The sequence below is a fragment of the Dendrobates tinctorius genome, unplaced genomic scaffold (genome assembly GCF_039654945.1).
Source record: "Dendrobates tinctorius isolate UK_male_01 unplaced genomic scaffold, ASM3965494v1 ptg000079l, whole genome shotgun sequence".
NCBI lineage: Eukaryota > Metazoa > Chordata > Amphibia > Anura > Dendrobatidae > Dendrobates > Dendrobates tinctorius.
In genome coordinates this window covers 14005015-14077103 of record NW_027361747.1, presented here as the reverse complement: position 1 = coordinate 14077103, position 72089 = coordinate 14005015, and positions in this window count along the sequence as shown.

Below are 72089 nucleotides of genomic sequence, written 5' to 3'. Positions count from 1 at the left end.
CTAGCCCTAACCCTAACCCTAACCCTAGCCCTAGACCTAACCCTAATGGGAAAATGGAAATACATACATTTTTTTATTTTATTATTTTTCCCTAACTAAGGGGGTGATAACGGGAGGTTTGATTTTCTATTTATGGCGGTTTTTATGTTTGGCAGCTGTCGCATGCTAAAAGACGCTTTTTATTGTAAAATAGTTTTTGCATCACCACATATTCAGAGCTATAATTTTTCCATATTTTGACCCACCGAGTCATGTGAGGTCTTATTTTTTGCGGGACGAGTTGACGTTTTTATTGGTATCATTTTCAGGCATGTGACATTTTTTGATCGCTTTTTATTCCGATTTTTGGGACGCAGAATGAACAAAAACCAGTGTTTCATGAATTTCTTTTGGGGGGGTGCATTTACACCGTTCCGCGTGCGGTAAAATTGATAAAGTGGTTTTATTCTTCGGGTCAGTACGGTTACAGCAATACCTCATTTAGGTCATTTTTTTATGTTTTGTTGGTTTTATGCAATGACAACTATTTTATATAAAAAATAATGATTTTTGCATCGCTTTATTCTGCGAGCTATAACTTTTTTATTTTTTTGCTGATGATGCTGTATGGCAGCTCGTTTTTTGCGGGACAAGATGATGTTTTCAGTGGTACCATGGATATTTATATGCGTCTTTTTGATCGCGCGTTATTACACTTTTTGTTTGGCAGTATGATTATAAATCATTATTTTTTGCTTCGTTTTTTATTTTTATTTTTTAAGGGGTTCTCTAAAGGGGTTAACTAATGGGACACTTTTATAGGACGGGTTGTTACGAACGCGGCGATACCTAATATGTGTACTTTTATTGTTTTTTTTTCTTACAAAAAATGGATTTATTGGGGGAATATTTTTTTTTTTCCTAATTTATTTGGCGATTTTTTAAAAATTATTTTAACACTTTTTTAAAAATTTTTTTTACTTTATTACATAGTCCCAGGTGGGACATCACTGTCCTGTGACAGATCGCTGATCTGTCACATCACAGATCACTTTGACAGATCAGCGATCTGTCACAGGCACTACTGCAGACTTCCTCATGCCTGCGCTTTGCAGGCACTGAGGAAGCCAGCTCCCTGCAGGCCCCCGAAGGCCCCCGTCACCATCTTGGATTCGGGGGCCTGCAGGGAAAGAGCCCCCCACAGCAGCGCTGCACATTACGCTGCCGTGGGGGGTTCAGGGAAGCACGGAGGGAGCCCCCTCCCTGCCGATGCTTCCCTTTAACCCCCGGTACACCGCGATCATGTTTGATCGCGGTGTGCAAGGGGTTAACGTGTCGGGGGTGGTCCGTGACCGCCCCTGACACATTGTGCCGGGTGTCAGCTGTGATAATCAGCTGACACCCGGCCGCGATCAGCGGCGCTCACCACGTGGGCGCCGCTGATCGCGCTAGACGCACTATCCCGTCCATGGGCATAGGGGCCCGGGTCCCATGGACGGGATAGTATGTCTGATGTCAGAAAGGGGTTAATGTGGGGGAACGGAGCCTCATGTTGTAATGTGTGGGGATGGAGCCTCGTGTGGTAATGTGGGGGAGCAGAGCCTCGTGTGGTAATGTGTGGGGACGGAGCCTTGTGTGGTAATGTGTGGGGTCAGAGCCTCGTGTGGTAATGTGTGGGGATGGAGCCTCGTGTGGTAATGTGGGGGAGCAGAGCCTCGTGTGGTAATGTGGGGGAGCAGAGCCTCGTGTGGTAATGTGTGGGGACGGAGCCTCGTGTGGTAATGTGTGGGGACGGAGCCTTGTGTGGTAATGTGTGGGGACGGAGCCTCGTGTGGTAATGTGTGTGGACTGAACCTCATGTGGTAATGTGTGGGGACGGAGCCTCGTGTGGTAATGTGTGGGGACGGAGCCTCGTGTGGTAATGTGGGGGGATGGAGCCTCGTGTGGTAATGTGTGGGGGTGGAGCCTCGTGGGGGGACGGAGCCTCGTGTGGCAATGAGGGGGGGCAGGATTATGTGTGGTTATGTGGTGGGGGCAGGATTATGTGTGGTAATGTGGTGGGGGGGTGGGATTATGTGTGGTAATGTGGTGGGGGTGGGATTATGTGTGGCAATGTGGTGGGGGGCGGGATTATGTGTGGTGATGTGGTGGGGGGCGGGATTATGTGTGGTGATGTGGTGGGGGGCGGGATTATGTGTGGTGATGTGGTGGGGGGCAGGATTGTGTGTGGTAATGTGGTGAGTTGGCAGGATTATGTGCGGTAATGTGGTGGGGGCGGGATTATCTGCAGTGATGTGGTGGGGGACGGTATTATGTGTGGTGATGTGTGGGGGCGGGATTATGTGTGGTGATGTGTTGGAGGGCGGGATTATGTGTGGTGATGTGGTGGGGGGCGGGATTTTGTGTGGTAATGTGGTGGGGGACGGGATTATGTGTGGTGATGTGGTGGGGGGCCGGATTATGTGTGGTGATGTGGTGAGGGGGCAGGATTATGTGTGGTGATGTGGTGGGGGGCCGGGATTATGTGTGGTGATGTGATGGGGGGCCGGGATTATGTGTGGTGATGTGGTGGGGGCGGGACTATGTGTGGTGATGTGGTGGGGGGCAGGACTATGTGTAGTAATGTGGTGGGGGGGCGGGATTATGTGTGGTGATGTGGTGGGGGGTGGGATTGTGTATGGTGATGTGGTGCGGGGGCCGGATTGTGTGTGGTAATGTGGTGGGGGGGCGGGATTGTGTGTGGTAATGTGGTGGGGGGGCGGGATTGTGTGTGGTGATGTGTTGGGGGGCGGGATTGTGTGTGGTAATGTGGTGTGTGGCGGGATTGTGTGTGGTGATGTGGTGAGGGGCGAGATTGTGTATGGTGATGTGTTGGGGGGCGGGATTTTGTATGGTGATGTGGTGTGGGGGCCGGATTGTGTGTGGTAATGTGGTGGGGGGCGGGATTGTGTGTGGTGATGTGTTGGGGGGGCGGGATTGTGTGTGGTAATGTGGTGGGTGGCGGGATTGTGTGTGGTAATGTCGTGGGGGGCGGGATTGTGTGTGGTAATGTGGTGGGGGCGGGATTGTGTGTGGTAATGGGGTGGTGGACGGGATTATGTGTGGTGATGTGGTGGGGCGGAGCTACTGTGCAGAGGGCGGTATTAGCGAGTAATCACAATGCCTCTTATATATATATAGATAGCTCTAGAACGCTTCAACGGATCCCAATGATTCCGAGATTGTTTCTTTGTAGCGTATGGTACTTCATGCTAGTGGTAAAAATTTTTCGATAAGCCTTGCATTTATTTATGAAAAAATGCAAATTTTGCAAAAATTTAGAACATTTTGCAATTTTTAAACTTTTAATTTTTATGTCCTTGAGTCAGAGAGTTATGTCACACAAAATAGTAACTAAGCAACTTTTCCCACGTGTCTTCTTTACATCAGCACAATTGTGGAAACATAATTTTTTGTTATGAAGTAATAAGAGTTAAAAATTGACCAGCGATTTCTCATTTTTCCAACAAAATTTATAAAACCATTTTTTAGGGACCACATCACATTTGAAGTGACTTTGAGGTGTCTATATGATAGAAAATACCCAAAAGTGACACCATTTGAAAAACTGCACCCCTCAAGGTGCTCAAAACCACAATCAAGGAGTTTATTAACCCTTCAGGTGCTTCACAAGAACTAAAGCAATGTGGAAGGAAAAAATTAACTTTTTTTCACAAAATATTGACTTTAGACCCAAACTTTTTTGTTTTCACAAGGTTATCAGGAGAATATGGGCACCAAATTTTGTGCAATTTCTCCTGAGTACACTGATACCCTATGGGTATTTGCATGCGTTGCGGATTTTGCTGCGGATCCGCAGGACGAAAACCGGATCGGCAGCAGTTTCCATGCGGTTTACAGTACCATGTAAACCTATGGAAAACCAAATCCACTGTGAACATGCTGCAGAGAAAGCTGCGCAGATTTGCTGCGGTTTATTTTCTGCAGCATGTGGTTCCGCTCCTGCAGTTTCCCTCCCGGGACATAAAAATCTCTCTCTCCAATCCGCACAGCCCAAACCGCAATAGAATCTGCATCAGTTCCGCTGGACAAAGTATGGGAAAACTGCATGCGTTTTACCCTGCGGTTTCTGCCAAGCGATGCAGATTTTTCTGCAGAAAAAATCCGCAGCGTGTGCACACACCCTATATGTGGGGGAAATCCCCTGTTTGGGTGCATGGCAGGGCTCAGAAGGGAGGGAGCACCTTTTGACTTTTTGACTGCAAAATTGGCTGGAATCAATGGGGGGGCACCATGTTGCGTTTGGAGACCCCCTGATGTGCCTAAACAATGAAAACACCCTAATTCTAATTCCAACCCTAACACAGCCCTAATCCCAACCCTAACCCCAACACATCCCTAACCCTAACCACAACCCTAACCACAGCCCTATCCCTAACCAAAACACAACCCTAACCGCAGCCCTAACTACAACCCCAACACAACCCTAACCACAAACCTAACCCTATCCACAACCCTAACATAACCCCAACACAACACTATCCCTAACACAACCCTAAGCCCAACCGCAAACCTAACCACAACACTAACTCCAACCCAACCTTAACCCCAACACAACCCTAACCCCAGCACAACCCTATTCCTAACACAACCCTAACCCTAACTGCAAAGAATTGTAAAACAAATTTTATTTTACCTTACTAACGGGGTGACAAAGTGGGGTTGATTTACTATTTTTTTTATTTTGATCAGAATCTCCTATTGGTGCCAGGTACCGGCCGGCAGATCTCGGCAGGCCCACCATTTTCTTTCAGGAAGATGACGTGGAGGGCGGGGGGATAGAGCAGGAGGATCCGGGGATGGCAGAGGTACCGAGGGGCTCAGGGGACCCCATTTCTCTCTCCTCTGGTGTGCTAGATCATATTAGAGGAGAGACAAATGAATGGAAAACCGGACCTTTTTTTTGATCATCGTTATTCACTGAATAACGGCGATCATGTGACAGGAGATGGTAAGAACCAACCTGAATCATGTTCTCCGGGGTCTCAGCTACCCTCCAATACCTGAGACCCCGGAAATTTCCCGACTCTGGGGGGTGCTATACACTTATTTCTCAGTGCCATTTAAAAGCGGCGCTGAGGAATAAGGCCCCTTAACTACCACTGTTAAAATGCATATCGGCAGTCATTAAGGGGCTAAAGGAACACTACAATGCTGACATGTATGATTAATCAGAAATACTGTTCTTTACCCTATTTGATAAAATATACAATGATTGTTAAGGTGTGTTCCAGGAACGCTCGTTTCATGGTAATCATGCAGTCTAAACATGTTGTTTTATCTGGTCAAAGATTTATCTTTTGCTCAGAAGATCATCATTCTCGGCAGCGCATCATCCTGTGTAAACAGGACCTGTGCTGCCAGGAATGGAGGCTGCCTATGTGCACTGGCACCACATATTGGATGTAGCAATTCTAAAAGTCAAAATCGACCCTTTAACAAACATTGACACAGGAATGCACTGAGGATGGGCACACCCTAAAACACGTGTCAGAATATGGAGTTTCTGGTTTGACTTCTTATCCTAAGTCCTGTGGCAAGGCTCGTTAAATGTATTGATTTTTAGGATTGCTACATCCAAAACGTGACTCCAGACATAAAGTCCTCTACTTTCTGAAGAGGCTATTTGCATATTCCGTTTAAGTTGTAATTAGAGACAAAAAAGTATGAAAGAGAAGGAGATGAAGGGTGGAATTGAAATGTTTTATTTTTTCGCACATCATATGAGTTTAGTGTTCTTTTATTTCAAGCAGGATATTTTTATCTATATATATAAAACTGAGTGTATGTATCAAGCCATACCCACTCCACATAGCCCCTCCCACTCCACATAGCCACACACACCCACACGCAAAAACTCCATATAATAAATATCTACTATAAACTGCCTGTTTTGCCCATAGCAACCAATCACTAAGCATCTTTCAGTTCACCAGAGCTATTTAAAAGATGAAAGCTGAGCTGTGATTGGTTGCTATGAGCAACAGTTTTCCTTGTAGACAGTTGAGGTAACTGAGGCCTATTATTCTTATCATTTCTATGGTGTTATCATACTTCTGTAAAGCTGTAAATAACACAATTAATTACCGTGCCGACACAGACCACCCTCTGGCACAGACTGCAGGGGGAGCCCAGAATCAGGAACTTCTCTTTGTCTGGCATGAAGCATCTCATTAACTTAAAAATTCAAGGACAGATTAAAAAAGAAACACAAGACGGATTTCTCCAACCCAGGAATAATTTTAATCGGTGCAATAGCGCCAACTTGGCAATGCCTGGTTCGCTTTAAACTTATTTATACAGCTATGCCACTCTAAATTAGTCCTTCTTTATGATTTCTAACTAAATGGTGTTACACTTAGGGGGCAGAGCCGCCAATCTGAAATGCTCTGTGCTGCGGGAACACTGCGCCTTCACCATGTATATACTATACATATATTTATCTTCCAAAAGGTAGGGGAGAAAACAAGGGGAACTGCTACCTTGGATCTAATCCTTATAAACAGGGAGGAAATGGTTGAGGAGGTAAAAGTGGCTGGGCTGGGACCCTATGAGGTAGCGACCATGCTATTTTAGAATTTTGAATAACTAGGGAGGAAGACCTGTGAAGACTCAGATGTCAAGGTTAGATTTCAGAAAGGCAGATTTTAAGGGATTCAGAAAGAGAATTGGAGCGATCCAATGGCTGGATAGCCTTAAGGACAAAAATGTCCAGGAAGGATGGGAAATCTTGAAAAATGAAATTCTCACAGCACAATTGTTAACAATTCTGAAAAGAGGGAAGAATAGCAAGCATTTAAGGAAACCAGGATGGATGAACACAGAACTTAAGCACATGCTAAAAAGGAAGAAAGAAATGTTTATAAAATGGAAAGAGGGAGGCATATCTAAGGAAGAATATAATGCTGTCTGCAGAACCTGCAGGGCACAAATCAGATTACTAAAGCTGATAATGAATTGAGGCTTGCAAGAGATGTCAAAAGCAATAATAAAGGATTTTGGGGATATGTCAAAAGGAAAAGAAATGTCAAAGATGCTAGAGGATTTTTACTGGATGAAAAAGATGAAATGGTAAGACAGGATGTTGAGAAGGCTGAACTTTTAAATTCCTATTTTGCATCTGTTTTCTCTCAGAAAGGAAATGTAACATCAACTGTTCTTCACTGTACTATTAAGGGAATAGAAGAATCCAGGAAATCTATAAACAGAAATATAGTGAGGAAACACTTAGCTAACCTAAATGAATTCAAGTCTCCAGGTCCAGATGAATTACACCCCAGAGTACTGAAGGAGATAGCAGAAGAAATTTTTGAACCCTTCTCCATAATCTTTGAAAATTCTTGGAGAACAGGAGAAGTCCCAGAAGACTGGAGAAGAGCAAATGTTGTTCCTACCTTCAAAAAGGGGAAGAAGGTGGACCCATGCAACTATAGGCCGGTGAGTCTGATTTCTATACCAGGAAAGATCTTTGAATAAATTATTAAACAACATGTATGTAAGTACCTGGATAAGAATAAAGTGATTAAACAGAGTCAGCATGGGTTTGTAACTAATAAGTCATGTCAGACTAACTTAATTTCCTTCTATGACAGAATCACTGATTGGGTGGATCGGGGAAATGCTGTAGATATAGTATATCTTGACTTCAGCAAAGCATTTGACAAAGTATCTCACACAATCCTTATTGAAAAAATGACTAAGTATGGATTGGACAAGGCAACTGTTAGGTGGATTCATAACTGGCTTAGTGATAGGACCCAAAGAGTTGTCATAAATGGCTGCACATCCAGTTGTAAGAATGTTTCAAGTGGGGTACCACAGCGCTCATCCTGGGCCCTGTATTGTTTGACATCTTTATCAACGACTTAGATGAAGGATTCGAGGGCAAACTGATTAAATTTGCTGATGACACAAAGCTAGGAGGGATAGCTAATACTAGAGAAGCGAGAGAGAGGATTCAAAAAGAAATAAATAAACTGGAGCAGTGGGCAGCAACTAACAGAATGGTTTTTAACAGGGAAAAATGCAAAGTACTACATCTGGGCAATAAAAATGAAAAAAGCATATACAGAATGGGAGAAATAGGGCTAAGCAACAGCACATGTGAAAACGACTTGAGTATACTAATAGATCACAGACTGAATATGAGTCAACAGTGTGATGCAGCAGCAAAAAAGGCAAATGGAATTCTAGGATGTATTAACAGAAGCATACAGTCTAGATCACGTGAAGTCATTATTGCCCTCTACTCCTCTTTGGTCAGACCTCATCTGGAATACTGTGTCCAGTTCTGGGCACCACATTTTAAAAAAGACATCAACAAACTGGAGCAAGTTCAGAAAAGAGCGACCAGAATGGTGACCGGTCTGCAAACCCTGTCTTATGAGGAAAGGTTGCAGGATTTGGGAATGTTTAGCTTGCAAAAGAGAAGACTGAGTGGAGACAATAGCTGTTTACAAATATCTCAAGGGCTGTCACATTGTAGAAGGATCATCTTTATTCTCATTTGCACCAGGAAAGACTAGATGCAATGGAATGAAACTGAATGAGAGGAGACACAGATTAGATATTGGAAAAAACTTTTTGACAGTTAGAGTGATCAATGAGTGGAACAGGCTGCAACGAGAGGTGGTGAGTTCTCCTTCAATAGAATTCTTCAAACAGAGGCTGGACAGACATCTGTCTGGGATGATTTAACGAATCCTGCTTTGAACAGGGGGTTGGACCAGATGGCCCAGGAGGTCCCTTCTAACTCTACAATTCTATGATTCTATATACAGAGGAGATGACATACAGGTATATACTATATACAGGAGGAGATGTTACACTCGTATACACGGTATACAGGGGAGATGACATAGAGGTATATGCTATATACAGGAGGAGATGACATACAGGTACATACTAAATACAGTGGAGATCACATATGCACTGAAATGCTCTTTGCTGTGGGAACACTGCACCTTCACTGTGTACAGACGGGAGGGACCCTGGAGATGACATACAGGTATATACCATATACAGGGGAAGATGACATACAGGTATATACTATATACAGGGGAAGATGACATACAGGTATATACTATATACAGGGGAGATGACATACAGGTATATACTATATACAGGGGGAGATGACGTACAGGTATACACTATATACAGGAGGCAATGACACACAGGTATATATTATATACAGGAGGAGATGACATACAGCGACAATTTATGTGCAAAATAATCATTATAATTTGTTATAACTAACCACAGTTATTTACTATGCCCGGGCAACACCTGGTTCTTTAGCTAGTTGTCTACATAAAATTATCTTCTGACATATCATATAGAAATATTGATCCATTTCAGATGCATATTATTAAGGAAGTTACCAAAATATAAAAAATGCATTTGGGCGTATACAGTTCCCAACCTTGGCCAAAAATGATATCCATCAATGTCTCTTATTATGGTTGCTTCAATCAATTTGAGATAATATTGATAAATGCATGAACTTGATTCCTGTAATAAAACACAATCGAGCAGTATAACTGAAAGCTTCAGCAGTACCAAACATTCTGAGTCATGAGATACTCATAGAAAAGTATTTAGTTTTTTGCACACACACGCCAAAGGTAAACATTTGTGTGCTCAATATGTTTGCAGGTAGTGGATATACCTTTTCTTTCATTTTGCTGAATAGCAGATGACTATACATTTCACTGATAGGAAGTCAGAAGAAATTATGTATATACCGTATATACTCGTGTATAAGCCGACCCCCCTAATTTTGCCACAAAAAAACTGGGAAAACTTATTTACTCGTGTATAAGCCGAGGGTGGAATCCATAGACTATGCCCCCATATGCTGCTCCATAGTTTATGCCCCCATATGCTGCTCCATAGAATATGCCTCCATATGCTGCTCCATAGAATATGCCCGCATATGCTGCTTCATAGACTATGCCCCCATATGCTGCCCCATAGTATATGCCCCATGTGCTGCTCCATAGACTATGCCCCATATGCTGCTCCATAGAATATGCCCCCATATTCTGCTTCATAGACTATGCCCCATATACTGCTCCATAGACTATGCCCCCATATGCTGCCCCATAGAATATGCCCCATATGCTGCTCCATAGAATATGCCCCCATATACTGCTCCATAGTTTATGCCCCCATATGCTGCTCCATAGAATATGCCCTCATATGCTGCTCCATAGTTTATGCCCCCATATGCTGCTCCATAGTTTATGCCCCCATATGCTGCTCCATATAATATGCCCCCATATGCTGCTCCATAGAATATACCCCCATATGCTGCCCCATAGACTATGCCCCCATATACTGCTCCATAGACTATGCCCTCATATACTGCTCCATAGACTATGCCCCCATATGCTGCCCCATAGAATATGCCCCATATGCTGCTCCATAGAATATGCCCCCCATATGCTGCCCCATAGACTATGCCCCCATATACTGCTCCATAGACTATGCCCCCATATACTGCTCCATAGTTTATGCCCCCATATGCTGCTCCATAGTTTATGCCCCCATATGCTGCTCCATAGTTTATGCCCCCATATGCTGCTGCATAGAATATGCCCTCATATGCTGCTCCATAGTTTATGCCCCCATATGCTGCTCCATAGAATATGCCCCCATATGCTGCTCCATAGATTATGCCCCATATGCTTCTCCATAGTTATGCCCCCATATGCTGCCCCATAGACTATGCCCCCATATACTGCTCCATAGACTATGCCCCCATATACGGCCCCATAGACTATACCCCATATGCTGCTCCATAGAATATGCCCCCATACGCTGCCCCATAGAATATGCCCCATATGCTGCTCCATAGACTAAGCCCCCATATGCTGCTCCAAAGAATATGCCCCCATATGCTGCAAAAAAAAAGCCATACTCACCTCTCCTGAGTCCATTGCCGCTGCCTGCCGCTTCTTGTGTCAGTGACTGTTCAGCCAGCAGAGGGGCGGCGCGCACTAATCACGTCACCGCGCCCCCTGCTGCCTAAATGTCACTGACACAGGATGCAGCAGAGACAGCGGTGAGCAGCGATGGACTGGGGGACAGGTGAATATCGCTATACTTACCCATCCTGCTGCGGTCTCTGCAGCCTTGCTCGCTTCTCCACTGTCTCCCTTCCCTTCCTGTCTTCAGCGGTCACGTGGTACCGCTCATTTTATGCGCATATTCATGAGTGGTAATGAGCGGCTCCACGTGACCGCTGGAGACAGTGGAGAAGCGAGCGAGGCTGAAGAGACCACGGCAGGACAGGCAAGTATGATCTCTGACACCCCCGCTCCCCCTCCCCCGCTGACCCCCAGGTATATGACCCGTGTATAAGCCAAGAGGGGGACTTTCAGTCCAAAAAATGGGCTGAAAATCTCGGCTTATACACGAGTATATACGGTAACTGTATAGCAAACAGTTGGATAAGTCCAGGCTATCTATACATACAGATTATTTTGACATAGAGAGATGACATCTAGAGATGATGTTTGAACACTGCTTTACAAGTAGAGGTAGAAAAAGCACCAGTAACAAAAGCTAAAATTAACCCTTGAGATAGTCTGTCAGTGCCATCAATTGTACAGTTGTGGCCAAAAGTATTGACACCCCTGCAATTCTGTCAGATAATACTCAGTTTCTTCCTGAAAATGATTGCAAACACAAATTCTTTGGTATTATTATCTTCATTTAATTTGTCTTAAATGAAAAAACACAAAAGAGAATGAAGCAAAAAGCAAAACATTGATCATTTCACACAAAACTCCAAAAATGGGCCAGACATAAGTATTAGCACCCTCAGCCTAATACTTGGTTGCACAACCTTTAGCCAAAATAACAGCGACCAACCGCTTCTGGTAACCATCAATGAGCTTCTTACAATGCTCTGCTGGAATTTTAGACCATTCTTCTTTGGCAAACTGCTCCAGGTCCCTGATATTTGAAGGGTGCCTTTTCCAAACTGCCATTTTTAGATCTCTCCACAGGTGTTCTATGGGATTCAGGTCTGGACTCATTGCTGGCCACCTTAGAAGTCTCCAGTGCGTTCTCTCAAACCATTTTCTAGTGCTTTTGAAGTGTGTTTTGGGTCATTGTCCTGCTGGAAGACCCAAGACCTCTGAGGGAGACCCAGCTTTCTCACACTGGGCCCTACATTATGCTGCAAAATTTGTTGGTAGTCTTCAGACTTCATAATGCCATGCACACGGTCAAGCTGTCCAGTGCCAGAGGCAGCAAAGCAACCCCAAAACATCAGGGAACCTCCACCATGTTTACTGTAGGGACCGTGTTCTTTTCTTTGAATGCCTCTTTTTTTCTCCTGTAAACTCTATGTTGATGCCTTTGCCCAAAAAGCTCTACTTTTGTCTCATCTGACTAGAGAACATTCTTCCAAAACGTTTTAGGCTTTTTCAGGTAAGTTTTGGCAAACTCAAGCCTGGCTTTTTTATGTCTCGGGGTAAGAAGTGGGGTCTTCCTGGGTCTCATACCATACAGTCCCTTTTCATTCAGACACCGACGGATAGTACGGGTTGACACTGTTGTACCCTCCGACTGCAGGGCAGCTTGAACTTGTTTGGATGTTAGTCGAGGTTCTTTATCCAACATCTGCACAATTTTGCATTGAAATCTCTTGTCAATTTTTCTTTTCCGTCCACATCTAGGGAGGTTAGCCACAGTGCCATGGGCTTTAAACTTCTTGATGACACTGCACACAGTAGACACAGGAACATTCAGGTCTTTGGAGATGGACTTGTAGCCTTGAGATTGCTCATGCTTCCTCACAATTTGGTTTCTCAAGTCCTCAGACAGTTCTTTGGTCTTCTTTCTTTTCTCCATGCTCAATGTAGTACACACAAGGACACAGGACAGAGGTTGAGTCAACTTTAATCCATGTCAACTGGCTGCAAATGTGATTTAGTTATTGCCAACACCTGTTAGGTGCCACAGGTAAGTTCCAGGTGCTGTTAATTACACAAATTAGAGAAGCATCACATGATTTTTCGAACAGTGCCAATACTTTTGTCCACCCTCTTTTTTATGTTTGGTGTGGAATTATATCCAATTTGGCTTTAGGACAATTCTTTTTGTGTTTTTTCATTTAAGACAAATTAAATGAAGATAATAATACCAAAGAATTTGTGTTTGCAATCATTTTCAGGAAGAAACTGAGTATTATCTGACAGAATTGCAGGGGTGTCAATACTTTTGGCCACAACTGTATGTGCCTATTCTGTTACACAGCCAACATCTTTCTCTATTGGTCGAAATTAGAATAACCATCTAAGTGGTTAGATATTTGGCCATGATATCAACTTATACATCATGTATGCTTTCATTTTTGCCGGTTACAGCTAGGGTTTCGTTTTTTTGGGGTGCATTTACATAGTGCTGGGCAGCACTTCTGATCAAATATGAGCATGAACAATAGGCTGTAAGCTAGAATGGTGGAATATACACACACTATGTGTCAGCACATTGCAACTAATGAATACATGAACTCCACCAGAGGCGTAGCTAGGGGATTCAGCTTGGGGGGGGCAAAAATCTGAGTGGGCCCCTAACCAGGTAGTCCTGACTACAGCTACGTGGCGCACCCCAATTGTGAGTATAGGAGAACATCAGCAGATGACTGCGCTGTGATTGAAAATAAATCTAAATACAAAAACAAACACTGATATTACTATATGAAGACCATATAGGGGTAGATACCAGTGCTGCATATAAGAATATTGCACTAATATGTCCCAAGGTATTATTACATTCAACTTTATGTCAATGGCACATTTTTTTTACCTTAGGCTGCTCCTTTTTGCAACCTAGCATGCCTCAACATAATATCATATTCAATTGAATTTCATCTGTATACTCTGTGTCTTGGGCTTTCTAGTTTGCAACAAGCTAAATCCAATCTTGTAACCAGACAAAGTTGACGATACATCATTTATCTCTTTACGTTTCACTTAAATTATTCAGTCTATTTATCAGTTGATTTATTTATAGACTACATATGTTTTGGTCATGTGTTCATATGCAATTACATTTTGCATGCACATTAATTTACTTTTTCTGCTCAGACCCAGTTTCTTACATATGTTTTGATATAGCGTTTTTAGACTAAACAATTTGATAACTGGTTAATCTTTTATAAATAATTGCCACTTATTGTGCTGTTCTATGCGGATGTACTGTGAGGCGCGTATTTTTCTGTCTGGTGCATTATCCATCAATCCTTTAATCCTTGTAGCACCCGTTCTTTTTAGCTATTTCTACCTCATTTGAATACCTTTGTTTTGTTCTTTGCTATTATGTGTGCAATAAAATTGTATTGATTTATTACAAATCCCCTTAATTCTTTTAATTGGATCTTTAGATTACATATTATTTCCAGCACAGTCTGATGACTTATTAGAACTTTCTATATTAGAGATCCTTTCCCCTTTTTTCTTCGGTTTTATCTGCCGGCCATATAAGGGATCACAGTACAGTTATAGATGGTGACTTACAGCTGATGTTCCTTCTTATGGAGTCATTCACTTTTCCTGTCTTTTCCATCTGGCCCAGACCGACATGACAACTTCTCCAGCCAGGAATCGTCTGCAGAGATTACAACATCAACATATTTGACTTCTCACATTTCCTGCACCGTCCATATCTATGCCCAACCCATGCAAACTGCTCATTCTGCTGATACCCCAATACTGAGACGCTGCTACCGTATGTGTCCCTATTACTGCACCTGTTGTGTGGTACATTAACAGTGCTCCTCCTATCGCCCCACATAATACTGCCACCACTGTGCTCCGCACATAGTAATAATGCCATCTTTGTGCTCTCTAGAGAGTAAAATTCCCCCCTCAAAAATATTAATGCCCTGTGCTAGTGACCTCCACATTTTGTCTCTAAAAAGTAATAATACCCTATATGCAACTTTGATGGTCACAATACTCTGAGTGCCCTTATAACAATAATGTTTAAGTGCCCACTTAACAAGTAATAATGTCCCCTGAGTTCCCCCAAGTACAGTAATAAAGGCCCCAGTATCACAGATTCAAGCAGGCTGTCATTTGTCGACTCTTTCGGCTTCTCTCAATTCACTTCTATTGAGAGAAACCAAACCTTTTTAGTCGGCACATGCACATAGCAAACATGGAGTCCATGACGGGCCTGATAATGCCAGTGACATTGGGGGCTCATGACAGCAGGCGCTCCTTGTCATGATTTGGAAGTTTGCAGTCACATAAAGTGACGACAGACATTTATTTCAAGTTGGAATTAACTTTATAATAATAAATTGCTTATTATTAAAGCACCACATCAGTGGGGGGGGGGTTTCACCACTGGAGTGGTGCTTTAAGCGCAAGTCTCCTGCAACGGTCATATACTCATCCTCCGGCGTATTCACCATTTTTTTGACACTGCACCAGTTCCACGGCTTAAACTTGTGAGCGCAGCTTCTGACTGGCCAGAAGTTAGAAGCTACGTCACAAGTGCTCAATCTAAGTCTATGACAGCCAGAAAGTGGCTCTCATAGACTTACATTGATTAGAGACCTCACAAACTGCATGAGATGGAGCTGAGCGGAGGCGAAAAAAGCTGAAAACGGCAGAAGGTGAATATCAGACAGTCGGTAGAGGTCTGGGATTTTAAGGTGCCACTCAAGCGGTGAAATAAAAAAAAAACCCGGAGTGGTGCTTTAAAGAGATTCTGTCACCCTCAGAGACAATTATGACCTATTAATATGGGCATACAAGTAATAGAAATGTTATACTAGTGTAAGGAGGCGAAGCAAGGTGGAGTCAGCGGTATGCGGTGCCCTTTAAGGCCAGAACTATCGGGATTTTCACCACTGCTAGCGGGGGAGATTGCCTCTGAGAGGGAGAGACCATCTGGCCGGACAGCAGGGGGCACAGGGTACTTAAGAGGGCTTGAGCGCGGGAACGGGTCAGACTTGGTGGGAAGATGACAGGAGATGGTTGACTCCCTCTCCACAGCTCCTACCGACGACTCTTCTCTTCCCAGACCTCCACGTGCTGACTTTGAGAATACTCTTGATGCTATTGAATTACCATCTGTATCTGTACTGCTGACTGCCCCTGTTTTACCCAAGATACTGGAACAACAGCTTAAGGACTACTCTGAAAGACCGCGGATTGTTACGGCTACTGCACGTGCTTGTGACTCGTGCCCGGCGCCTTTTCTGGGACATTCACGCAAAGGATTGTCACCACGTTCCAGCCTACGAAAGACAAAGAGGACTGAATCCTTTGGTACTGTCGGGCGGCGGTGTTATTTGTTTCTTTGTAACTGAGCCAGAGACTTTGTGTACCATTTGACCCGCCGCCTGGAGATATTCCAGCCTTCCCCATGTCAAAACTTCAACCGATAAGTGTTCCATTTATCTTGCATAATCTTTTGTCATTGCCTTTACCTCCCTGCGAGGAGTATTACTGTTATTGATTGTTTAGTAAATCTTTGTTAATCCTTTCTCTGTCTCCGGTTACTCACTGCATCAAACAAACTGCTTCCTCCTTTACATTTTGGCGTAGTCGGCAGGATGCAGCCAGGTAGCGCGGAGACAGCAGAACAGGCGGTGAGGCCCAAAACCAGTATTTCTTTGGGGGCCATGTTGAGCAATTTACCAAAGTTTACGGGGTCCAATACTATGTTGTTGAATTGGACAGAGCGCATGAGGGGTATGCTGAGGATGCACCTGATGACCCCTGCACTCAAGGCTGAGGTGTCCATTATGGATCTAGATGGAGAAACTCAAGATTGCATGATGTTGCGCACCCCCCGACACCGAGACACATTTGCTAAAGTACTCCAGATCTTTGAGGCGACTCATCAAGACCCCACTGACCTAGTGGAACTTAGGACATGCTTGTTTAGCCGTATGCAGAGAGAGGGGGAGACGGTCACACAATACATGAATGCCCTACAAGAATTTCACACCGCCATTGTTAGAAAAGATAGGATGGGATAGGGCCGACAAATGTCATGCTGCGTGACTTATTTTTGACCGGTCTATGGGATGTCATGACCAAACAGACCCTGAGAGAGCGGGTATGGGTAGACCCTCGCATCACTTTTGCTGACATAGAGAGAGCGGCCCGCTCACTTGAATAGGATCAGGGGATGACAGTCCCGGTAGGGAAGGTCCAGAGTGGTGAAGTCGCAGTTCAATCAACAGTCGAACCCCAATGGGTAGAAGAGATGCGAAGAGAACTGGTGAATATCTAAGGGGAACTGGCCCAAATGAAAGAGAAAGTTGAGACTAGCCAGTGTACCGCCGGAAGCCAAGGTGGGACAACTGCTCGTAATGAGGACCGAAGAACCCGTCGGCCGAGGTCTTTTACATGCTATAATTGCAGAGAAATAGGACATCTGGCTAGGGAATGTCTGCGACGGGCCGGCCTCCGTCCACTCCGCCCATTAAACTAAAAGGCTCCAAGCTTGGGGGACGTTGCCTGGAGCCAGAATGGAAAGGAAGGAGTAGTGAAAGTCCCACGAATCTAGTTTCTACATTTCCACTCGTGAAGGCCGAATTCTATGGTCGGGCGTTGCTTGGTGGATACCGGGTGGCAAGTGACCACAATGCCGGAAGCATACTTCAGTCGGCACTTTCCAGAAACCCTCAGGCCTGAATGGGGCCCGGTAGTGAAGTTGACAGCTGCAAATCACCTGCCCATCCCGGTCACAAGGGTGGTATGGATGCAGGTCTCCCTGTGTGGGAAAGATCTCGGATGGTGGGGCATCGTATTGAACCAAGGAGAGGTTGGCCACGGCCACACTGTGACATTGGGCATGAATATTCTGAAAGAGTTTGGAAAGTTGCTGAGTGATGAGCCTTCACATTTGTCTTTAAGTCAGTGGAGTTCGCACACCCCTCAGCGGTGGGTGTTCCAACAGTTGATCCATATAGCCCAGGTGCAGGAAGTCTCCAGTCAAGGGGAAACGCTGGGAAAAGTGGTGGTACCAACATCCACGCAACTCACCCTACCACAGGACAGACTGTGTTAATGCTACCTGTCCAAGCAAATGCCCCACTGGAGGGGGTGGAAGTCCAATTGGAACCTCCAGTTGTGCAACAACTGCCATCGGGATTGCTGGTGGCCCAAACACTGGCTGTGGTACAAGAGGGAACAGTACTAGTGCATTGTGTGAACCTCACTGATCAGGAGATTGTCATTCCACGCAGATGTTAACTAGCTCGAGTAGTGGGCATGCCTGAGGAAGTCGTACCGCCTCAGGACATACAGTTAGCAGGGAGTCCGGAAGACCCATGGTCGATGAAAGTCACTACCTCTCAGACGGCCGAACCGCAGTACGTCCAAGAGGGTTGGCGTGTCTTAGAGCAGATGCATGCTGAACTGTCTGAGCTCACTCCCACTCAAGTGCAACAAGTAGAGGCGTTGCTGGGGCGATACCAATCTGTTTTTTCGAGTCATGAAGATGAATTGGGCTGCACCACGGCGATTACCCATAAAATTCATATGAGGGAGACAGCGCCCATACGAGAACGCTACCGACAGATTCCCCCTCAGCTGTACGAAGAAGTAAGAGAGATGCTCAGTCAGATGTTGCCGACGGGTGTCATTAGAGAAAGCCAGAGTCCATGGGCAGCCCATATTGTACTAGGATGGTACCTTGAGGTTCTGTGTGGACTACCATAAGCTTAATGCCTGTACTGTACGGGATTCATACCCTCTGCCCCGGATTGAGGAGTCTCTGTCTGTATTGGGAAAGGCCAAATTATTTTCCGAGCTGGATCTCGCCAGTGGCTACTGGCAAGTGCCCATGTCCTAAAAGGATCATGCAAAGACGGCCTTCATATTCCCCATGGGCCTCTGTGAATTCAACCGAATGCCGTTCGGCTTGGCCAATGCCTCCAGTACGTTTCAGCGGCTGATGAAGAGGTGTCTAGGCGACTTGAACTTTGAGGCCACTCTTATTTACCTGGATGACATCATTGTGTACGCTGCCTTGTTTGAAGACCATCTACGGAGACTTGAGCAGGTGCTGAGCCGTCTACAGATGTATGGACTAAAAGTGAAACCCCAAAAATGTCACCTGTTACGGACTCAGATCGAGTACTTGGGTCATATCATTTTCGCTGAGTGAGTGAGACCATCACAAGAAAAGATTGCAGTGATCAGAGATTGGCCGACTCCAGAGAGCGTGAAGGATGTTAGTGCCTTCCTGGGGCTAACGGGATACTACCATCGCTTCATGAAGAACTCTACTTAGGTGGTACAATCGTTGCTCAAACTCCTGAAGGGAGTACCCCCAAATGCCAAGGGTCGGCCCATTCGCTGATAAGAGAGGCAGGAGAAAGCGTTCCGTGAACTAAAAAAAGCGCTGACATAGGCCCAGGTACTGGCTTATGTTGACTTCTCTTTACCGTTCATTCTCCACACTTAAGGCAGCTTGCACGGGTTGGAGCTGTGTTGTCACAGGTGCAGGATGGAAGGTAGAGAGTGATCGCCTATGCTAGTTGGTCCCTCCACGATCCCAAGTGCAACCCGGACAACTACAGCTCCTTCAACCATTCTAAGAAAGAATGCCGAGGGAAGACTGCTTCCAAAAATACCATAAAAAGAAAAAGAAGCTATGTCTAAAATATAACAAATTTTATTTAATTCATTTTAAAATGCAACTAAATGAAAAATAGGAGGTCACGATAATATAAAAGTTGACAGCAGACACTATGACAATGCAAGCCAGACCCTGACAGTAAAGTGCAAAATCGATGAAAAAATGTCTATGAAGCGAACATCTAATAAAGGTGCATATCAGCATACATAGAGGGCATACATGGGGTTAACAAATAACCTGCTATTAAGTGCCCAAATTTAAGAGAATCATGAATTTACAAATGAATTTGTATCATAAAGTGAATAAATAAATAACATTTGTGTTAGAATACATAGAACCAGTCATAAATTAGTGCAAAATTTATGCAAAAAGTGCAATTAGTAGGTAGCCAAGATAAAGCCGTCCGCAAGTGCAAGACAGCGAATATGCCCAGGGTGCAGGCAGGAGATGGTGGTATCCCATAAAGAAAAAATGTCGCTCATTACATGAAAAGGCAGGTGAGTAGAAGGAAGCACATTACCTTGGGGTGCAGGCTGGAGTCTTAACTCTCTAAAGACCCTCCCAAGACATTTTAGAGATGAGCATAATTGCAATCCCAGGGAACTTAAAATATTTGGAATTAGACAGCATTATAAAGACTATTACAGGCGATCTATCCTTTTTGGCTCAGCTAGAGACTTCCATCTTTGGGAAGATTCTGGCAGTCAAAACTTTTATCCTTCCCAAAATTTTATACATATTTAGGACTTTACCAGTTAGCTTTCCGCGCCAAACCATTGATAAAGCTCAGGAGCTCATCCGACTATTTATTTGGAAAGGTAAAAAAGCAAGAATATCTGCAGACTTGATGTACAAAAATAAAAAACATGGGGGCGCAGGACTGCCCAACATATACGCTTATTATCAGGCCTCGCTCATTAAACAGAGCTGGCACTGGTTTACTGAAAACATGATGCATTCAGCTTGGTATGGCTTGAAGAGAGATGCTAGTGATAGAGGTTCATTGCAAAAGCTTTTCTTTAACTTCCTTCTGCAAAAGCCCAGTGCGAACTCATCTCATCCTATATTCCGGCCGATAATCTCAGCCTGGAGGGATCTCATTAAGCCGACTAAAAATATCAAAAAAGCAGAGCAAATCTTAAAGTTGCCTCTTTCTTCATTGGCACTAATGGATGATCTCCCGATACCGGAGGTTTGGGGGAAATCTGGAATTAAAAGGGTGGGGGATGTTTTTAGTGGAGTGGAGTTCCTGAAATTCGGTGAGATCAGGGTTAAATATAATTTACCATCATCTGAGCTAGTCTTTTACACCATGTTGAAAGACAGAATTTGGAAATTCATAAAAGGGAAGACTTTGAATTATTTAATGCTAACTTCACTGTTGTGCAACCTTAAAAATAAAAACCTCTGGAGTCTGCGTAATTTGTATAGATCTGTCATCAAAGACCTAACGAGCCACAAAAACATATACATGAAGAGATGGGAGTCCGATTTTGGTGCTGATATCCGTCTCAAGAACTGGAACGATGCCATCAAAAACACTTACAATTCCAACATATCAATGGGTCTTCATGAGAGTTATTTCAAATTGTTAAATAGGTGGTACTGTACCCCGACGAGGTTATCGCATTTTAACACAGAGCTATCTTCCTTGTGCTGGAGAGATTGTGGACACCAAGGGAACCTCTACCATATTTTCTGGGGTTGTTCAAAAATCAAAAACCTCTGGCTTCAAGTCACACAGCACATTAACCTCATTGCTAAGGACTTCACAATTACACCCGAAAGAGCACTTCTTTCATTAGACATGGAACAATTTGATGATTCGGTAAGACACATTATCATACACATCCTCTTAATGACCAAGACCATGTTAGCACAATGGTGGAAGAAAGCAGAGGTTCCCAAGTTTTCAGACATACTTGACAAGATAGGCCAACACAGCGATTTAGAACGCAGATTTGCGATTAACAACAATCACATTCACAAATACTCAAAAAAATGGAAGACCTGGAACAACAAATTTCATATCAAATAGACTTAACAAGAGGCACTATATTTTGAAGTTTAAACCTGGGCACTTTAGTACTGGGATGCTGTATCTCCTTCCAAGAATGTTACCCCATAATAAGGATTGTCGATTTTTTTTTTTCTTTTATGTTGTTATTCGATATATGTTATTCTATGCCTATTTGTGGGTTCTCTAGTTTTTAAATTTTTTTTCCATACCTGTACAAGGTTGTTTATTCCCCACTCCCTTCCCTTCCTTCCTACCTTCCTTTCCCTACCCTGTTTATTTCTAAAAAAAACAATAAAATCATTTGAAAACAAAATATTTGGAATTGATTGGATTCGGCTGGGAATCAGAGGGGGTGACTCGAAACGCATTCTGGCTCAGAGAGAATATAAGTGGATTGCAACCCTTGGAACAATGGTCCCTAAAGGTCTAAATGAGCAATTGAGCTTTGCTTCATTCCTTTAAAATTGGATTTGGCTTTATTTGTGTGTTTTATATGTTTTTATTTATGTTTTTATTCTTCTTTTTTATAGTTATTCATGTGGTTTGAACATTCCTTTTCCTGATGTTGGATCTCCTATCTGGTGTTTGAAAATATATCAATGAATTTTTTTGTGCCATGGACTAAATAGATGACATGGTTACAGTATTAAAAATATGGAATGCAATTCTGGATGAAGATTCCTGCCTGCTACCTCGGTCTTCTTCTGCACCTGTGGATGCACTTGTGTGTTTATCCCGCAGTTTTTCACATTTATGATTCTTTTTTGAGATTTTTAGTTTGTTTTCACTATTTTGCAGTATATATGTGGCGCCCCCAGGAGTATGGTCGCCACAGTGGCATTACCTTCCTCCTAGGGAGTGTGATGTCATGCTTGGAAGCAATGAAGGGTCTCTCTGTCAGATAATCACAACACACAACACAGTTCTCATTCCAGGCCAGCAGAGGGAGCTCTGAACCAAAACTGGGGGAAGAGCTACTCTCTGGGGGCCAGGAAGGGGAAATTAGGAGTTCGTGTGAGGAGGGCAACGTGTTTGGACGTGGAGAAGAGAAGCTGGAAGATTGAGCAGAGTTGAGTGCTCACTTCTAGCTATAGCGCATGATCTGGAGCCCGGTCTCCAAGGTTGTATGGATATTGATGTTCCTGCAGCAGAAACCGGAGGAATAGGAAGCTGTAAATGCTCTGTTCCCACATAAGACTCGGAGACACAACAGCAACGGGTGAGCCGGAAGAAGAAGAAGGCTACGGCTGTCTGCCATACGAGGGAGTTCTAAATGAGAACAAGCAAGTGGAACTTCAGTGTAATACAGTACTGCAAGTACCTAAGATAAGTGCTAGAAAGGAGACTACACAACCCATCTGCATAGAGAGATTCCTAAGTTGCTTCCAGGCCGGCCAGCCTCTGTTCCATCTGTAATCTGGAATTCTGGACTGCATTTACCAAGCAAAGTAAAGGTAAAAGAAACTGCACCCTATTGTGTCCTTGCCTTCTTCCTGCAAACTCTCCAGCACTGATACATCTCTGTGCCAGATACTACACCCTCTTCCTCAACACCTATCCTCTTCATCTACTCTGTCCTGGGACTGCAGCCCTGCCTGTGGAGGGCTACAACATCATTGCTGCACCACACCATCTGTCCCAGAGGATCTGTTTGTAGCGTCGGCTTAACCCCTTTATTGCCGAACACCACAGGTGGCGTCACGTATCATCCACTTATAAACTTTAATCAGCCACGCTTTAACCCCCTTTTTACATGGATGCCCAGGGCCACAGACAGGGTCACCGCTACTGTGACACTTCCCTCTAAGATACCGGCCCGGTACCGAGTACCCCACTGCCCTGGCGGGCGATCCATATATATTTTTTGTATTTACTTATATATGTATATATATAAATATTGTAGCACTGGTCACTTTATTTAGTGAATTTTACATGTTATGTAATACTAGTTCTTGTGCACTTGTCACTAGTGTTGAGCATTCCGATACCGCAAGTATCGGGTATCGGCCGATACTTGCTGTATCGGAATTCCGATACCGACTTCCGATATTTTTTCAATATCGGAAGTCGGCATCGGAATCGGAAGTTCAGTTGATTGACAGCCTGACGTCATCATGATGCGCGGTGTGTGCGCATCATGATGCGCCGTCATTTCGGGCCTTCCGGGGGTCTCTGCCGGCCTGCCGGGGGGCTGTGTGGACTGCCCGGGGTCTGTACCGGCCTGCCGGGGGGCTGTGCCGGCCTGCCGGTGGTCTGTGCACCCTGTGGGGGTCTGTACCGGCCTGCCGGGGGGCTGTGCCGGCCTGCCGGTGGTCTGTGCACCCTGTGGGGGTCTGTACCGAAATTCCCACGCAGCAATGGCATAAAGTGAGACTAGGGACTTTTTTTTTTTTTAAGTGGCGGAGGAATACAGTGCGGAAGGATACCTACCTTCCGTCATTGGATTCCTGCAGCCCGTAGAGAACGGCAGCAACAGCTGATGCTGCAGTTCTCTACCCAAGATCGTCGTGGGACACACTCGTGGACTGCTTCGGATCGTGGGTGAGTATTTTTGTGGTTTGTTATGTTAATATTTATTCCGTAAAAGACAATGGCTTCGGGGAACAATGTGACAAGTATTGGTAAGTATGTTACTCTATGTTATATGTACTGTATGTCTATGTATGTATTGTATGAATGTATTGTATGTAGTATGTATGTAGTATATATGTGGTATGTATGTAGCATGTAGTATGTATGTAGTATGTATGTAGCATGCATGTAGCATGCAGTATGTATGTCGCATGCATGTAGTATATATGTAGTATGTATGTAGCATGTAGTATGTATGTAGTATGTATGTGGTATGTATGTAGCATGTAGTATGTATGTAGCATGCATGTAGTATGTATGTAGTATGTATGTAGTATGTATGTAGCATGTAGTATGTATGTAGCATGCATGTAGTATATATGTAGTATGTAGCATGTAGTATGTATGTAGCATGCATGTAGTATATATGTAGTATGTATGTAGCATGTAGTATATATGTAGTATGCATGTTGCATGTAGTATATATGTAGTATGCATGTTGCATGCATGTAGTATATATGTAGTATGCATGCAGTATATATGTTACATGTAGTATATATGTAGTATGCATGTTGCATGCATGTAGTATATATGTAGTATGTATGTTGCATGTAGTATATATGTAGTATGTATGTTGCATGTAGTATATATGTAGTATGCATGTTGCATGTAGTATATATGTAGTATGCATGTTGCATGCATGTAGTATATATGTAGCATGCAGTATGTATGTAGTATATATGTAGTATGTATGTTGCATGTAGTATATATGTACTATGCATGTTGCATGCATGTAGTATATATGTAGTATGTATGTTGCATGTAGTATATATGTAGTATGCATGTTGCATGTAGTATATATGTAGTATGCATGTTGCATGCATGTAGTATATATGTAGTATGCATGTTGCATGTAGTATATATGTAGTATGCATGTTGCATGCATGTAGTATATATGTAGTATGTATGTAGTATATATGTTGCATGTAGTATATATGTAGTATGCATGTTGCATGCATGTAGTATATATGTAGTATGTATGTTGCATGTAGTATATATGTAGTATGTATGTTGCATGTAGTATATATGTAGTATGCATGTTGCATGTAGTATATATGTAGTATGCATGTTGCATGCATGTAGTATATATGTAGCATGCAGTATGTATGTAGTATATATGTAGTATGTATGTTGCATGTAGTATATATGTAGTATGCATGTTGCATGCATGTAGTATATATGTAGTATGTATGTTGCATGTAGTATATATGTAGTATGTATGTTGCATGTAGTATATATGTAGTATGTATGTTGCATGTAGTATATATGTAGTATGAATGTAGCATGTATGTAGTATGTATGTAGCATGTATGTAGTATGTAGTATGCATGTTGTATGTATGTAGCATGTATGTAGCATGTAATTTTTTTTTTTTACATTCAACACATTAGCCGGATGATGGGACTACTACTGTCCCATCATTGGCTAATGTGTCAATCACTGTCATGGTAGCAGGCATCGCCCGATGGGACTTGTAGTCCCATCGGACGATGCCTGCACAGACCCCCGAAGCCTGCACAGCCCCCCGGAGCCTGCACAGCCCCCCGGCAGGCCGGCACAGCCCCCCGGCAGGCCGGCACAGCCCCCCGGCAGGCCGGCACAGCCCACCGGAGCCTGCAGAGCCCCCCGGCAGGCCGGCACAGACCACCGGAGCCTGCACAGACCCCCCGGCAGGCCGGCACAGCCCCCCGGCAGGCCGGCACAGACCACCGGAGCCTGCACAGACCCCCTGGCAGGCCGGCACAGCCCCCCGAAAGGCCCGTACAGACCCCAGAGAGGCTGTACAAGGGAAAAACAGGATTTTACTTATTCCGATACCGGAAGTCCCATAGACTTGAATGGGACTTCCGGTATCGGAATCGGCGATACCGATACTTTTTTTTAAGATCGGCCGATCCATTCCGATCCGATACTTTGAAGTATCGGACGGTATCGCTCAACTCTACTTGTCACTTTATTATATTATACTGTAGTAATTACTTGTATTTGTATTATGGGATATGTTTGATGATTTATTATATATATTGTCTTCTCTGAAAAATTTTGGTGGGTAATTATATATACTGTATATATGAGCATGTGATAATTTATTTTGTCTCCTCCCCATTGTTGAAACGTAGGTATATCCAGGATTCCATTATCTTGGTTACCTGTCCTTCCCCGTCTTGACTAGTGTGACGGGGATGCTTTACCTTTTGGAATTGCGTTACTCGCGCTGTTATTTGATGGTTGTTGGGGCTGTCTCCGCCTTTTCGTTGTGACGTGTGTAGATCCAGGTCTCCATGTTTACCTGCCTCTTGCCATCTTGACATGCGGGGACTCTTTACTTCCTGTACTCGTGTCATTCGCGTCATTTATTAGTGGTTGTCATTGTACTATGGAGTTGTTTATGGACATGTGCGCTTGTCCGCATCGCGCGGTTTTCGGTGCATCACGTCTGGCATCCTGTGTGTGACGTGCATTGTTGAATTGCCATGGAGGCACCTTCTTCCTTCGCGCTTTGCACTGGAGGCCGGATGTGAAGCTATATCCGGTTTTCCCGATGTTTGAACATGCGCCGCTCATTATGTCCATGGGGGATCAGCTGTGGGGGATATATATAAGGGAATGAACACACAAATCTGAGCACAGCCCCCTGAGGAAACGCGCGTTGGGGCTGCGTGGACTGATGGCATAAGAGGACCTATATGGGTATGACCTTTCTTTCTATAACCTAGTAATGATCTATTGTTTATGATGTCCCTATTTACTAGTTAGCAAGATTTATTTATACAGTGGGGCAAAAAAGTATTTAGTCAGTCAGCAATAGTGCAAGTTCCACCATTTAAAAAGATGAGAGGCGTCTGTAATTTACATCATAGGTAGACCTCAACTATGGGAGACAAACTGAGAAAAAAAAATCCAGAAAATCACATTGTCTGTTTTTTTTCATTTTATTTGCATATTATGGTGGAAAATAAGTATTTGGTCAGAAACAAGCAATCAAGATTTCTGGCTCTCACAGACCTGTAACTTCTTCTTTAAGAGTCTCCTCTTTCCTCCACTCATTACCTGTAGTAATGGCACCTGTTTAAACTTGTTATCAGTATAAAAAGACACCTGTGCACACCCTCAAACAGTCTGACTCCAAACTCCACTATGGTGAAGACCAAAGAGCTGTCAAAGGACACCAGAAACAAAATTGTAGCCCTGCACCAGGCTGGGAAGACTGAATCTGCAATAGCCAACCAGCTTGGAGTGAAGAAATCAACTGTGGGAGCAATAATTAGAAAATGGAAGACATACAAGACCACTGATAATCTCCCTCGATCTGGTGCTCCACGCAAAATCCCACCCCGTGGGGTCAGAATGATCACAAGAACGGTGAGCAAAAATCCCAGAACCACGCGGGGGACCTAGTGAATAAACTGCAGAGAGCTGGGACCAATGTAACAAGGCCTACCATAAGTAACACACTACGCCACCATGGACTCAGATCCTGCAGTGCCAGATGTGTCCCACTGCTTAAGCCTGTACATGTCCGGGCCCGTCTGAAGTTTGCTAGAGAGCATTTGGATGATCCAGAGGAGTTTTGGGAGAATGTCCTATGGTCTGATGAAACCAAACTGGAACTGTTTGGTAGAAAAACAACTTGTCGTGTTTGGAGGAAAAAGAATACTGAGTTGCATCCATCAAACACCATACCTACTGTAAAGCATGGTGGTGGAAACATCATGCTTTGGGGCTGTTTCTCTGCAAAGGGGCCAGGACGACTGATCCGGGTACATGAAAGAATGAATGGGGCCATGTATCGTGAGATTTTGAGTGCAAACCTCTTTCCATCAGCAAGGGCATTGAAGATGAAACGTGGCTGGGTCTTTCAACATGACAATGATCCAAAGCACACCGCCAGGGCAACGAAGGAGTGGCTTCGTAAGAAGCATTTCAAGGTCCTGGAGTGGCCTAGCCAGTCTCCAGATCTCAACCCTATAGAAAACCTTTGGAGGGAGTTGAAAGTCCGTGTTGCCAAGCGAAAAGCCAAAAACATCACTGCTCTAGAGGAGATCTGCATGGAGGAATGGGCCAACATACCAACAACAGTGTGTGGCAACCTTGTGAAGACTTACAGAAAACGTTTGACCTCTGTCATTGCCAACAAAGGATATATCACAAAGTATTGAGATGAAATTTTGTTTCTGACCAAATACTTATTTTCCACCATAATATGCAAATAAAATGAAAAAAAAACAGACAATGTGATTTTCTGGATTTTTTTTTTTCTCAGTTTGTCTCCCATAGTTGAGGTCTACCTATGATGTAAATTACAGACGCCTCTCATCTTTTTAAGTGGTGGAATTTGCACTATTGCTGACTGACTAAATACTTTTTTGCCCCACTGTATATGTCATACTAGGTTTTTTTTTACAATTTTTGGTGAAATTATGGTCTTAATCTTTCGGTCTGTATGTTCTGTATGCCTCAGATTTTTTACTGTTTGGGTCCTTCTATCTTTGTCCATATGATACATTTTATATTATCTAGTATATTTTTTGTGATTTAATTAATAAAATACTATTTTGATTAATTTTAAATGGGTTTTTTACTCCTTTTTTTTGTCTATATATTTGCTATTGGAGTATACCTGTTGCCCTTGATGTAATCTATTGTGGCATTGGTGTTTTTGTGGTCTGGGTTTTTCTGTATTCCTTCAAGCTGGAGTTGCTGGCGCTGGTGTGGGCTATGACGGAGGGATTCGCAGAATACCTGTCTGGCTCGGAGGTGCTGGTACATACTGATTATAACCCATTGGTGCACCTGGAGAACGCTAAGCTAGGCTCCATAGAACAATGTTGGGTGGCCAGGATGGCGAAGTTCCGGTACCAGATTGCCTACAGGAGACAGGCAGAGAACACGCATGCTGACGACCTGTCTAAAGCAAGACATGCACCACCGGGAAAGAGTAGAGATGAATTGCTGGAGGGGGAGGAGGTTCCCCAATTTCGAAGGACCGTTGGGACGGCGGTGGCCATGCTGGACCAGATACAAGCCCTCCGCCATGGAGGAGTATTGGGAAGATCTCGAGATGAGTGGGTCGAATTACAGCAGGAAGACCGTGAACTCGCTTTGTTCAGGCACTGGGTGATGGTGGGGGAGCTGCCTAGTCCAGAGCAGCGAAGTGCTTTGATCCCAGAAGCATTGAAGATCTTCCGGCAGTGGGAGCAGCTGCAGATCAGAAATGGACTGTTATACCGGAAGGTGCAGCTCTGGGGAGAACTGGGAGCTTCCTGGCAGGTGGTGATCCCCTAAACAGTACTGCCTACCGAAGCCCATGAGAGGGGGCTCACTTCAGCCTTGAGAAAATGTTTCAGTGGCTCCAACGGTTTGTTTACCATCCACGACTGAGAGCAGCAGTCGAGGAGACTTGTAGACTCTGTTGGGCCTGTGAGTTATTATTATTATTTATTTATATAGCACCATTAATTCCATGGTGCTGTACATGAGAAGGGGGGTTACATACAAAGATATAGATATCATTAACAGTAAACAAATTTACAATGACAGCCTGGAACGGAGGGGAGAGGACCCTGTCCTTGTGGACTTATTCTACGGGATTGTGGGGAAGAGACAAAAGGTCGGGGGAGTTGGCCAAATCCCCAGAGCAACGAGCCCCCGTGCAGACAATAGTGACCTCAGCTCCCCTGGAACTGTTGACTGTTGATTATTTAGCGATCTGGCCAGCCCATCAGGGATATGACCACTGCCTAATGATGGTAGACTATTTCACAAAGTTTGCAGTGGTGACGCCCACCCAAAATCAGACTGCTGCGTATACTCTCTGCAAACATTTCATTCAGGTGTACAGGTGTCCACAGCGAATCCATTCAGATCAGAGAGCATGTTTCTTAGGCAAAGTGATGGATGAATTGCAGCGGATCTACCGATTTGACAGGTCACATAACCATACCATCCTCAGGGAACGGAGTCTGCGAACGATTCAACCGTACCCTGATTCAAATGCTAAGAACTCTGGAAGATGATCGGAAGGCCAGGTGGCCAGAGTACATCTCTGAAATCGTATGGATCTATAACAATCGAGTCCATCAAACTACCGGACACACGCCTTACTCCTTGTTGTTCAGCGGAGCAGGGAAGGACATCACGGAGCAGGAACTAGATCCAGGGAAGCACTACCCATGGACGGGGGTGTCTACCTGGGTCCGAGAATATCATCACCGTCTACAGACCTTGTATCGTCTAGTGTTGACTCGGCTCTGGGAGCTGGAACATGTTGAGAGACTTGTGTATGAAGTTGTTCCAGAAGGAGGAGAGAATGCGCCCACCAGAGTGGTCTATAGAAATATACTCCAGTCATGTCTCTCAGAAGATCCCAGACAAAGGGAAAAGCCTATTTTATAGATTTACTCAGGGATCAAGTTTCTAGACCAGCGTCTCATGTTAATATTCTTATTGCTGGTTTGTGACTGGACCATGGTTATTTTACCAATGAATACTTTATTTTTCTCTGAAACTCTTTGTGCAACCTTTCTCATTGATAGATAGTGTCATTCTTCAATTGGCATCTCTCTTAAAAAGAGCTGGAAGGTGTGAAATGTTCCACTTTGTGGTTCTCAGTAAAACCCCCTGGGTAGATTGGAGACAGGAGACTGCAGTCTCAGAATACCATAGGTCATGACCTGTGTGGAGAGCTGCAGTCTTAGGACAGATGTTAATTTACCGCTGATCATACAGCCATACATATACATATTTCACTACACGCCCGCGTACCCCCCGTGATCGCATGAGATCGCAATGATGTAATGATCAGTCCGTGGACAAATTGGCCCAGGTCACATGGACAGATTATTGCTTCCGATGTCAGAAAGGGGTTAATATAAGGCATACAGGTAGGAAAAGTAAAACATTTCTATTACCTGTATGCCAAAATTAATTAGTCATATTATGTCCCGGGGGGACAGATCCCCTTTAACTGTGATGCAGCTCATGGTTACTATATGGGGGCTTGTTATACTAATACTTATAAAAGACCCAGCTGGTAAGTATCAAAAGTCCCTTACCTCCCCATCTTCAGCACACCAGACAGCAACTATTACATGTAATAGAGTGCATATAATCTCCTAACAAAACAGTAATCAGCCCTCACAATACCCCCATCCTCTCACATTCACCCCCCAGTGCCCTGAACCCCCTCCCTCACTTCAGACCCCACAATACCCCATCCTCTCACATTCACCCCCTAGTGCCCTGTCCAGCTTCCCCCACTTCAGCCCCCACAATACCCCCATCCTCTCACATTTACCCCCAGTGCCCTGTCCCCATCCTCCACTTTAGCCCCCCAATACCCTGTCTCCCCCCACTTCAGCCCCCACAATAACCCATCCTCTCACATTTACCCCCATTGCCCTATTCCCCACTTCAGCCCCCACTATACCCCATCCTCTCTCATTCAGCCCCTAGTGCACTGTCCCCCACTCTAGCCCCCACAATACCCCCATCCTCTCACATTCAGCCCCAAGTGCCCTGTCCCCCCTCTCCCACAATACCCCATCCTCTCATTTATCCACAGTGCCTTGTCCCCTCCCCCACATCAGCCCCCACAATACCCCCATCCACTCAAATTCACCCCCCCAGTGCCCTGTCCCCCCTCCGTCACTTCAGCACTCACAATACGCCCATGCCTCTCACATTCAGCCCCCAGTGCCCTGTCCTACACTTCAGCACCCACAATAACCCATCCTCTCACATTTACACCAGTGCCCTGTCCCCTACCTCCACAATACCCCCATCCTATCTCTCACATTCAGCCCCCAATGTCCTGTTCCCGTTCCCTTACAATACCCCATCCTCCCATTCACCCCCCAGTGCCCTGTCCCCCCTCCCTCACTTCAGCCTCTACAATACCCTCATCCTCTCATCCTCTCACATTCATCCCCCAGTGCCCTGTCCTCCCTCCCCACAATATCCCATCCTCTCATTCACCTCCAAGTGCCCTGCCCCCTCCCCTACGATACCCCCATCCTCTCGTTCATCCCCAAGTGCCCTTTCCCACCTCCCTCACTTCAGCACTCACAATACCCCATTCCTCTCACATTTACCCCAGTGCCCTGTCCCCCTTCCCCCACAATATCCCCATCATATCTCTAAAATTCAGCCCCCAGTGTCTTGTTCCCATTCCCCCACAGTACTCCAGCCTCCCATTCACCACCCAGTGCCCTGTCCCCCTCCCCCACAATAGCCCATCCTCTCACATTCACCCCCCAGTGCTCTGTCCCCCTCCCTCACTTCAGCCTCCCAAACAATAGCCACATCCTCTCACATTCACCCCCAGTGCCCTGTCCCCCCTTCCTCACTTCAGCCTCTACAATACCCTCATCCTCTCACATTCATCCCTGTTGTGAGTTCCTTCTCTGGTTCACCAGTTGTGAGTTCTCCTTCCAGACTCCCTCTGGTGGTAACAGGAGATAGTGAGGCTGATTTGATCGGTGGAGATCTGCCACCTGAGAATGAGGATGACGATTGGACCTCAGGAGTCTCAGATTGGATTTAAGACAGCTGACGCCCTATTCAGTTGCTGGTGATTCCTTCTGGCTTGTCAGCTCTTGGATTTCAGCTCTGTTCCAGTCATCTAAAGCTAAGTTTTTCTGCTAATGTTCACACTTGATTTTGTTGGTCTATTCAGTTTTTTGGTGTGGTCAGCCAGCCCCGGCTGGGGGCTGTGCTGAATTTCCACTCTTATTTATCAGTATTTTGCCAATTTGCTTTTTGTCCCTTACTAGTTTGGTCTCTTTTTGCTCTGTCTCAGAATATTTCAGAGTGCTGATATACAGTCATGGCCAAAAGTATTGACACCCCTGCAATTCTGTCAGATAATACTCAGTTTCTTCCTGAAAATGATTGCAAACACAAATTCTTTGGTATTATTATCTTCATTTAATTTGTCTTAAATGAAAAAACACAAAAAGAATTGTCCTAAAGCCAAATTGGATATAATTCCACACCAAACATAAAAAAGAGGGTGGACAAAAGTATTGGCACTGTGCGAAAAATCATGTGATGCTTCTCTAATTTGTTTAATTAACAGCACCTGTAACTTACCTGTGGCACCTAACAGGTGTTGGCAATAACTAAATCACACTTGCAGCCAGTTGACATGGATTAAAGTTGACTCAACCTCTGTCCTGTGTCCTTGTGTGTACCACATTGAGCATGGAGAAAAGAAAGAAGACCAAAGAACTGTCTGAGGACTTGAGAAACCAAATTGTGAGGAAGCATGAGCAATCTCAAGGCTACAAGTCCATCTCCAAAGACCTGAATGTTCCTGTGTCTACCGTGCGCAGTGTCATCAAGAAGTTTAAAGTCCATGGCACTGTGGCTAACCTCCCTAGATGTGGACGGAAAAGAAAAATTGACAAGAGATTTCAAGGCAAGATTGTGCGGATGTTGGATAAAGAACCTCCACTAACATCCAAACAAGTTCAAGCTGCCCTGCAGTCCGAGGGTACAACGGTGTCAACCCGTACTATCCGTCGGCATCTGAATGAAAAGGGACTGTATGGTAGGAGACCCAGGAAGACTCCACTTCTTACCCCGAGACATAAAAAAGCCAGGCTGGAGTTTGCCAAAACTTACCTGAAAAAGCCTAAAACATTTTGGAAGAATGTTCTTTGGTCAGATGAGACAAAAGTAGAGCTTTTAGGGCAAAAGCATCAACATAGAGTTTACAGGAGAAAAAAGAGGCGTTCAAAGAAAAGTACATGGTCCCTACAGTAAACATGGCGGAGGTTCCCTGATGTTTTGGGGTTGCTTTGCTGCCTCTGGCACTGGACTGCTTGACCGTGTGCATGGCATTATGAAGTCAGAAGACTACCAACAAATTTTGCAGCATAATTTAGGGCCCAGTGTGAGAAAGCTGGGTCTACCTCAGAGGTCATGGGTCTTCCAGCAGGACAAAACACACTTCAAAAAGCACTAGAAAATGGTTTGAGAGAAAGCACTGGAGACTTCTAAGGTGGCCAGCAATGAGTCCAGACCTGAATCCCATAGAACACCTGTGGAGAGATCTAAAAATGGCACTTTGGAGAAGGCACCCTTCAAATATCAGGGACCTGGAGTAGTTTGCCAAAGAAGAATGGTCTAAAATTCCAGCAGAGCATTGTAAGAAACTCATTGATGGTTACCGGACGCGGTTGGTGGCAGTTTTTTTGGCTAAAGGTTGTGCAACCAAGTATTAGGCTGAGGGTGCCAATACTTTTGTCCGGCCCATTTTTGGAGTTTTGTGTGAAATGATCAATGTTTTACTTTTTGCTTCATTCTCTTTTGTGTTTTTTCATTTAAGACAAATTAAATGAAGATAATAATACCAAAGAATTTGTGTTTGCAATCATTTTCAGGAAGAAACTGAATATTATCTGACAGAATTTCAGGGGTGTCAATACTTTTGGCCATGACTGTAGTGGGAGTAGTCTAGTGACTTCAGGGTTAATTTTGCTATCAGAAGTGTTGGATATTATTTTTGTAGGGTTTTTTGCAGGTTGCAGACAGTGTCTTTCCTTTCCTTTCTAGTTATTTTGGGCCCCATCGTTTGCTCAGCCTATTTTCCTGCCTGTGTTTGTGCCTTCATCTTGTTTCACCGTCAATACATGTGTGGGGGCTATCTATTCCTTTGAGGTCTGCTCTGGGGCAGTTAGTTTTCCCCTTTTCATGCTTCAGGCTTATTTAGTCCTCCGGCTGTGACGAAGCGTCTAGGAACATCGTAGGTACGCTCCACGGCTGCTGCTAGTTGTGTGGAAGGATCAGGGATCTGCAATCTGCATAGTTACCAATCTTTCTGGTTTTCTGTGACTTAGCTTGTTTTGCTTTTTTCTCCTCGGTGACCCATTCATAACACATCCCCAAATGCCCTGTCCTCCCTCCCCCACAATATACCATCCTCTCACTCACCCCCAAGTGCCCTGCCCCCCTCCCCTACAATACCACCATCCTCTCATTCACCTCCCCCTCCCTGTCCCCCCTCCCTCACTTCAGCCTCTACAACACCCCCACACTCTCACATTCAGCCCCCAGTGCCCTCTCCCCCACTTCAGCCCCCAACAATACCCCCATCCTTTCACATTCACTCCCCAGTGCCCTGTCCCCCTCCCCTACAATACTCCCATCCTCTCATATTTACCCCCAGTGACCTTGACATGCCTTCATTTAATCAATCTAATAAATTCCATCCTTACTTTCCTTTGAAGTTTGCTGGCAGTGAGGCTGGACCAGGAAGAGTCTGAGAGAAATGAAAGGTGGGCACTAGGCCCCATGTGCCTTAGCCAATCTGAGCATGCACAAAACTGCAACCAGGCAGAAGCTCCTCAGGTCAGGACACTTTACGCTGCAGGAGGGAGACTCCGCAACTGGCCTCTGTGCTAGGCAGCGTGCAGAATTTCCAACTGACAGGGAAGCAAGCATTTTCCTGCTCTCCTCCTGTGCTGTGTTCTGCCTTATCACAGAAGTGGCAGTGACTCCTGGAGGGCCCCATCATGTGACGGGGCCCAGGGCAATGGCCCCCACCTGCATCACCCTTCATCTGTGTTTGCTGGTCGGGCAGTGTGTGGAGGTTTAACCTGAGATGTCTCTGTTCAGACCTGGTTGGCCCTTATCTGCACTTGTTTCATCTGGCTGCATGGGAGCGATTCAGACATGTTTCAGGTACATTTGCAATAGATATGGTCTTGCTTTTAAAATATTCATGAGGCCGTAATGGCACAGGGAATAATAAAAATGTAGAGTAGGACCCCCCACATGAGATTGCCTTGGCGCGGCGGGGTGGCTCAATTTATTGATCAATATTTTGCCAAATGTCTCATATTGAATACAGTTAGATGTTACTATGTGCATTGCACTTCATGTTATGCGTTCTGACCACTGGCAGCGCTGGCTTCTCTCTTTTTATACTACGTCTGAGTGTCTGCCTCCAGTAGGTGTTCACTAACATTAAACATTAAAAACGCGAGGGACTTGGTTAACATTATGCCTGGTTTCCTTTCACTTTCCAAGTCAGATGAGGCCTGGCTAGTCACATGGAGAGATAGGACATATAAAGGTTAGTTAATATCCATATTAAAAGGTCACCTAGATGTGGTTGGATGGATTTTAATGTGTACAGTAATATTGGAGTTCATGTATTCATTACTTGTGGAGTGCTGACACATCATGTACTGTGTATGCACGCCTGTATATTAGCCACATAGCGTGTTTGTGTACCTGTACATTAATTTAATACTAAAGGTGTGTGGTTTCTATTTTTTGTCCTCCAATACAAACCCTATCTCTGTGCATTTATACTACTTAGTAACTACCATCCCCATGGAGATAGATGTGTGATTGGTCTTTCATCATTATTTTTCACCTGCAATGCCTCAACTTTTATATTATTAATATTATTCCTCCTTTAGCATATAAATACTTATGCACAGATAAGCACAGATTTTAAGGGACTCAGAAAGAGAATCGGAGGGATCCAATGCCTGGATATCCTTAAGGATAAAAAAGTCCAGGAAAGATGGGAAATTTTGAAACATGAGATTCGTAAAACACAATCGTTAACAATTCCGAAAAGAGGGAAGAATAGGAAGCATTTAAGGAAACCAGGATAGATGAACACAGAACTTAAAAACATACTTAAAAGGAAGAAAGAAATTCAGATTCAGATTACTAAAGGTGACAATGAATTAAGGCTTACAAGAGATGTCAATAGCAATAAAAAAGGATTTTCGGGCTATGTTAAAAGTAAAAGAAAAGTCAAAGATGCTATTGGATTTTTACAGGATGAAAATGAAAGTGATGAAATGGTAAGAAAGGATGGTGAGAAGGCCGAACTTTTAAATTCCTATTTTGCATCTGTTTTCTCTCAGAAAGGAAATGTAACATCAACTGATCTTCACTGTCCTATTAAAGGAATAGAAAAATCAAGGCTATCTATAAACAGAAAGATAGTGAGGGAATACTTAGCTAACTTAAATGAATTCAAGTCTCCAGGTCCAGATGAATTACACGCCAGAGTACTGAAGGAGATAGCAGAATAAATTTTTCAACCACTCTCCATAATCTTTGAAAATTCTTGGAGAATAGAAGTCCCAGAAGACTGGAGAAGAGCAAATGTTGTTCTTCAAAAAGGGGAAGAAGGTGGACCCAAGAAACTATAGGCTGGTGAGTCTGACTTCTATATCAGGAAAGATCTTTGAACAAATTATTAAACAGCATGTTTGTTAATACCTAGATAAAAATGAAGTGATTAAGCAGAGTCAGCATGGGTTTGAAACTAATAAGTCATGATAAATTAATTTTCTTCTATGACAGAATCACTGGGTGGATCAGGGAAATGCTGTAGATATAGTATATCTTCAGCAAAGCATTTGACAAAGTATCTCACATCATCCTTACTGAAAAAATGGCTAAGTATGGAATGGACAAGGCAACTGTTAGGTGGATTCATAACTAGTTTAGTAATCAGACACAAAGAGTGGAAGTAAATGGCTGCAAATCCAGTTGGAAGAATGTCTCAAGTTGGGTACCACAGGGCTCTGTCTTGGGCTCTGTATTGTTCAACATCGTTATCAATTATTTAAGTGAAGGAATTGAGGGTAAACTGATTAAATTTGCTAATGACACAAAGCTAGGAGGGATAGCTAATACTAGAGAAGAGAGAGAGAGGATTCAAAAAGATATAAATAAACTGGAGCAGTGGGCAGCAACTAACAGAATGGTTTTTAACAGGGAAAAATGCAAAGTACTACATCTGTGCAATAAAAATGAAAAAAGCATATACAGAATGGGAGGAATAGGGCTAAGCAACAGCACATGTGAAAAAGACTTGGGTATACTAATAGATCACAGACTGAACATGAGTCAACAGTGTGATGCAGCAACAAAAAAGGCAAATACAATTTTGGGATGTATTAACAGAAGCATACAGTCTAGTGTTGAGTTCATTTTTCCCTTCACCATTGAGGTCTGATGAACTCCCTCCTCTGGTGAAGGAAGGTAGTGAGGCTGATTACCAAACACCTGGGCAGCTAGATGATGACTGGGTGGCTGGAATTGAGGACTGGATATAAGGCAGCCGACGCCCTTCTGCCTTGCTTGTGATCCTGCTGGATTCTTGGAGACCAGTCTGATTCCTGTGTCTCAAAGCTAAGTTTTTCTGCTCTGCTTTGTACTCTTCAGTTTTGTTTTTGTTTTGCCTTGTTTTTTGGGAGTTCTGCCTTCCCCGTCCGGGGGTGAGCTGAATTCCATTTTTGTCTCTGATCTGTTCATATTTTGCTCTGTCTTCAGAATATACCTGAATGCTGATATAGTCTTTTGAAGCCTAGCGACTTCATGGCCTGTTTTTCCTATCAGTCGGTTGGCTCATTTTGGATAGGGTTTTTGCGGATGGCAGACAGCAGCTTTCCTATCCTGTCCTATTTAGTTAGCTTGGGCCCCATCATTTGCTCAACCTATCTTTCTATCTGTGTTAGTGTTTTCATCTTGCTTCACCGTCATTATATGTTGGGGGCTGCCTATTGCTTTGGGGTCTGCTCTGGGGCAGTTTAGTTTTCCCCTTTCTGTCTTTAGGCTATGTAGTTCTCCGGCTGTGATCGAGGGGTCTAGGGCACCGTAGGAACCCCCCACGGCTACTGCTAGTTGTTTTGGATAGGTTCAGGGGTCTGCAATCCGATAGCTGCCAACCTCTCTGGTTTTTCTGGGCTTAGCTAGTATTTTGTTTTTTCCTCCTTCGGTGACTCATCATAACAGTCTAGCTCACATGAAGTCATCATTGCCCTCTACTCCTCTTTGGTCAGACCTCCTCTAGAATACTATTTCCATTTCTGGGCACCGCATTTTAAAAAAGACATCAACAAACTGGAGCAGGTTCAGAGAAAAGCGACTAGAATGGTGATCGGTTTCCAAAGCATGTCGTATGAGGAACGGTTACAGGATTTGAGAATGTTTAGCTTGCAAAAAAGAAGACTGAGAGGAGACTTAATAGCTGTCTACAAATATCTCAAGGGCTATCACATTGTAGAAGGAATATCTTTAATCTCATTTGTACAAGGAAAGACTAGAAGCAATGGAATGAAACTGAATGAGAGGAGACACAGATTAGAAAACTTTTTGACAGGGTAATCAATGAGTGGAACAGGCTGCCACGAGAGGTGGTGAGTTCTCATTCAATGGAAGTCTTCAAACAGAGGCTGGACAGACATCTGTCTGGGATGATTTAGTGAATCCTGCCTTGAGTAGGAGGTTGGACCAGATGACCCAGGGGTCCCTTCCAGCGCTGCCATTCTATGATTATATGGTCCATGAGGTTATCTCTCCTATGGAGTAAAGTGTAAGCTTTTATGGTTAGCGGGGTCCTCTCTCTCCTGTAGAGTGTAAGCTCTTTTGGTCAGTGGGGTCCTCTCTCTCCCCTATGGGGTCTAAGCTCTTATAGTCATTGGGACCCTTTCTCTTTACTGTTAAGTGTAATCTCCTATAGTCAACGGGGTCATTTCTCTCTATCTTTCCTGTAGAGTATAAGCTCTTATGGTCAGCAGGATCCTCTCTCTCTTCTTTAGAGTATAGGCTCTCATGGTCAGCAGGGTCCTCTTTCTCTTCTGTAGAGTGTAAGCTATCATGGTCAGCGGGTCCTCTCTCTTGTGTAGAGTATAAGCTTTCATGGTCAGCGGGGTCCTTTCTCTCTTCTGTAGAGTGTAAGCTCTCTTGGTCAGCAGGGTCCTGTCTTTCCTGTGCAGGGGTCCCCAACATGTAGTTCGGGAGCCACATGCGGCTCGCGATCCCAGGAATTGTGGCTTGCAACTGTCTGCTGGCTTGGTCCATTAGCTCCAGGTCTAGCAAACAGGCATGAAGAGTATATCTCAAAATGAAGAATTTTTGAGTAGCCCTGCACAGAAGAGCAGATCTGGATGCACATATACTGGTCTTAGGGGTGTAGAGATGTTTTAGGTATGGTACGCTTGAGGATGATACTACCTGTTAGAGGAGGGTCTTGAAGTTGGATGCGACTGTGTTGAGAGTCCTTGATGGGAGCATACTGAATTGGGGCATTGTGGGAACCCCTGGTTCCAGTGTACTGCTTTGGAGTGATTTCTGTGGAAAAGCTTTGGTTATCATTATACCCATAATGTTCACTTTGGTTGATGCTACTTTGAGGGTGACAGGAGCAGGACATTGCTCGTGACCCCCTCTCAGAGCTGAATGTGGCTTATGACCGTCTCTCAGTGCTGAATGTGGCTCTCAAGGTCAAAAAGGTTTGGGACCGCTGCAGTAGAGTGTAATCTCTTATGGTCAGCAGGGTTCTTTCTTTTCTCCTCTTCCCTACCTGTATTTTCTGAGCAATTGCAAGCTTTCTGGTGTAACAGGCTAGATTACCCCCCCCCCAGATTATACCCTGGGTATATTCTGGCCTAGGCCAGTTTATACTCCTCTGGGCCAGAATATACCCCGGGTTTTTTATGGCCTAGGCCAAACTATACCCCAGGGTATAAATTGGCCTAGGCCGGATTATACCCCTCCGGCTCAGAATATACCCCAGCTGCTGTAGATCAGATTTTTCACGCTTTTGAGAACCATCAAAACCGTGGCCCCAGGCAGCACACTGGGGGGCAGAGACAGCAAACGGAGTCCCAGGCAGCAGGTGTCATGGTCTGAATTTGATCTGACAGTTTTAAAAGCACAGAGTGAACTTTTTTTCCTTTTGGCAAGTTGCCAAAGTGACTTGACTGTCCCCGGTGGTGGTTAGTGGTATCGCACTTTAGGTTTAATGCGCACATAATTATGAATCAGGTGTGGGGCTCTATAAATGAGTCTCAGGGTGTGTAATCATGGCTGGTGATACTCATTCATTCTTTGATTGATTCTGAGTTGGTGAGAGCCTGGTGGAAGGATGGAGCTGAGGAGGAGTCCTGCGCAGCTTAGCCAGGGGGGACGTGTGTCAGCTATGGTGTCTGGACGAAGGGCTGGCATGGCGTGGTGGGGTCGCAGTGATGGTGTCGGCAGGAAGTGTCTGCATGGACTGGTGGAGTGGCGACTATGGAGAGTGGCACTCACCATGTGGGACTTGGCTGGTGAGCTGGACTCAAGCATGCTTTCCTTCGTGGCAGAAGCTGAACTCATCTTTGGGACTCTATTACTAAGCAGCAGCAACTGGTGGTGGACTCTGCTCCAAGGCTGCACTATGGTGAAGGATCCTGTTATGGTGATGGATCCGGGTGGAGGAGAAGACGCACGCAGGTGGAGGGCTCTGTTGCAGGAGCATAAGCACAGAGCATAAAGCTAAGTGGTGTCCCCCTGTATTGTCTTCTTTCCTCATGTGTGTTGTTAGTGGGATTAGTCTCCGCACCGACCAATTCCCTAGCGAGGGTTTAGGGTCAGGGCGAGCAAGGGTTTAAGGTTTGCATGCGGCGACAGGTGCGGAGCCTGTATAGGGAATGTGAGGAGTGCAGGGACACTGGCTCAGGGGAGTGCAGGAGGTCTCCATGTCCCCATTCCAGGGCCCACCATTGTTAATGTGACCCAGGTCCCCCTTATTATTTATTTAAATTCGCCTTACTGGAGGCGGGGTTTCCAGAATGTATGTATAACGTGTAATTCCTAAATTCGCCAGGTGGAGACGGCGTATCCATCTGCATGTATTATTATTTAAATTCACCACTGGAGGTGCTGTATCCAGGGTCACGTGTGTTATGGGTTCGCCTTGTGGTAACATCTGCGTCCAGACACACGTGACCATGACTGCAGGTTCCTGCCTCTGCACAGCCATAATCCCAGGCCTTGCCTTCTGCGGTCTCCCATTTCTCTCCAGCCACAGAGGAGCCTGCTCAGCAAAGATATCATTCCCAGCATCTTGCTCAGTCTACTACTGTTGGCTTGGTTACTGCCAATCAGGGTTCAGCTATAGTAACCTGCAATAGCCAGCAGCGAGCAGCTCTAGGAACGAAGTCCTTCTTTCGGCCCACTGAGCATGCCCGTGGAAAGTCCTCTCATTGGAGGTCTGAGGTCACATGCTCAGGTCCTATTGCTGCTACCATTGGAAAACTAGGAAGGTCCCGGAAGGACGATGCTTTAAAAGGTTTGCATGGCCGCTCAAATACTTATGGAGCGTATGATGATGGATGCATGTATCTGGTGACTGACTCCTTATGAAACCCCTACCCTTGGTTGTGTCTGTTGTTAGGGTTTAGTGGTTAGAGTCAGCGTCTGTCAGTGGCTAGTGTATACGCCACAGTGCATTCCAGTCTTCTGCACACTAGCGTCCTATGGTGTCTTCCACTGCAGGGCACTATCGTACTGTGGCAAGTGACAGCCACGCCTGTGCAATGCCTTGCGCAACCTGTGAGCTTATCTGGCCCAATCCGGGGTGATTAGTGGCGTCTGCCTGAGCAGCACTGTGCACACTTGCACGCGTTATCTATTATAGCAACTCTTGCTGGCACCGCAATCGCGGCGCTGAGCGCTAGCGGTCTAGAGGGACTTCAGTCCTGCGGTCTAAGGGCCGAGTCCTGTGACCTTACGCTATGCGCTTCCTCTGCCGAGTCCTGTGAGGTTAACAGGCTCCTGCGTTTCTTTCAGTAGCTCTGTGAAGTAACAGAGTTTGCTCCTGTGCACTGTGTTCACTTAGTACTCCGCCATTACTAAGCAGCAGTTTTCCATCTTTGCATGGTGGACCCCGGGTTGCGATCGCACTTCCTTATACTTTATATTTAGTGCGATCAGCAACCCTAACACACAAGGTCCCAGGCAGCACACAGGGGTAGAGACAGCAAATGGGTTCCCAGGCAGCACACAGGGGCCCCAGGCAGTGCACAGGGCCCCTGGCAGCACACAGGGGGGCAGAGACAGCACACGGGGCCCCAGACAGTGCACAGGGGGCAGAGACAGCATGCCAGGGGGGAAGAGAAAGCGCACAAGGGGGGAAGAGACAGTGTGCAGGGCCTCTGTGCGCTGTCTCTGCCCCCCTGTGCGCTGTCTCTGCCCCCCTGTGCCCTGTCTCTGCCCCCTGTGTGCTGTCTGGGACCCCCTGTGCGATGTCTGGGGCATTGATCTTGAGTATATCACTCAATCTTGTGCGATGTCTAGAGCCTCAGTGCGATGTGCGATGTCTGGGGCCCCTGTGCGATGTCTGGGGCCCCCGTGTGCTGCCAGGGGCCCCTGTTCACTGTCTGTGACTCTGTGCTGCCTGAGACCCCGTTCACTTTCTCTGCCCCCCATGTGATGCCTGGGGCCCCTGAGTGCTGCCTGTGGCCCTGTGCGCTGTCTTTGCCCTCTGTGCGCTGCCTGGGGCCCCGTGTGCTGCCTGGGGCCACTGTGCTCTGCTTGGGGCTCCTGTGAGCTGCCAGGTGCCCCATGTGTGCTGTATGGGGCCCCCGTAAGCTGCCTGGGACCTCATTCGCTGTCTCTGCCCCCATGTGCTGCCTGGGGCCCCATTTTTGATGGCTCTCAAAAGCATGAAAAATCTGATCTACAGCAGCTGGGGTATATTCTAGCCCAGAGGGGTATAAACTGGCCTAGGCCAATTTATACCCCAGGGTAAAGTTTGGCCTAGGCCAGAATATACCCGGGGTATAATCTGGCCTAGGCCACTTTAACCCCGGGTATATTCTGGGCAGGGGGCTCTCAGTTCTCTGGTCGGTGCTGTCTGTGGATGAGAATCCTGCACCGATCAGACAGCACAAAGCTCAGGGGTCCCAGGCAGTAAATCACTGCTTTTAGTCTCTGACTGCAGCCCCTGCCTCCCCTCATCACTGTGCTAAACAATCGGGACACATTCTTCAGGCCGTTCTTTACCTACTGCAAAGGGGGTGACTGAGGTCCTACACACAGCTGCAGCTTCCTTCCAGCCATGAGACTGCAGACGCAGTTCTGCACAGGCTGGAAGAGTGTGCACTGCAGGGAGAAGGCGGCAATCTAACAACAGGGGCCAGACAGCTGTCCCTCCTAGCTTTGTGTCATCAGCAAATTTAATCAGTTTGCCCTCAATTCCTTCATCTAAATCATTGATAAAGATGTTGAACAATACAGGGCCCAGGACAGAGCCCTGTGGTACCCCACTTGAGACATTCTTCCAACTGAATGTGCAGCCATTTACGACCACTCTTTGGGTCTGATCACTAACCAGTTATGAATCCACCTAACAGTTGCCTTGTCCATTCCATACTTAGCCATTTTTTCAATAAGGATTGTGTGAGATACTTTGTCAAATGCTTTGCTGAAGTCAAGATATACTATATCTACAGCATTTCCCTGATCCACCCAATCAGTGATTCTGTCATAGAAGGAAATTAAGTTAGTCTGACACGACTTATTAGTTACAAACCTATGCTGACTCTGTTTAATCACTTCATTCTTATGCAGGTACTTGCATACATGTTTTTTAATAATTTACTCAAAGATCTTTCCTGGTATAGAAGTCAAACTCACCGGCCTATAGTTGCCTGGGTCCACCTTCTTCCCCTTTTTGAAGATAGGAACAACATTTGCTCTTCTCCAGTCTTCTGGGACTTCTCCTGTTCTCCAAGAATGTTCAAAGATTATGGAGAGGGGTTCAAAAATTTCTTCTGCTATCTCCTTCAGTACTCTGGGGTGTAATTCATCTGGACCTGGAGACTTGAATTCATTTAGGTTAGCTAAGTGTTTCCTCACTATCTTTCTGGTTATAGGTATCCTGGATTCTTCTATTTCCTTAATAGGACAGTGAAAAACAGTTGATGTTACATTTCCTTTCTGAGAGAAAACAGATGCAAAATAGGAATTTAAAAGTTCGGCCTTCTCAACATCCTGTCTTACCATTTCATCATTTTCATCCTGTAAAAATCCTATAGCATCTTTGACTTTTCTTTTTCTTTTGACATATCCCCAAAATCCTTTATTATTGCTTTTGACAGCTCTTGCAAGCCTCAATTCATTGTCAGCTTTAGATAATCTGTTTTGTACACTGCAAGTTCTGCAGACAGCATTATATTCTTCTTTAGATATGCCTCCCTCATCCATTTTATAAACATTTCATTCTTCCTTTTTAGCATGTGCTTAACTTCTGTGTTCATCCATCCTGGTTTCCTTAAATGCTTGCTATTCTTCCCTCTTTTCAGAATTGTTAACAATTGTGCTTTGAGAATTTCATTTTTTAAGATTTCCCATCCTTCCTGGACATTTTTGTCCTTAAGGATATCCAGCCATTGGATCCCTCCAATTCTCTTACTGAATCCCTTAAAATCTGCCTTTCTGAAATCTAACCTTGACGTCTGAGTCTTCACAGGTCTTCCTCCTCTAGTTATCCAAAATTCTAAAATAGCATGGTCCATACCTCCTAGGGTCCCAGCCACTTTTACCTCCTCAACCATTTCCTCCCTGTTTATAAGGATTAGATCCAAGGTAGCAGATCCCCTTGTTTTCTCCCCTACCTTTTGGAAGATAAAGTTGTCAGCAAGAGAGGATAAGAATTTCCTTGACCTGTTAGTTTTGCCTGAGAGAGATTCCCAACAAATGTCAGGATAGTTGAAATCTCCCATGACCACTGTCATATTTTTGGAGAACTTGGCCATTTGATGCATAGAGTTCATCCGTATATTCAGCTTGCACAGGCGGCCTGTAGTAAATGCCTACAATGGTGTCCTTTCCATTGTTCTGTCCTTGTATTCTTACCCAAACAGTTTCCACAGAACTCCCAGTCTCTGAAGCTTCAATCTCTGTGCAGATATACACGCTTCTAACATACAATGCGACACCTCCTCCTTGTTTATCAAGTCTGTTTCTAGCAAATAAATTGTATCCTTCTAGCCTTGTATTCCAATCATGTGTATTGTCCCACCAAGTTTAAGTGATTGCAATAACATCATATTTCTTTTCCTGCGTTAGTAGTTCCAATTCTCCTTGTTTGTTGCCCATGTTTTGTGCATTAGTATAGAAACATTTTAGTTTGTGATTGGTTTCTCTTTCTCCAATATCTTTATTATTTAGATTCTTTTGTCTTTGTTCTTCCTTTCCACCTCTAATAGCATAGTTCTCAATAGCATTTGTCAGGTGTATGGCTTTTTCTGGCCATTTGCTTCCCTTCCCACATTGTTCTAGTTTAAAGCTCTCCTGATGAGTGTAGCAAGGTGACTTCCAAATATATGTTTTCCAGTCTTCATAAGGTGCACATGTGGCGCCCCTAAGGCTCAGTCACCACAGAGGTACTGCACCTTCTCCTAAGGTGTGGTGCCCCACCATCCAGGTAAGTTGGAGGCTCCTGACCATGCTCCAACACTCGCACCCCACACAATAGAGTAGTTCAGCAAAACCACATTGCGGCTCCTTGCTTAGAGAGAGGCAGAGCACCTTTGGTGGTTACCTGCTTGGAACATTAGACGTGCTGGGAGGTAGGTGGAGTTTAGAATACATATAAAAGAGCGGGACGGTTCCAGGATTGCGGTTCAGTTGAGTTCAGAGGTGGAGTAAGAGAGAGGAAGCCACTCGGGAGGAGTGGGGATTCCTGGAAGAGGGATGGAGGAAGGAGTGCTGCAGCTGCCTGAGTGATCTGAGCCAGCTGGCACGGGAAAGGAAAGAAGGACACTGAACCGAAGCCTGAGCTTCCATAGAAGGGAAAAGACAAGTACGGAACGTAGGAGTAAAAGGGAACATAGAGGACGTGGGTTAGAGGAAGAACCCTGCCTAGAAGTTCTAAGCACAAGGCCGGGGCCCGGTCCCCGAGGTTGTATGGACACTAATGGTTCTGCAGCAGACAACGGTGGAGTAGTGGGCTGTAAATGCACTACTCCCATCTAAGACTTGAGGGCACAACAGCATCACGGATAGAGAGCAGGGACTAAGGAGTAGAGAGTCCCCGAAGCAGGCTACAGCTGTCTGCCGTACAAGTAGAGTTCTTGGGAACATCTGTCAGGAGGAACTCCAGTGTAACTCAGTACTAGGAGATCTTCACACTTAAAGGCGCTATAGGAGATGTTCAGAAAAGGCACATAAGTTGGCGGAGTGTGGAAGGGAGCATTCCATCTTGCCTGGAGGTTGACTGAGTCCCTGACCCGGAGGACACGGCACAGAAGCGGGCACTACAGACTGTGAGTAAAGCTTTGGAACTACAAGCCTTGGTGTCCTCCATTCCATCCTGCGTCCGTCCACCTGGCACTGCTACATCCCCTGCGCCAAACACTACACCATCTTAGTGTCTCCACATCTACACTGCCCTGGGACAACAGCCCTGCCTGTGGAGGGCTATAACATCATTGCTGCACCACACCATCTGTTCCGGAGGATCTGTCTGCAGCAATGGCTTAACACCTCCCTTGCCGAACACCACAGGTGGTGTCACGAACTATTCATCTAACTACATTCCATCATTCACATCTTCCTATTACTTGGGCGCCGAGGGCCATGGTCCGGGTCACCGCTGCTGTGACACATCCCACTGATACCGGCCTGGTACCGAGTACCCCACAGCCCTGGGAGGGCGACCCACACCCCATCTCTAGCAAGTAGTCCATCGTATAGGTAATTCACTCCGGATCCAGAAATCCAAATCCTTGCTGACGGCACCATTGACGTAGCCAGTTATTCATCTGCAGAATCTTATTCCACCTCCTTGTTCCATGGCCATCCACTGGGAGGATGGAAGAGAAGACCACCTGCACTCCCAGTTCTTTCACTTTCTTACCTAAGTTTTCAAAGTCACTGCAGATGGTTTCCAGGTTGTTTCTTACTGTGTCATTTGTCCCCACATGGATTAGCAGGAATGGGTGGTCATCCGTAGGTCTGAAGAGTCCTGATATCCTGTCAGACACATCTTTAATTTTTGCACCTTGAAGACAGCACATTTCTCTTGAGGTTATATTCGGTCTGCATATAGCGGCCTCTGTTCCTCTCAACAGGGAATCCCCCATGACCACCACTGTCTATTTCTTCTTCACAACATTTTTCTTTCTCCATCCAGGAGGATTCTGAACACAAGGTTGCTGTTTGTGGGCAAAGTCTTATCCTGATGTATTTCTTCATTGTTCTCCTGCATATAGGCCTTGTACTGGTTCCTTAGCAGTATGGACACTGACTGCCTCCCGATCCTCCTGCTTCTCTGGGTCACATGTTTCCATTCCTCTGTTTCTTCAGGTGCACTTCGAATTTCTTCTCTTTCTGTCACATGAAGAGATAATTCTGCTCTGTCTAAGAACTCTTCACCTTCCTTAATGATCTTTAATGTAGCTAACCTCTGTTCGAGAGTTTTCAACTTTTCCTCCAACAGAGATACAAGCTTGCATTTGTGGCATGTGAAGTTCGGCTTTTCCACTGGTAAGTCTGTAAACATGTAGCAAGAAATGCAGCTCACAAAATGGCTCCTGGCCTCTTCCATATGTTATTGTTAAAGAGATTGCAAAGTGATGAAAAATGAGGCGCGTGGTTTACCGAATTCCTGTTTTCAGCTGCAACGGCCAATATTCAGTGATCGTTGAGCTCGCGGAGACTCTTCACTTATCCCAGAAGGCACTGGGAATATGCAAATTCTCTCCTCAGGACTCTTCCCCTGGTTTACCGATTTCCTCTTTTCAGCTGCAACGGACAAAATTCAGTGATCGTTGAGCTCGCGGAGACTCTTCACTTATCCCAGAAGGCAATGGGAATATGAAAATTCTCTCCTCAGGACTCTTCCCCTGGTTTTCCCCTGGAATGTAAGCAGTTCCTCTTTGTTTGATGGCTTGTGACTAGCCATCATCCTCTTAATAATAATATTAATCTTTATTTATATAGCGCCAACATATTCCGCAGCGCTTTACAGTTTAACAGTTTCAAAACACAAGTTTTAAGTAACAACATTAACAATACAATAATTAAAGCAAAATAAGATGAAATAAGATGACCCTGCTCGTGAGAGCTTACAATCTACAATGAGATGAGGGAGATACAAAGTACAGGTGTGTATTTACAATTGTGTATTTACAATGAAGGTCCAGCCATCATGAGGGAATGAAGGATGGATGGAGATAGTGAATGGGCTACACACGCACACTTACACATAGAATGACTTTGATTAGTGAACATGATAGGCCGCTCTGAACAAGTGTGTTTTGAGGGAGCACCTAAAACTATGCAAATTGTGGATAGTCCTGATTTCTTGGAGCAGAGCATTCCAGAGGATAGGAGCAGCACGGGAGAAGTCTTGGAGTCGGGAGTGGGAGGTACGGATTAGAGCAGAGGTTAGTCAAAAGTCGTTTGCAGAGTGCAGCGATCGGCTAGGCCGATAGACAGAAATGAGGGAAGAGATTAAGGGGGTGCTGCACTGTGGAGAGCTTTGTGGGTGAGTACAAGTACTTTGAATTGGATCCTATAATGAATGGGCAGCCAATGTAAGGACTGGCGAAGAGCGGATGCGTCCGAGTACCGATTAGCCAGATGGACGATCCTGGCCGCTGGATTAAGTATGGACTGGAGAGGGGATAGTCGAGTGATGGGGAGGCCAATTAATAGAGCGTTGCAATAATCCAGGCGGGAGTGGATCAATGCAACAGTGAGGGATTTTGTTGTTTCCATAGTGAGAAAAGAGCGGATTCTAGAGATGTTCTTTAGGTGTAAGTGGCAAGAGCGGGCAAGAGATTGTATATGGGATGTGAAGGAGAGATTGGTGTCAAACATAACACCCAGACAGCGCGCCTGCTGCCGGGGTGTTATTGTGGTACCACCCGCGGAGAGGGAAATGTCAGATTTAGGGAGGTTAGTAGATGGCGGGAGCAGAAGTTCAGTTTTAGAGAGGTTGAGTTTCAGATAGAGAGTGGACATGATATTGGAGACTGCGGACAGACAGTCACTGGCGTTCTGTAGTACAGCGGGGGTAAGGTCGGGGGAAGACGTATATAGTTGTGTGTCAACAGCATAAAGATGGTACTGAAAGCCAAATCTGTTGATGGTCTGTCCAATTGGGGCCGTGTAAAGAGAGAAAAGAAGGGGGCCAAGGACTGAGCCCTGAGGTACCCTGACAGCAAGAGGAAGAGGAGTGTTATGAGCTCATTTTCTGCTCCACCAGTTGAGAGTTCCCCTTCCGTTCTCCCTCTGGTGGTGACGGGAGGTGGTGAGGTTGGTTTGAGTGGTAGTGATCTACCACCTGGTGAGGAAGATAGTGATTGGATCTCTGGAATATCAGACTGGATATAAGACAGACAAAACCCCATCACATTGCATAGGTTCAGACATTTGTTCAAAAGGTGGCAGCGCCTCCTGTGTATTTTTACGTTCACGTAAACGCCGATCAACTTGAATGGCCAATGCCATAGAGCCATCCAGACCAGAGGGAATAGGAAATCCCACCATAACATCTTTTACGGTCTCTGATAAACCTTTCTGAAAGAGGGCTGCCAATGCCAATCATTCCATGTAGTAAGGACCGCCCACTTTCGGAATTTTTGACAATATAACTCTGCAGGATCCTGACCCTGGTTCAATGCCAACAGGGTTCTCTCAGCTTGATCAACAGAATTAGGTTCATCATACAACAACCCCAAAGCCTGAAAAAATGCATCCACATTAGTCAGAATAGGATTTTCAGGTGTCAGAGAAAACGCCCAATCCTGGGGATCGCCGCGCAGAAAGGAGATGACAATTTTAACCTGCTGCGCAGAGCTTCCCGATGAGTTAGCCTTCAAGGCAAGAAATAATTTACAATTATTCTTAAAATTCAAAAATTTAGACCGATCCCCAGAAAACACATCAGGAGTGGGGATTTTGGGTTCAACAGCATGTGATTGAGCGAGATAGGTGGAAATTCCCTGCACTTCAGCAGCGAGCTGCTCCACACGATCAGACAATTGCTTAATCTCCATTAAGGAAAAAATCCTCCTACGGCTCCGTTCATAACAGAATCGACTCTGTCTTATATCCAGTCTGATACTCCAGAGATCCAATCACTATCTTCCTCTCCAGGTGGCAGATCACTACCACTCAAACCAACCTCACCACCTCCCGTCACCACCAGAGGGAGAACGGAAGGGGAACTCTCAACTGGTGGAGCAGAAAATGAGCTCATAACAGTACCCCCCCTTGAGGAGGGGTCACCGAACCCTCATCCATGCCACCAGGCCGATCAGGATGGGCCCGGTGAAAAGCACGAACCAATTTATTGGCATGAATATCAGAGGCAGAGACCCAAGAATTATCCTCCTGGCCATAACCCTTCCATTTGACCAAATACTGGAGTCTCCGTCTAACTAAACGAGAATCCAATATTTTCGCTACCTCATATTCCATATTGCCTTTAACCAAGACAGGGTCAGGAGGTGCCGCCACAGGAACTACTGGCTCAACAAACCTCTTCAACAGTGATTTGTGAAATACGTTATGGATTTTGAACGTAACTGGAAGAGCCAATCGAAAAGAAACAGGATTAAGAATCTCCAAATTCCTATAAGGTCCAATAAATCTTGGCTTAAATTTTGGATATGCAACCTTCATAGGAATATTCTTAGACGACAACCAAACCATATCACCCACTTTAAACCGGGGACCAATGGTCCTATGCCGGTTGGAAAAACACTGGGCCTTTTCCTGAGAGAGAGACAATTTATCCACCACTTGGTCCCATATCTGCTGCATTCTCACAACCACAGTGTCCACACCTGGGCAGGATGAAGATTCTACTTGCCCTGAAGAGAATCGAGGATGAAACCCAAAATTACAGAGAAAGGGTGACATCAAGGTGGCAGAACTAGCTCTATTGTTTAGCGCAAATTCGGCCAAGGGCAAAAATGAGACCCAATCATCTTGATCAGCAGATATAAAACATCTTAAATAAGACTCCAAGGTCTGGTTTGTTCTCTCAGTCTGTTTCTCAGGTCTAGGACTCAGCTCTGTTCCAGTCTTCTAAAGATAAGTTTGTTTTTTGCTAATGTTCACACTTGCTCTTGTTGGTCTTTTCAGTTTTTTTTGTGTAGTCAGCCAGCCCAGCTGGGCTGTGCTGAATTTCCACTCTTATTTGCCAAACTGCCTTTTTTTTTGTCACTTATTAGATTGGCCTCTTTTTGCTCTGTCTTATATCCAGTCTGATACTCCAGAGATCCAGTCACTATCTTCCTCACCAGGTGGCAGATCACTACCACTCAAAACAACCTCACCACCAGAGGGAGAACGGAAGGGGAACTCTCAACTGGTGGAGCAGAAAATGAGCTCATAACAGAGGAGATGATGTGGAGCCAGAAAACAAAACACAAGTGTCAAAAAGTTTCTTGGGGTTGTTGGCTAGTGAGGAGATCAGGGTGGTGAAGTAGGTCTGTTTGGCGAGGTGAAGGGCAGCGTTATAGGTTCTTAACATAAATTTGAAGCGGATGAAGTCTTCTGGTGTGCGGGTTTTTCTCCATAGGTGTTCAGCACTCCTAGAGCATCGCTGGAGAAGTTGAGTTTGTGATGTGAGCCAGGGCTGTTTTACTCTGTGTTTGGAGGTTCTGAGGGTGAGGGGAACTACTTGGTCAAGGGTGCTTCTAAGAGTGTTATTGTAGTGATGAACAGCCAGATTAGGACAGGAAAAAGAGGAGATAGGGGATAGTGATGAGTGTAGGGAATCTGAAAGTGTCTGAGGGTTAATGGCTTGTAGATTTCTGACTGTGTGGTAGGTAGGAGTGAGCTGGGGTGAGCGAGGATTTGTGAGTGTGAAGGAGAGAATGTTGTGGTCAGAGAGTGGAAGCGGTGAGTTATTTAGGTGGGAGATTGAACAGAGCTGGCCGAAGACCAGATCAAGGGTGTTACCGTCTTTGTGTGTCTCAGAGGTTGAAAGCTGTGAGAGGCCTAGAGAGGTGGTTAGTGATAGAAGCTGGGATGCAGATGTGGAAATAGGGCTGTTAATGGGGATGTTGAAGTCTCCCAGGATGAGGGTTGGAAGTTCTGAGGACATGAAATGCTGCAGCCAGGCTGAAAAGTGGTCTAGGAAGTGGGTGGGTGAGCCTGGGGGCCGGTATATGACCGCTACCCTGAGGGAGAGGGGACGGAAGAGCCTGATGGTGTGGACCTCAAAAGAAGGGAATAAGAGTGATGGATCCTCTTGATTACATTCCAGAGGTTTTCAATGTGGTTCAGGTCTGGAGAATGGGCTGCCCATGACATAGTTTTGATGTGGTCGTCTCTTAATTTTTGCCTGAGCTGTATATACATAATCATTTTTTTTAATTAATATTATTCAATTGAAGCATGTAGCATTTTTCTTTTACACTTGTGCTATAAGAATAATAATATGTTATATTTTATGCTGCTGCTGCCAAAAAACTTTCTATGACCCAAAATGTTCAACCCAAATGCAGATTTTCCTTCTAGGCTTACTGCTAAGGCAGTTAAAAGTAAAGCCATTTTTTTTCCTCATATGAATAATCTTACAGTATTTTGATGTGACCACGGTTAATATAGCCGTTATGTTAAAAAATAGATTAGCATTTGATGTAATAGCATTCAGACCAAATAAGCCAGTGATGTAGAATTATTTCTATAGAGTTTGGCTACACTTGAAATCCTAAAACACAATTGAGATGGTGAAGATACCAGAAAATAGGAAATAAGACTGTGGCTGGAGCCCCTGGAGCGAGACATTGAGCGACAGTACCAGTGCTACAAAACACCAATGTATGTGCCTCCAAGTAGGTAGCTATGTATCTATTATTATATGTCCTGGGAAACTTTGACTTGGTTTGGGAACCAGAGACTGATTTTTTTAACAAGTGTCTGAATGCTTCACCACATGTGGTTAGCTTATTTGCGTTATAACCCTGGGGTCCTGGGTACAAGTCCCAACAAGAAAAACATTTGTATGTTCTCAATTTGTGTTTGTGTGGGTTTTCTCCGGGTTCTCCGGTTTCCTCCCACAAAGACATAATGATAGGGAAATACGGAGTCCCAATGGAGGCAGTGATGATGATGTCTGTAACGCAGACAGAATTTGCACTGTATAAGGAAGCATAATAAATGACTAATGCCTCTTCTCCTGATATACTGGTCAACGTCACAATGTTCTTTGTGGGCAGGGTCCAGGATGAAAATTATTAATCTCCCAGATGTGGATTACGGCGTGGGACAGAACATCGGACAGATGAGAGATATTGTTGCTTTTTATTTTTGTTTTCTTACAGGAGACGAGTGATGAACTTAGGCTAGTCTGGGCCGAGTTTGATAGTCGAGCAGTGCGTTGCCTGGTGGATACCGACTCATAGGTGACTACGATTCCCGAAGCCTATTTCCAACGACATTTCCCTGAGGCAAGGCGGCTTGAGTGGGACCCAGTGATAAAGTTGACGGCTGCCAACCAACTGCCCATCCCTATCGCAGGGGTGGTGTGGATGCAAATGTCCATTTGTGGAAAGGATCTGGGGCAGAAAGGTGTGGTGCTAACCATGGGAGAAGTGAGTGGCGGACACACAGTCACCCTGGAAATGAACATATTAAAGGAGTTTGGGAATCTCCTTATCAACGAACCCTCTAGCGAGACTCTGATGCAGTGGAGCCCACATAGCCCCCAGAGGACGGTATTCCAACAGTTGATTCGTGTGGCTCAAGCTCAGGAGTTCTTCAGTGATGGAGGGGTGTTAGGAAAAGTGATTGTACCCGCCTCTTCCAAACTCATTCTGCCCCCTGGGCAAGCAGTACTCAATCTACCTGTTCGAGATCGCATCTCGTTAGAAGGAGTAGAGATCCAAATTGAGCCATCTTTTTCAGAGCAACTTCCCTCTGGACTCCTGGTGTCACGTACATTAGCCATCGTGCGTAATGGAACAGTTCCTGTGCGTTGTGTCAATTTGGAGGATCAGGACATCACAATTTCTCCCAAAAGTGAAATAGCTCAGAGTATGGGCATGCCTGAAGAAGTAATACCACCTCAGACTGTGCAACTGAAAGTACAGCACGGAGACCCCTGGACAATGACAGTACACTCCTCTTCGAAGCCGAAGCCCCAGCATATCCAGGAAGGACGTTGTATTTTGGACAAGATGCGGGCCGAGACGATCGAACTCACTCAGGCACAGGTGCAGTAAGTACAAGCTCTGTTGGGATGCTATGCAGACGTATTTGCCCGTCATGAAGACAATTTCAGCTGCACTACGGCCATTACACAAGAGATACCAACTGAAAATACCACACCCATAAGAGAGCGTTATCGGCAAATTCCCCCACAGCTGTACCAAGAAGTGAAGGGTATGCCAAGTCAGATGTTACAGAAAGGTGTCATTAGAGAGAGTCAGAGTCCTAGTATGAAAGAAGGATGGCAGTCTGCGTTTTTGTGTGGACTATCGTAAACTCAATGCTCATACCCATTACCCAGGATCGAAGAATCCTTGTCTGCACTTAGAAACGCTAAATTCTTTTCAACATTAGACCTCGCCAGTGGCTATTAGCAAGTACTGATGTCTAAACAAGACAGGGCAAAGACCGCCTTTATGCTACCCATGGGCCTGTTTGAATTCAATCAAATGCCGTTTGGCCTAGCTAATGCTCCAGGAACTTTTCTGCGTCTTATGGAGAGGTGTTTAGGTGATTTAAACTTTGAAGTTACGCTCATCTATTTAGACGACATCATAGTCTATGCTGCTTCATTTGAGGATCATCTCCAAAGACAAGAACAGGTGCTAAGTCGCTTTCAAGGACACGGGCTAAAAGTGAAGCTCCAAAAATGCCATTTGTTCCGTACCCAGATTGAGTACTTGGGCCATGTGGTCTCTGCTGAAGGAGTGAAACCATCAGGAAAGAAAATTGCTGTGATACAGGATTGGCCCACTCCAGAGACAATAAAAGATGTTCAAGCATTCCTTGGACTGACCGGGTATTACCGCCGTTTTATGAAGAATTTTGCCCGCATAGCGAAACCGCTGCTAGAACTGCTGAAGAGAGTGCCCACAGGTACAAAAAACTGGACTATTCGGTGGAAGGAGCATCAGGAAAAAGCTTTTCAGGACCTGAAGAAGGCATTGACGGAAACTCCTGTTTTCACTTATGCAGACTTTTCTCCACACTGACGGGAGTTTGCATGGACTTGGGGCTGTGTTGTCGCAGATACAGAACGGGAAAGAGAAGGTGATCGCTTATACAAGTCGGTCCTTTCATGATTCCGAACGTAATCCGGACAATTACAGTTCCTTCAAGTTATAGCTGCTAGCGTTGGTGTGGGCTATGATGGAGAGGTTCACGGAATATTTGTCCGAGTCCGAAGTATTCGTGCGCACTGACAACAACCCATTGGCTCACCTGAAGAATGCAAAGCTGGGAGCTCTGGAGCAACGATGGGTGACCAGAATGGCAAAGTTTCGGCATAAGATTGCTTACAAATGAGGAGCTGAAAACACACATGCTGATGCCTTATCCAGGTTGAAACATGCTAAACCTGGGCGAAATAGAGATGAAGAGTTAGAAGATGAGGAGATCCCCAGGTTCCTAGACCCCACCAGGACGGTGGTGGCCACGCAGGACCAGGTGCAAGCAATGACTTGGGAAGGCGTCTTGGAGCAATCCCGGGATGAGTGGGTCCGATTGCAACAAGATGATAATGAACTTCCTCTGCTGAGGCAGTGGGTGACATCAAAGAGACTTCCTAGTTCGAGAGAGAGATACTCTATCTTCGGAAACTCTGCGGATTCTTTGACAATGGGAACGCCTACAGATGAAGAATGGTTTGCTGTATCAGAGAGTGCAACTTCAGAAAGAGCTTGGTGCAACCTGGCAGGTCTTAGTTCCAGAAATACTGTTGCTAGAGAGAGCCACCGAGGCCACAAAAAAGCTCACTTCGGTCAGGAAAAGATGTTTCAGTGGTTAAAGCAGTTTGTTTTTGATCTCCGCCTGAACGCTGTAGTGGAGGAGGCTTGTAGGCTATGCCGGACATGTGAATTGACTAAAGCACCAGAGCAGTGAGCCCCCACACAAACTATTGTGATGTCCACCCTCCTAGAACTGCTAATGATAGACTATCTGTCCATCGGGCCAGCCCATCAGGGGTATGAATAATGTTTAGTAATGGTGGATCACTTCATGAAGTTTGCCGTCGTGACTCCAACCTGAGATCAGACCGCGGAGTCGGCTGCACATGCCATCTGCAAATATTTCATTCAAGTTTATGGCTATCCAAAATGAATCCATTCTGACCAGGGAGCCTGTTTTTAAAGAAAAGTGATCAAGTAGTTGCATTGTATGTACAAAATTGAGAAGTCCCGCACCACGCTGTAACAGTGCCTGTGAACGATTCAACTGGACACTAATTCAAATGCTGAGGACCCTGGAGGAGGGCCGGAAAGCCCGATGGCTGGAGTATGTATGAGAATTAGTATGGGTATACAACAATCGAGTTCACCGAACCACTGGTTATACACCCTATACCCTCTTATTCGGCCGTGCAGGGAAAGGTATCACTGAGCTTGAGTTGGATCCAGAAGAGGAATACCCACAGACGGGGGTGTCCTCCTGGGTTCGAGAACATCGCCATCATCTGCAGACCTTGCATCGCCTGATACAGATCAGGCTTCCGGAATTGGAGCATGCTGAGAAAACTCCGCCGCGAGGGACAGATCTCCAGGCCGGGGACTGTGTTTAAGTGCGAGAAAGATGTGCTTGAGACAAACTGGAAAATCGGTGGGAAAAGGACCCATATCGGGTAAAGCGTTGAGTCAGCTTCGAAGGGCCTGTGTATGAGATTCAACTTGAGGAAGGAAGAAGCTCTCCTACTCAGATAGTTCACCGGAATATGCTTCTGCCTTGTTTATCAAAAGATCCTGTTCAAGAGGGAAATGCACCAGAAACTCTCAAAAAAGCTCCCACAGTAGTTTAAGAAGAAGAAGAGGAAGAAAGTTCTGAACGACTCCTCAAGGATGGACAAGTAGAACAAGGATCTGGGGTCCCTGACGAATCTGCCGCCGAAGGAACTGATACACCATCGCTCTCCCCTATGCAACCTGACTCGACCACTCAGGGGGACTCCACTACTCCTTCCAGTTTACGACGCTCTGAATGAACAACATCTGGCAAACTCCCCAATGGTTATGACCAGGATCAGTTCATTTGGCAGCAAACTGTTCAAGAAAAGGGGTGGGGGAATGTAGGGAGATTGACCGGGCTGGTGATTTTCCTCTCGTATTAGGGCCGGAACTGTCGGGACTGTCACCATTGTTGCCGGGAGAAGGACTTTCTGACTGGAAGAGACCTTTGCACCTGACTGCAGGGGGCAGGTGTGAGATAAAAGGGATGGCGTGCGCCAGAATGAGGCTCTTGGTGGGAAGACAGCGTGTGCGACAGGAGAAGGTTGACTCCCTCTCCGCAGACCAACGCCAACAAGCAGGCCCGCTTTGCGTGCTCCATTCCCCCACGTATACAGACGGTGTACCCCCAGAGATCAATATTCCTGTAGTCTCTGACGTGACTAAGACAAAACATTCCGTACCGCTGACCACTTCTGGCCTGCGACATAGTACTCACACAATAGTACACCCTGAAGCAGGTAGCGTGGCCGCAGCCTCCACTCCAGGACTTAGTTCACCTACCGAGGTGCAGCAGATAACCACAACTACTTCGCTTCCATTAAAAGACAGTGCTTCACCTTTCTCCGGGACCAGTTCAGGAACTTCACGCCACCTACGATGCCATGGTGGGATTTTCCAGCCTCCACCGTCCGGTAATCACAGACTGATAAGTTAACAATTTATTTGAACTCATACTATTACTCTATTGTGGTATACCCCTTGTTCATCTATATTACCTTTCTGTGGAGTATTTACTGTTATAACAACTCTTTATAAAATACCCATTAACCCTTGGTCTGCCTCCTGCTCGTCACTGCATCCCACGTTCCTGCTAAAACCTTACACTTGTATGGATGCTGCTCAGTTCCCTGCTTTGCTGCGTAGCCTTACATGTGTTGTAGCCTCTTGGCTCTGCTGCATGACCGTCCGCGTGTGTGGTCCATGGCTGGCGCTGTGGAAGCTATCCGTGGGTTGCAAGATCCTCTGCAGCTGGTGCACGACTTTCCACTTGTGTCCAGGCTTGCAGCCGCTGCCAGGTGCCCTAGGCCTCAGTTCCTGTGCTGGCTATGCTGTACTGGTTTCTGTCTGTGCTTAGGGTGCGCGTGGCCTCACCTTCCCTGCTTTTATTAAGGGCAGTGTGTGCACTTGAATTGCTGTTCCCAGCCTATTGCTGACGGGCAGCTCCTATTTAAAGTTCCTCTTCCCTTTTGGGCATTGCCAGAGCTTCTCATTAGATTTTTCAACCTAGCCATGTGTGTTTGGTCCTCCATATTGGTCCTGGTCTGCTTGGTCTTCAGCTCCTGTTCTGCCCGCTATCAGTTCTAGGAAGGCTGATGTCTTTGTCCCTGGACTCATCCTGTCTATGTGTTGGTACCAAAGTCCTTGCCCTTGAATGTGGATTCCTGCTGTGTGATATTCTTGAAGTCCTTCTGTGTCTGGAACTATGCACCTAGTGACTTTCTGGTCCGAGCCTGCGGTGCTTGCACCATACCGCTTGAGTCCCTTTCTAGGTCGTGTCAGATGTCCGAATCCTCGCGACCATTGCCTGATGCCTGGAGCCTGACAACCGCTGCTCGAAGTCCTGCCAGTGTCACTGAAGTCCTGCCGGTGTCCCTGTTGTCCTGCCTGTGTCCTGACATTCCCTGCCTGGAGCCGTGTCTGTTGTCTGGAATCCAGATGTCCTGCCTTTGTCCTGGATGTCTAGTCTGTGTCCAGATATCCAGTCCATGGTCCTGGTGGTCCAACCAGTGTTCCAGAGTCGGTTCCACTCGTGTTCCTGAATGGGATCCTCCTCCGTGTTCCTGGGTAGTCTCCAGTCTTGTTTCCTGGTGACGACTCTGCCTGTGTGTCCTGGATCTGACCAGCTGATTTCTTGAGCTTCCATGTCGGTGTTCCTGGATCCATGATGTCCGTGTTTTGCCTGTGTTCCGATGTCCTGCCTGTTCCCTGGGGTCCATCCAGTGATGACGTCTGTCCGAGGTTGGTGTCTGATGTTCTCCTGCTGTGCCTGCACTACACCTGAGGCCTGAGAGAGAGGTTCTGCTGATATGCCCGTGCCAGATAACCCTGGACTGCATCAACCCATGATGACCTCTTGCCATCGCCTGACGTCTGCTGACCTGTTATGTTCACCCTTCTTTGATGTGTGGAATCGAAACCCTTGCATTGCCATGTCTTTTCTTCTATATGTGACTTTGTTTAGTTAACGTTATGCTTCTTCAAAACTGAAGTTGTGCGGTCTCATCTAGTATTGCATGCTACCACCTTGCCCACATGCTCAGCTGCCTCAGATTTTGGTCGCTGCCCTTCCCTAGTCAGGGTAGGTCCAGGTCCCCCTCTGTGGTCCAGTGGGTCCACATTCCATTACCACCTGGGACGCATGCCCCATGTCATTGTGGCCAGGCAGCATGGGAGTGTAAGCTAACTAACTAACCTAAACCGTGTTCTGTCTGTTACACCAGTGTCCATCCTAATTTTTTGTCATTTTCATGAGATAACCTTTACCCGCAATTGGTCTGTAAAAAATGAAATGCACATGGATTGTAATGGGTCCTTGATTCAACAATAAAAATAATGGATAGCAGACATGCAAAAAGAAAACTGATGATTGAATGAGCCCTAGAAGTATGATTCAACAGCACATTTTGAGGAATTATTTACAGTAGAGTCAGCTCGAAAGACAATCCTGAAAAAAGTGCTCAAAAACACTTGAACGTCTCTTCATAATTATTTTGATTGAAAAACAACTTGCTCTTCATTCACACGCTCAGGTTTTTGATATTTTTAATTAGCTTCAGATTTCCAAAAATGCCAAGCATAAAAAAGTAACTTGTCCTTCTCCCCTGCTGTATCCTAATTTTTCTTACTTTTTGTAAGTTAACCTTTACCCGCATCTCCACCTCCAGTAGACCACATGCTAAGTGTCACCTCATTAGGGTTGTTATCCCTTCCAATGAAGCAGAATAAATGATACATATACTCTTCCAAGTCTGAATAAACATTTTTTTCTCATGAGCATCACATATGCTAATATATTCTTTTCTTACGAGAACCAGTTTAATTGATTCTAGTCATCTCCATCCTTTTGAGAATACGACTTCCCCCAGAGTAAACAAAGAGCCTTACAAGTTGTCTGTGTGCACGAAACACTGGTAGATGAATGACTTATTTAGTGTGTTAATCTAAGCATTTGCTCAAAACTGGAACGTAATTTATGAATCTTTAGAGGTCTCTGATTTAATAGAAGCTGTGAGGAGAGGTCAGAATTGGACCAGGTGCAAGGTTTAAAGTGTGATCTCCAAGCTCCATTCTCTCTTCTATGTGAAAACAAGTTGACTTTGAAAACGAATACACAGAAGGCCTTCTTCATGACTGAGGAACCTTCTCAGATATTTCCTCCCTGCAACAGTGGAGGCTGTGTGAATAATACACAAGGCGCTATGTACATCAAAAATATACTTCCTGTTGATGTCTTAATCAGCATACTAGATCAAGATGTTGAATATTCAGTGTTGGATCCTTCAAGGATTTTACCTTAGAATCGCATCTCAAATATCATCCAAATTGGCTGTAAACACCATATGTGAATCAGAAACATGATGGGCTTTGAAAAGAGTTGAGATCTGTCATCATAAAGAATGCCTTGTTTGTGTGTGTGCTCATGATATATTTTCATAGAGAATCGTAAGACTAAGAGCCACGGTAAATCTGTGCCAAAAAAATCCTTACTCTGTACACTGGAATAACCTTATTAGTGTTAAGGATACTGTGCTGAAGTATAACACCATCTTCTTGCCCCCTTGTGCCACACCTACCAAAAAAAAAGAAAAACATACAAATATAAAAGAGTTCAATCTTTTTTAGCATAAGTTTGTGGGTAGAGACTGCCTTTACATATGGCAGCGCACTCGTCCTATTTAGAGATGAGAGGATAAGGCAAAATTCAAATTTACCTGTTTGTACAGATTTTCCCAGGGAATTTGATTTACCAAGAAGTAATTCTACGTGAATTTAATATTTCTTATTATTATGCATTGTGGTCTCTTTAGACGGTGGTATATAAAACTCAAAAAATGTTCAAAAAATTTTCTGGATTGAATTAGTCCTCCATAGAGTTTACTGTGGTTATCATTCCATTATCGTGGTATATAAAACTAAAAAAAAGTCCAAATAATTTTTCTGAATTGAATTGGACAGCCAGAGAGTTTACCGTGGTTATGATCCTTTATGGTGGTATATAAAGCTCCAAAAACATTCAAAAATGTTTTTGGATTGAATTAGACATCCAGAGAGTTTACCATGGATAGCGCTCTATTATAGTGGTATATTAAACTTCCCCCCAAATAATTTTGGGATTGAATTAGACAGTCAGAGCGTTCACAGTGGTTAGCATTCCATTATGGTGGTATATAAGACTTCCAAAAAAATTCATAAATATTTCTGGATTGAATTGGTCATCCACAGAGTTTACCGTGGTTAGTATTGCATTATGGTGGTATATAAAACTACCAAAAAAGTTCAAAAATGTTTCTGGATTGAATTAGACATCCATAGCATTTACCGTGGTTAGCCTATCATTACGGTGGTATATAAAATTTTTAAAAAAACTTTGTCTACTGCAGGTGACCAATTTTTTTTTTATTAACCCCTTTACTCCTGAAGGTGGTTTGCATGTTAATGACAAGGCCAATTTTTACAATTCTGACCACTGTCACTTTATGAAGTAATAACTCTGGAACGCTTCAACGGATCCCGGTGATTCTGAGAATATTTTTCATGATAAATTGAACTTCATAATAGTGGTAAAATGTCTTTGATATGGCTTGTGTTTATTTGTGAAAAAATCGGAAATTTGGCAAAAATTTTGAAAATTTTGCAATTTTCCAACTTTGAATTTTCATGCCCTTAAATCACAGAGGTATGTCACAAAAAATACTTAGTAACAATTCCCATGTGTCTACTTTACATTAGCACAATTTTGGAACCAACATTTTTCTTGTTAGGACGTTATAAGGGTTAAAAGTTGACCAGTGAGTTCTCATTTTTACAACAGAATACACAATACTATTTTTTTGTTAAGGACCACATCACATTTGAAGTCACTTTGAGGGGACTATATGATAGGAATTACCCAAAAGTGACACCATTCTAAAAACTGCATCCCTCAAGGTGCTCAAAACCACATTCAAGAAGCTTTTTAACCCTTCAGGTGCTTCACAGGAATTTTTGTAATGTGGGGAAAAAAGAACATTTAACTTTTTTTCATAAAAAAATTACTTCAGATCCAAATTTGGACACAAAAATTTGTTGAGTAATTTCTCCTGAGCATGCTGATAGCCCATGTGAGGAAGAAAACCACTGTTTGCATGCATGGCAGAGCTCAGAATGGAAGGAGCGCCAATTGACTTTTTGAACGCAAAATTTACTGGAATAATTGGCGAAAGCTATGTCGTGTTTGGAGAGCCTCTGATCTGCCTAGTGAAAATCCCCAACAAGTGACACTATTTGGAAACTAGATCCCTCAGGGAACTGATCTAGATGTGTGGTGAGCACATTAAACCCTCAGATGCTTCACAGATGTTTATAATGTTGAATCGTAAAAATAAAGAATAAAACAGTTTCCCCACAAATATGTTTTTAGCACAAAATACTGCATTTTCATAAGGGTAACAGGAGAAATTGCACACTACAGTTTGTTGTGCAATTTCTCCTGAGTACGCCGATACCCAATATCAGGGAGAAAACTATGGTTTTAATGCACGGCAGGGCTCGGAAGGGAAGGAGAGTCATTTTACTTTTTGAATGTAAAATTTCCTGGAATCATTACCATACATCATGTCTAGAGTTGAGCGATACCAGCCGATACTTGAAAATATTGGATCGGAATGGATCGGCCGATCTTTAAAAAAAGTATCGGTATCGCCGATGCCGATACCGGAAGTCCCATTCAAGTCAATGAGACTTCCGGTATCGGAATTGGAAAAACCCTTTCCTGCCCTTGTACAGCCTCTCGGGGGTCTCTGCCGGCCTGCCGGGGGTCTGTGCCGGCCTGCTGGTGGGCTGTGCGGACTGCCCGGGGTCTGTACCGGCCTGCCGGGGGGCTGTGCCGGCCTGCCGGTGGTCTGTGCACCCTGTGAAGGTCTGTACCGGCCTGCCGGGGGGCTTTGCCGGCCTGCCGGGGGGCTGTGCTGATGTCCAGGGGTCTGTGCAGGGATCGTCCGATGGGACTACAAGTCCCATCGGGCGATGCCTGCTACCATGACAGTGATTGACACATTAGCCAATGATGGGACAGTAGTAGTCCCATCATCCGGCTAATGTGTTAAATGTAAAAAAAAAAAATACTACATACATACATACTACATGCATGCTACATACATACTACATACATACTACATGCTACATACATAGTACATATATACTACATGCATGCTACATACATACTACATGCTACATACATACTACATACATACTACATATATACTACATGCATGCTACATACATACTACATGCATGCTACATACATACTACATGCATGCTACATACATACTACATGCATGCTACATACATTCTACATACTACATACATACTACATACATACTACATGCATGCTACATACATACTACATACATACTACACATATGCATCATGCATACTACATGCTACATACATACTACATACATACTACATATATGCATCATACATACTACATGCTACATACATACTACATACATACTACATATATGCATCATACATACTACATGCTACATACATACTACATATATACTACATGCATGCTACATACATACTGCATGCATGCTACATACATATTACATGCATGCTACATACATACTACATGCTACATACATACTACATACATACTACATATATACTACATGCATGCTACATACATATTACATGCTACATACATACTACATACATACTACATATATACTACATGCATGCTACATACATACTGCATGCATGCTACATACATACTACATGCTACATACATACTACATACATACATGCTACATACATACTACATGCATGCTACATACATACTACATGCTACATACATACATACTACATGCATGCTACATACAAACTACATGCTACATACATACCACATATATACTACATATATACTACATGCATGCTACATACATACTACATACTACATACTACATACATACTACATGCATGCTACATACATACTACATGCTACATACATACTACATACATACTACATACATACTACATGCATGCTACATACATACTACATGCTACATACATACTACATACATACTACATGCATGCTACATACAAACTACATGCTACATACATACTACATGCATGCTACATACATGCTACATACATACATACTACATGCATGCTACATACATACTACATGCTACATACATACCACATATATACTACATACATACTACATGCATGCTACATACATACTACATGCTACATACATACTACATACATACTACATGCATGCTACATACATACTACATGCTACATACATACTACATACATACTACATATATACTACATGCATGCTACATACATACTACATGCTACATACATACTACATACATACTACATGCATGCTACATACAACTACATGCTACATACATACTACATACATACTACATATATACTACATGCATGCTACATACATACTGCATGCATGCTACATACAAACTACATGCTACATACATACTACATACATACTACATGCATGCTACATACATACTACATGCATGCTACATACATACTACATGCTACATACATACATACTGCATGCATGCTACATACATACTACATGCTACATACATACCACATATATACTACATACATACTACATGCATGCTACATACATACTACATGCTACATACATACTACATACATACTACATGCATGCTACATACATACTACATGCTACATACATACTAAATACATACTACATGCATGCTACATACATACTACATGCTACATACATACCACATATATACTACATACATACTACATGCATGCTACATACATACTACATGCTACATACATACTACATATATACTACATGCATACTACATGCTACATACATACTACATACATACTACATACATACTACATGCTACATACATGCATACTACATGCATGCTACATATATACTACATGCTACATACATACTACATACATGCTGCATACATACTACATACATACTACATGCATGCTACATACAATACATTCATACAGTACATATAACAGAGTAACATACTTACCAATACTTGTCACATTGTTCCCCGAAGCCATTGTCTTCTACGGAATAAATATTAAAATAACAAACCACAAAAATACTCACCCATGATCCAAAGCAGTCCACGAGTGTGCCCCACGACGAGTGTGCCCTCACTGTCATGGTAGCAGGCATCGCCCGATGGGACTTGTAGTCCCATCGGACGATGCCTGCACAGACCCCTGGACATCAGCACAGCCCCCCGGCAGGCCGGTACAGACCCCCACAGGGTGCACAGACCACCGGCAGGCCGGCACAGCCCCCCGGCAGGCCGGTACAGACCCCGGGCAGTCCACACAGCCCCCTGGCATGCCGGCAGAGACCCCCGGAAGGCCCGAAATGACGGCGCATCATGATGCGCACACACCGCGCATCATGATGACGTCATTTCGGCTGTCAATCAACTTTGAACTTCCGATTCCGATGCCCGATATTGAAAAAATATCGGATGTCGGTATCGGAATTCCGATACAGCAAGTATCGGCCGATACCCGATACTTGCGGTATCGGAATGCTCAACACTAATCATGTCATATTTGGAAAGCCCTTGATGTGCTTAAACAGTGGAAACCCCCAAGTGACCCCATTTTGAAAACTAGACCCCTCAATGAATGTATTTAGATACGTGGTGAGGACCTTGAACCCCCAAATGCTTCACAGAAGTTTATAACGTTAAGCTGTAAAAATAATAAAACCACATTTTCCTCTCAAAAATGTTATTTTAGCCCCAAATTTTGCATTTTCATGAGGGTAACAGGAGAAATTGCACCATACAATTTGTAGTGCAGTTTCTCCTGCGTACACCGATAACGCATATGAGGGTGAAAACTACTGTTTTGGTGCATGGCAGGGCTCGGAATAGAAGGAGCATCATTTGACTTTTTAAATGTAAAATTTCCTGGAATCATTAGTGGACGTCATGTCCCATTTGGAGAGCCCCTTATGTGCCTAAATAGTGGAGTACACCAATACCCCATATATGGGGAAATACTACTTTTAAGGTACAGTGTAAAGCTCAGTAGGGAAGATGCGCAATATTGGAGTTCAGATTTTGCTGGAATGGATTGAGGGTGCTATGTCCCATTGGAGGTGCCCCTGAGGTGCCAGAACATCAGAAACGCCCTATAAGTGAACTTATTTTACAAACTACACTCCCCAATGAATTAATCTATTAGTGCAGTGATCATATTGGCACCACATGTGCCTCACAGAATTTTATATCACTGAGCGGTGAAGAAAGAATTAATTAAATTTTTACCACTAAAATGTTGTTTTAGCTCAAAGTTTTTAACTTTTCTAAGGGCTGATAGGATTTTTTTTTACAACAAACTGAGGTCCATTTTTTCCTGAGTGCGCCAATACCCTACATGTAATCAGTAGTGATGAGCGAGCATGCTCGGTAATGCTCGGTACTCGCCCGAGCATCGCAGTGCTCGCGATGCTTGTTGAGTGCCGAGCATTTCAGGGGTTGCGCTGTGGGAACTCGCCCTGCATGTTTGTCGCTCTTTAGAGCGCCAATCAACATGCAGGGATTGTCTGCCACACACTGTAATGCCACAACCATGTGAGATACATAGGCCTAAAGAAGGAAAGGGGAAATCTAACTGCCCCAGAGCAGACCCCAAAGCAATAGGCAGCCCCCCACATATAATGACGGTGAAGCAAGATGAAAACGCTTACACAGACAGAAAGACAGGCTGAGCAAAGACGGGGCCCAAAAACTACCTAGATAGGAACGGATAGGAAGGCTGCTGTCTGCAATCTGCCAAAACCCTATCAGAGACAAAAGCCAACAAGCTGATATAAAAATGGCCCTGAAGCAACTAAGCTTCAAAAACTAAATCAGCACTCAGGTACTTTCAGAAGACAGAGCTCACGGAACACTGCACACTCCAGCAGGGAGTGGCAGAATCCAAAAAGCAAGAAAAACAAAAACAAATCTTAGATGCAAAAGGCAAACCAGAAAACTCAGCCAATCGTCTTCATTAGTCCCAGGTGCCTGATAATCAGGCTCACTACCTTCCTTCACTAGAATAGGGAGTTCACCAGGCCTCAGTGATGGAGGGGAAAATGAACTCACAACAGTACCCCCCCTTGAGGAGGGGTCACCGAACCCTCAACAACGCTACCAGGGCGATCAGGGTGAGCCCGATGAAAGGCACGCACCAATCTTTTGGCATGAATATCAGAGGCAGAGACCCAGGAATTATCCTCCTGACCATAACCCTTCCACTTAATCAAATACTGGAGTCTCCGTCTAGCCAGACGGGAATCCAGAATTTTCTCTACCTCATATTCCAAGTTACCTTCAACCAATACAGGGTCCGGAGGTGCCACCTCAGGCACAACTGGCTCAACAAACCTCTTCAACAAGGACTTATGGAACACATTATGGATCTTAAATGTGACAGAGAGAGCCAAACGAAAAGAGACCGGATTAATAATCTCCAAAATCTTGTAAGGTCCAATAAATCTAGGCTTAAACTTAGGAGAAGCCACCTTCATAGCAATATTTTTTGATGATAACCACACCATATCACCAATCTTAAACTGGGGACCAATGGTCCTATGTCGATTGGAAAACCGCTGGGCCTTTACATGGGAGAGAGATAACTTATCCACCACTTGGTCCCAGATCTGGTGCATTCTCTCCACCACAGTGTCAACACCTGGGCAGCCAGAAGGCTCCACCTGCCCTGAAGAAAATCGAGGGTGAAAACCAAAGTTACAAAAAAAACGTGACATCAAAGTGGCAGAACTAGCTCTATTATTTAAAGCAAATTCGGCCAAGGGCAAAAATGAAACCCAATCATCCTGATCAGCGGAAATAAAACATCTCAAATATGACTCCAAGGTCTGGTTTGTTCTCTCTGTCTGCCCATTGGTCTGAGGGTGAAAAGCAGAGGAGAAGGACAACTGAATTCCCAACTTGGAACAGAACGTCCTCCAAAATTTAGACACAAATTGAACTCCTCTGTCAGATACAATGTTCTCAGGAATCCCGTGCAAGCGAACCACCTGTTGTAAAAACAGGGGCACCAACTCAGAGGAAGATGGCAACTTAGGGAGTGGTACAAGATGAACCATCTTAGAGAACCTATCACAAATCACCCAAATAACAGTCATTCTTTGAGAGACCGGCATATCAGAGATGAAATCCATTGAAATATGGGTCCATAGCCTCCTGGGGACCGGCAAAGGCATCAACAACCCACTAGAGCGAGAACAATTTAGACCGGGAGCAAGTCCCACAGGACTGCACAAAATTCCTGACATCATGAGACAAGGTGGGCCACCAAAAAGAGCGACTCACCAGATCTCTAGTACCAAAAATACCTGGATGACCAGCCAATGCAGAGCAATGAACTTCAGACATCACTCTCTTCTTCCACTGGTCAGGAACATACAACTTTCCACTGGGGCAACGCTCAGGTTTGTCCTCCTGGAACTCTTGCAGAGCAAGTCTCAAATCGGGCGAGATGGCAGAAAGAACTACCCCTTCGCCTAAGATGGTGGCAGGCTTGGTCACCACAGGGGAATCCGCAAAGAAACTCCTAGAGAGGGCGTCTGCCTTGACATTCTTAGTTCCAGGAAGGAAAGAGACCACAAAATCAAAACGTGTAAAAAACAAGGCCCACCTAGCCTGTCTAGGGTTCAAGCGTTTAGCCGACTCTAGGTAAATCAAATTTTTGTGGTCAGTGAGGACCACAACTTGATGTTTGGCTCCCTCCAACCAATGTCTCCACTCCTCAAATGCCCATTTCATGGCCAACAGTTCCCGATTCCCCACATCATAGTTACGTTCAGATGAAGAGAACTTACGGGAAAAGAAAGCACAGGGATTCATTTTAGATGTTACCGGATCCTTTTGGGACAACACCGCTCCTGCACCAATCTCAGAAGCATCCACCTCTACCTGGAACGGGAGTGAGACATCAGGTTGCCGCCGAACCGGGGCGGAGGTAAATCTACGCTTCAGCTCCTGAAAGGAAGCAACCGCCTCCGGAGACCAATTCAACACATCCGCACCCTTCCTGGTCAGGTCAGTCAATGGTTTGGCAATACTAGAAAATTTTGCTATAAATTTCCGATAAAAATTAGCAAAACCCAAAAACTTCTGGAGGGCCTTCAAAGAAGTGGGCTGAACCCAATCATAAATGGCCTGTACCTTGGCCGGGTCCATTTCAATAGTTGACGGAGACAAAATAAATCCCAAAAAAGAAATTCTCTGTACTCCAAAAAGGCATTTTGATCCTTTGACATACAGAGAATTCTCTCTCAAGATCCAGATCACAGTCCGAATATGTTCCACATGAGAATCCCAATCCTTGGAGAAGATCAAAATATCATCCAGATAGATAATCAAAAATGTATCAACAAAGTCTCGGAAAATATCGTTCATGAAGCACTGGAAGACAGAAGGGGCATTAGTGAGCCCAAAAGGCATCACCAGGTACTCAAAATGTCCCTTCGGAGTATTAAACGCCGTCTTCCATTCATCCCCCTGCTTAATGCGGATAAGTTTATACGCCCCCCTGAGGTCAAGCTTGGTAAACCAGCAAGCACCTCTGACTCTAGAGAATAGATCCGAAATCAGGGGTAACGGATACTGATATTTAATAGTAATTTTATTGAGGGCACGATAATCAATACAAGGCCTTAAAGAACCATCCTTCTTGGCCACAAAAAAAAACCCGGCACCTAAGGGTGAAGAGGATGGTCTAATATGACCCTTCTCCAACGCCTCCTTAATATAGGACTGCATAGCCTCGTGCTCGGGTACAGATAAATTGAAGAGCCGACCCTTAGGAAATTTACACCCCGGGTTTAGTTCAATTGCACAGTCATAACTCCTATGAGCAGGCAAGGACGCAGACTCATTCTCACTAAATACATCATAGTAGTCCGCCAAATAGTCAGGAACCTCATGCGACTGAGGAGAGGTGGAAAAAAACGGAGCCTCACGAAAGGTACACCGGCAACCCCAACTCACCACAGACACAGACTTCCAATCCAAAACTGGATTATGAATCTGCAACCAGGGAAACCCCAGAACAACGGCATCATGCAGACCATGCAACACCAAAAATCTGCAATTTTCTTGGTGGTCTGGGGCGACCCGCATGACCAACTGGGTCCAAAACTGAGGTTTATTTTTAGCCAGAGGGGTAGCATCAATCCCCCTCAAAGGGATAGGCGTCTGCAGAGGTGTCAACGGAAATCCACAACGTTTAGCAAAATCTAAGTCCATTAGGTTTAGCGCTGCTCCCGAATCCACAAAAGCCTTGGCGGAAAATGTGGACAGGGAACAGATCAGAGTAATCGCCAAAAGAAACTTAGGCTGAACCCCACCAACAGAAAACGTGTGTACAAAGCGTTTCTCACGTTTAGGACAAACAGAAATAACATGTGTGGCATCTCCACAGAAAAAACATAGCTTATTACGCCTTCTGAATTCCTGACGTTGCGCCTTAGACAAAACTCTATCACATTGCATAGGTTCAGA